This window comes from Eleutherodactylus coqui, chromosome 1 (assembly GCF_035609145.1).
Source record: "Eleutherodactylus coqui strain aEleCoq1 chromosome 1, aEleCoq1.hap1, whole genome shotgun sequence".
In the NCBI taxonomy this organism is placed as follows: domain Eukaryota; kingdom Metazoa; phylum Chordata; class Amphibia; order Anura; family Eleutherodactylidae; genus Eleutherodactylus; species Eleutherodactylus coqui.
Genome location: NC_089837.1, coordinates 97,657,820 through 97,729,908, shown reverse-complemented (window position 1 = coordinate 97,729,908; position 72,089 = coordinate 97,657,820). Strand labels below are relative to the sequence as shown.

At 45.7% G+C, this 72,089-nt stretch overlaps 2 protein-coding genes across 2 annotated transcripts in view; one reads left to right on the top strand and one right to left on the bottom strand.

Moving 5' to 3' along the window:
* Nucleotides 1-36,087: 36,087 nt before the first annotated feature.
* On the top strand, nucleotides 36,088-49,010 carry TM4SF20 (transmembrane 4 L six family member 20). Its single transcript, XM_066589368.1, has 4 exons — nucleotides 36,088-36,270; nucleotides 38,906-38,971; nucleotides 44,860-45,011; nucleotides 48,677-49,010. The coding sequence occupies exons 1-4, from the start codon at nucleotides 36,088-36,090 to the stop codon at nucleotides 48,993-48,995; spliced, it is 720 nt and encodes a 239-aa protein (XP_066445465.1). The 3' UTR covers nucleotides 48,996-49,010.
* Nucleotides 49,011-69,896: 20,886 nt separating this feature from the next.
* MRPL44 (mitochondrial ribosomal protein L44) overlaps nucleotides 69,897-72,089 on the bottom strand; it is a 6,922-nt gene continuing 4,729 nt past the window's right edge. Inside the window, exon 4 of the mRNA XM_066598186.1 lies at nucleotides 69,897-70,307. Coding sequence (XP_066454283.1) covers nucleotides 70,136-70,307 — 172 coding nt within the window. The 3' untranslated portion in view covers nucleotides 69,897-70,135. The remainder of the gene's footprint in view (nucleotides 70,308-72,089) is intronic.

Genomic DNA, 72,089 nt, shown 5'->3' with positions numbered 1-72,089 from the left:
GTAGTGTTTTGAAACTCTTACCAAGGGCTCCACATTACTATAAATTTCTCCGGGAGGTCTGAATCCTCAGATAGCATCTCCTTCATTGACATGATCTCATTCATTTCCTGTATCTACTCACGGGTAGTAGATGTTTGTGGAGTCTTCCAATGTCTGGGGATAATACGGTAGCACGTGCTGCGGTTAAGAAATGGCGTAAGATATCCTTCTTTATTGATGAGATGGATCCTAAGAGGATGAAGAGCAGGGCAATTCGAGGGGACGCTGTAATAGATCGTCTGATAACTTTTGTGTAGGTGGAGAACACTATGTTCCAGAATGGTCTCAGTGAAGGACAGTCCTACCACACATGCAGCATGGTACCAGTGCCCAAGCTGCATCTCCAGTAGCTTGGTGAGATGAATATATACGATGTAGCAGTGCCGGACATCGGTACCACCTTGTTAATAGCTTATAATTCTTTTCCTGGGCTTTACAGTCCATGGGCAGCTTGTGGGACAGTAACAATGTGCAGTCTAGGATGGAGACGAGAGCGGAGTCCGAGGCCTAATGTGTCTTTGGGCACTTGTTTGCTCAATAGAGCTTGCCCGTATCTATCCAAGTTTTGAACCTCCCCGAAGCATGGAAAGAGATCCACACCTGCCATACTCCGTAAAATTTTTCCAGGGCTCCACTCTCGTCTGCCCCCATCTTGTCGAAACGCATAAGTTCGTTGAGTTCTTCCACCCACATGGCCCTCGACGGTGGGGTGGTGGATCGCCACAATCTTGGTATGATTCTTCTGACTGCTAATATGAAAAAACGTAAAATGTTACTCTTGATCTTTTTGATAGAGCCTGGGAGGACCGAGAGAAGGGCCATTTCTATGGTTAATGTTACCTGAGGAGAGCAGATAGCGTTGTGGATCTCCATCACTTCCCTCCACAAAGTAGCTACCGCAGGGCAGCTCCACCAAATGTGGGACATATCACCTCTATCTGTGTTGCATCTCCAGCATGTGGATGGTGTAAGAGGGAAAATTCTGTGTAGGAGCTCCAGGGTCCTTTACCACCGGGACATAGTCTTGAAATTAAGATCCTGTAATTTGCATGCAGATGATCATTTATGGCACATGGTCCAAGCCTTCTCCCATTTCCTCCCGTTAAAGGCTCCGACCTAGCTCCCTCTCCCAGCCGGCCACATAAGCAGGCATCTGGGACTCCGACCCCCGAGTCAGCAACATTCCGTAAATTGCGGATATTATGTGTCTCTGGGAACCTGATGACATGCATCTCTGTTCAAAAGACGTGAGTGGGCTAGTGAGATTCACCTGAGGGACCAGGTACCCCACAAACCCCATGAGCTGGAAGTACTGCAGCCACGAACTCGGCTGTGATTCTCTCTCTCCCAAGATTTCCAACAGCGACTTCATCCTCGTGGAGTTCATCATGTCCTGGAGGCGCGGGATTGGGGAGATCGGTATCCCTAAGACGGGGGGTTCCCATAGGGATGCCTCAAATTGTGGATTAGATATCAATGGGGTAAGTGGACCAAGTACCGTTATTAGGCCGGCTTTCGGCGTAAACTCTGCCCATGTTCGAAGTAGTTGTTTCATGAAAGGGGATATATTGGGAATAGCGCTTATGCATCTGGGTGGGATCCAGATTGCTCCCCGTAAGGACCCCGGTACTAGCACATGTTCCGCCTCTACCCAAAGCTTCAAACTTTCTTTCTTAATTAGGTCTAGCATGCAGTTGGTAATACTTGCTTTATAATAAAGGGCCAGGTCGGGTAAACCCATCCCCCCCACTACCCCTGGGCCTCCTGAGTAGGGAGTAGCGCATCCAGGGTTTCCTTCCTCTCCAAACAAATGCTGTGAGTATTGATCGAAGTTTTTTCAGATAAGTGCTCGGGAGTTTTATTGGTATCATTTGACAGATATACAGGAATCTGGGTAGAGAATCCATCTTTAGAGCGTTCATCCTCCCTCCCCAGGAAAGAAGTAGGGATTTCAATTTATTTAATTCCATCTCTAAGTTAGTGGTGGTAGATAGTTTAATTCAAACGCTTGTGAGACGTCTGCAGGTAGCTCTATACCTAGGTATTTTATTGCAGTATATCTCCAATGATAGGGGAACTGACTTCTAATTGTGACGCCTCGGCTTGCAGCAACGAGACGTTAAGTATTTCTGATTTTTGCGAATTAACTTTATAATTACTCAGCCTACCGAACCATCTGAATTCTTGGTGTAATGCTGGAAGTCCAATGCGTGGGTTAGATAGGTAGAGTAGGAGGTCGTCTGCAAAAAGGGCCATCTTGTGCTCTGTGTCTCCAATATGATATCCCGCTATAGATCCGTTCCGGCGAATCGCATTCGCCAGAGCTTCCATAATGAGAACATACAGGAACAGGGACAGGGGGAAACCCTGTCTAATTCCATTCCAGATTTGGAAGGCGTCCGACAAGGCTCCATTGACTCTAACCTTAGCAGAGCGACCTTTGTATAGGGATATAATCTTTCCAACCATTCGATGGCCAATTCCAATCTTGGCCAAGGTAGAAGATAAGAAGTTCCAATTGACCCTGTCGAATGCCTTCTCAGCATCAACCGTCAGGAGGCACAGAGGGCGGACAGCTAGTTTAGCCCTGGCTATGAGGGCCAGGCATTTAATTATGTTGTCCCTAGCTTCTCTGCCTGGGACAAAACCGACCTGTTCTCCGTGTATCAAACGTGGGATGATGTTTTGTAAGCATAACGCGATTAGCTTTGCAAATAATATAATGCCTATATTGAGAAGTGAGATTGGTCTGTAGTTGCCGCAAACCGAGGCGTCTTTTCCTGGCTTGGGGATGACCGAAATATGTGCCATAAGTGCCTGGGTTGGGAATGGGCTTTCCTCTCCTACCACGTTGAACACCTTCAGCAGCATAGGGGAGATCTCCTCTCTGAACATTTTGTAGAATCTGCCTGTAAAACCATCGGGGCCCGGGCTTTTATTTACTTTTACGTTTTTAATGGTTTCCATGAGCTGGGGAGCGGAAAAATCTGACTCTAGGTCTTCTGATTCTTCTGAGGTCATTCTATTAGGACCGTTAAGGTCCAGGTATGACTCAATCTCGATCAACTCATCTCTGCTACTGTTAGGAGCGTCTCCCTTAATGTTGTGCAACGTCTCGTAGTAATTTTTAAACTCCCCTAGAATGCCTGAGGAGGCGTGGGCTAACCCACCCCTGCTCGACTGAATCTTGGGGAAATGTGTTAACGGGGTTTTGGGATGTAGGGTCTTCGCCAACCAGCTTCCACATTTGTCGCCGTATTTAAAGACGCCCCGCCGGAATTTATCTCTTGAGGCTAGGGACCGTTGGTCTAGGATGCTTAGTATTTCTTGTCTTATTGTGGAGATTTCTGCTTTAAGGACTTCCTGTTGCGATCTTTTATTAGCTGCTTCTTTGGATTGTAGGTTATATATTAACTTACTTAATTTTGCGGAGTTTTCTTTTTTAAGTCTTGAACCATGGGAGATCAGGACCCCCCTGAGTACGCACTTCAGGGCTTCCCATTGGGTAGGGGCTCCCGTTTTATCGCTATGGTGGACTTCTATGAACTCTGCTATTGCTTTTTTGATGTCTGGAACACGTAGGGAGTCTTTAAGTAAATTATCATTAAGTCTCCAGGAGAAACTTCTCTGGTGATTGCCCCAACCCGAGAATCTATTCGTCACCGGTGCATGGTCGGACCAAATGAAGTCGCCCTGGGAACACCCTGGGGAGCAGTCCAAGAAACTCTGGGACCAATAGTAGGTCTATCCTGCTATATGAGTTGTGTGCTAGGGAGTGGAATGTGTAGTCCCTGATCCCCGGGTGGAGGATCCCCCATAGATCCACCAGGTGCATTGCGTCCAGCGTGTGTTTGAGCGAACAGAATGTTGCTCGGGGGACAGAAGTCCTACCTGATGACATGTCCAACTCCGGATCAAGAGCCAGGTTGAGATCTCCGCCAAGTATAATCCTGGAGCCTCCCACGAATTCCGCTAGCATCTGTAGGAATCTTGTCGCACATGTGACTTGGTCCTGGTTCGGGAGATAAATATTAGCTACAGTTATAATACAGTATTACCAGCAGTTTCTATTTTCAGAAAAACATATCGCCCTTCCACGTCAATTTTAGAGTCCAGAACCGGGTGTCCAAACTCCTTGTGAAAAGCTACTGATTCACCTCCTGCTTTTTTAGAGGGATGTGGGCCATGAAACCAGGTAGGGTAATATTTGGTGCCGCAGGAAGGGATGCTGTCTGCTCTAAAATGTGTTTCCTGGAACATGGCCACCATCACTCTTTTCTTGTGGAGATGGAAAAGTATCTGATTTCTTTTCTGCGGTATATTTAAACCTTTTGCGTTAAAAGTGCAACATGTTAGATCACCCATTGCTGTAGATAGCGCAAAGAACTGTCAGGCAAGTGTCCAGGCGACCCCGTGGGGAGAACTGAGGGGAGTGGGGAGGGAAGGAGTGGGGAATAGGAAGGTGGAAGAGAAACAAATGGTAGGTAGACAAGACATGGGAAAACGACATGTAAGACATACGGGAAATATCGTTACTCAAACCTTCGCTTCCTGGTGGGTTTGTGGAAGCAAACAACCTCTCGAATGGACAAACAACTGCTCCCACCACCCACGCCATAAATTTAGCTTTGAAATATGAAAACTTTATCAACCTCAAACAGGTCCAGGACCCCTCTCAGACGAGCTTGTGTCATTCTGATGAGATAAACGGAAGTGAGCTACAGTGTTCTCTTCAGGTGAGATCGCTGGTCGGGGACAAACGTGTCTCCTGTGACTCTTGGCGCGGTGTTCGACGTCGTGATCTCTGGCCTACTTCTTGCCACTCGTTTCTTGGTGGAGGAATTGGTAAGGAGCATGGGTTTGGCTACTCGGGTAGAGACACAGAAGATAACTCAAACATGGATAGAAATCTCGGTAGGTCACCCAGACCTCTAAACGTAGCTGATTTGCCTTCTTTGTTAGCGTGTAACTGGAATGGGAATCCACATCTATAATTAATTCCCTTCTCTCGGAGGAGTGTCAATAACGGTTTCAGGCCCTTGCATAGCTGGAGAGTGCGGCGAGAGAGATCTGTTAGGATCTGTAGTGGTGAACCTTGGTATGATAGCTCTCCTGCCCTTCTAGCTCGCTGGATAATCTGGTCCTTAATTGAGTAAAAAATGAATTCTGCATATCACGTCTCTAGGCCTGCTGGGATTGGCAGGTTTTGGGCCTAGAGAGCGGTGGATTCTGTCTATTTCAATAGCGGAATCTGGTGATTTCTGGAGTAGGTCGGTAAAGAACTCACGTGCCCAGGTTTCTAGTTGGGAGGGAGCGATGTCTTCGGTGAGGCCCCTGATCCTCACATTATTTCTGCGGTGACGGTTTTCCAAGTCATTTATCATGGAGTACAGCTCTGATATCTGTTGTGATTGCTGATGCAACTCCTGAGAGTGTAAGTCCATGGTATTAAATATTTGGTCATGACACTCCTCTACTGCTTCCACTCTTTGCCCTATGTGGCCGATATCCTGTTGCAGAGCTACGATATCTTTTTTGTGCGACGTTTCCATTTTCTGAAAAAGCTCGCCTATTTCTCCCTTAGTGGGCAAAGCCCGAAGATGGACCTTCCAGTCCCAGTCGTCTTGAGGGGCAATGGGCTCTGGGCGTTGGGCAGAGCGCTTTGTGGGGTCACATTTTCCTCCCCTGTGCTCTGAAGCTGGGTGGTCAAACAGCCAGGATGGAGGTTCTCCCCGTTGGTCACTTCTAGGGGGGAGCTGACACTCCTTTGTGGCATTAAGTGTGTCTGCGGGGGCTCTCTTCTCCCTCGTTGCCTCATGGGTGCTTATTGGAGAGAGTTGGTGGGAGAGAGTGGAGTGTGCCCCTGATTTTGTGCCCGATCCTCCGTGGGGTTTATTGTGGTTTGGTAGGTGGGGAGAAGTCCCCTTTTAACTATCCTCCTGTGGGGCATTAATATGAGCAGTTTTCTTCCCCTCTATCCTGGCAAGGATTGGGGAGTGTGAGGTATCCCCCCTGCATTGTCCCTTCTGATCTGCGGCACCTCTGGGAACTGTTGAGCTCCATATCTCCTCATGGTGTGCTCCTTATGATGGGTTTCTATGGGGCTGTCTTCCTGATCCTGCTCGTTTGCTAGGGGATCGCTAGGCAGGGAACCCACTGGCTCCGCTCCCATTACCTTTGAGTCAGCTCCGCTCTCCCCCGACTTCTCTTTGCCGGCCTCGGGGTTCTCCGCGTCCTCCGCGTTCTGCCGCCGGCCAGTCACGTGGGCGCCCCTCTTCTCCTCTGCCGGCGCTATCTTGAGCTTCTCACCGCTCACTCCCGGATCCACCGGAGGACGCAGGTAAGCAGACAAGCCTCCTCCCGGAGTGCTTGTTGTTTTCCTTGGGGTCTCCAGCGCCTTCTTCTTGACCATGGTGGTGGGGTCCCGGTGCCCTCTGGGGTCTGCAAACGGCGCTGGTTTCAGGAGCGGTGCAGGGACACGACCTAGCTGCTCATCCGCAAGCCACGCCCCCTCTGGGTGCAGGTTTTTAAGTTCAGTGAAGGAGGGTATCCTATTTCTGTTTAAAATCTGGTGGATTCTAGTGTCGTCTGACTCAGTCGCAAGGCCTGGGAGAAAATCAGAATTATGGAAGAGGGGAGTTAGAGGGCCTTTTTTTCTGGATAAGATGGATTTTGCAGTGATCTTATGCAATGTGGTGAGCAAATAAGGGGTGAAGATGGAACATTTAACATTGTGGGCTCTGACTGAGTGCGAGATCCAAGGCAGCAGCTTTAGGACCCCTATCCACGGCCATTGCGGAATATTGCCAGCGATATTCCGCCGCAGAGGATGAGGGGGAACAGCTGACAGTTCTCTGCGGTGAGCCTATCTGACAGATAGGCTCACCGCGGAGAATCGTGGCAAATCGCGGCATGCCGCAATTTTGATCCCTCGAGTGGAGAATCGCTATGATTTGCCGCTCATGAATAATATCCTGTGGACAGGCAGCCTTAGAGAAGTTCCAACAATGTCAGTTTTTAGTTTAATCCATTGTTTAGTGGAAGTGCCTGTCGAACAATCTAAGAAGGATAGAGGCCATGTGGTAAAGCTTAAGGTCAGGAAGCCCTGCCCCTCCTGCGGATTTAAGTTTGAGAGGGTTCAGTAACTGATGCAACTGTGTCTTCCTCCTCATATAAATCGCGTGAAGGCAGATTGTAGGCATTTAAAGAAGTTCATGGGTGGCTTGATAGGCAGAGTCTGGAATAAGTACAGAAAGCGAGGCACGATGTCCATTTATTCGGCCAAACCAGGAGAGAGATTTTTTGTCATAAGTTATTCAAGTCTTTTAATGTGCGATCCAGCAAGGGGAGATAGTTCAAGGCATATAGAGCAGAGAGGTCCCAGAGGATTAGTATGCCTAAGTATTTGATATGGGAATTTCTCCATTTAAATGGGAACTGTTGGGATAGGTGCGGAATTTTAGAGGATGGCAAGGAGATATTTAGCACTTCTGATTTAGTGCTATTTATTTTAAAGTTACTGAGTTTGCCATATTTTTGGACCTCCGCTAAAATTGATGGGAAGAAAATTCGTGGTTAGGTAAGGCAGAACTTTTAAATTCCTATTTCATATCTATGAACAGAGATGGTGAGGAAACACTTAGATAACTTAAATTAATTTAAATCTGGTTCAAATGAATTGCGTACCAGGGTGCAGAAGAAATAGCAAAGGTAATTACTAAACCACTCGCTGTAATTAGTGAAAATTTCTGGAGATCAGGAGGAGTTCCAGTAGATGGAGAAGGGCAAATGCTGTCCCTATCTTCAAAACAGGGAATAAGGTGCACTCAGGAAACTATAGGCCTGTGAACCTGATTTCTACACGGGAAAGATCTTCAACCAAATTATTAAACAGCATGTATGCAAGTACTTGGATGAGAATAGGGTAATTAACCAGAGCCAGCATGGATTTGTAACAAACAAGCCATGCCAGACTAATCTATTTTCCTTCTATGACAGAATCACGAATTGGTTTAATCAGCAAAATGCGGTGGATATAGTATATCTTGAACTGCGAAAAGCATTTGACAAAGTATCTCATGCCATACTTATTGATAAAATAACCAAATATGGGATTGACAAGGCAACTGTTAGGTGGATTCACAACTGGCTGAGTGATCGTACTCAAAGACTGGTCATAAATGGCTGCACATCCAATTGGAAGAATGTCTCAAGTGGGGTACCGCAAGGCTCTGCCCTAGGCCCAGTATTGTTCAACATTTTTATAAATGATCTAGATTAGGGAATTACGGGGGAACTGATTGAATTTGACGATAACACAGAGCTAGGAGGGGCAGCTGACACTACAGAAGAGATGAAGATTGAGAAAGATCTAGATAAGCTTGGACAGTGGGCTGCAACTAATAGAATGATATTTAACATGGAAAAATGCAAAGTTCTGCATCTGAGCAAGAAAAATGAAAAAGGACACACAGAATGGGAGGAATTGGGCTAAGCAGCAATAATCTTTTGTAAAAAAGACTTGGGTATACAAAGAGATCACACAATGAACATGAGTCAACAATGTGATGCAGCAGCAAAAAAGGAAAATGCAATTCTGAGATGTATTAAGAAAAGCACAAGTCTAGGTCTCGCAAGGTAATTATCTCCCTCTACTCTTCCTTGTTCAGACCTCATCTGGAGTACTGTGTCCTGTTCTGTGCAGCCTAATTTAAAAAAGACCGACAAACTGAAGCAAGTTCAGTGAAGAGTTACCATGATGGTAGGTTGTCTGCAAACTGCGACCTATGAGGAACAGTTTAAAGATCTGGGAATGTTTAGTTTGCAAAAAAGAAGGCTGAGAGGAGACTTAATAGCTGTCTACGAATCTCTGAAGGCCTGTCACACTGCAAAAGGATCAGCCCTATTCTCATTTGCACAAGGAAAGACTAGAAGCAATGGGATGAAACTGAAAGGGAGGAGATACAGATTAGATTTTAGAAAAAAACTTTTTGAGGGTGATCCATGAATGGAACAGGTTGCCACGGGAAATGGTGAATTCTCCTTCAACAGAAGTCATCAAGTAGAAGCTGGACAGACATTTCTTTGGGATTATTTGCTGAATCCTGCATTGAGCAGAGGGTTGGACCTGATGACCCTGGAGGTCCTTCCCAACTCTATGATTCCCACAGTAATTGACACGGGTCAGGGAAACTGACCCTGTGCTGAAGAGAAGATGGGAAGATCCTAACTAACAAGCAGAGCGATCGCCTTAATAAATGCGGCCCCACGCTGGAACCTTGGCACTGGCTCTCTCTGAGTAGGTGTTACACGGAACCAGGACAAAAACAGACAAACCAAATGCACAAACACACTTACCACACAACCTCGTACACTAAAGCAGATAGTAAAGCTGAATATAAAAGGGAGGGATTAGTTTGTACATTGACCAATGAACTTAAGCTGCAAGGCAGCGACAAGGCTTTTCGTGTCTTGCAGTCCCTACTCTAGCAAGACACAAAACAGGCAGCACAGGACACCAAACACCCAGCAAGCTGCAAGCTGACCTGACACTACACACGAAGCAAGCTGCAAGCTAACCAGACACTACTTACACAGCAGACAGGACTGAAGAGATACAACTTCCTCTTGCAGAGGGGCTGGGGTATATATCTACCCCCAAACCCAGGGGATTGACTGACCAGAACCACCACACCCAGCCAGCTTAATAAGCCCTCACCTGTGTAGATGTGCTCCTGGAACCCAGAGTACTACAAGTCCCAGAAGCACAACCTAACAGATCCGCTGTATTTCTACTATGTGTGGGCGTACCCTAGAGAACCTGTCACCAGCTCACTGGCCAGTAAACCATCAGTGAAAACCAACTATATGGGGATTAAATAGAAAAAGTAGTTTGAACTTAAGAAAGATGAGTCCAGAGCTCATCTCTCACAGTGCATTGCACCTATGATGCCAAGAACAGTATACCTTGCATGTGCAGAGAAGCGAGGTGGACTGTACCAGCTTGAAGTCACAGGAGATGGGTCCCAGAGTCAACTCCAATAGGTTCAAACTACTTTTTCTGTTTAATCCCCAAATGACCAATTTTCACAGAGACATCTTTAGAAAGCTGAATTCTAAATGCATAACTTTCTTAAAAGGACACTAATTTTTCATACAACTCATGCTCATCGGTCTATGTGTGTAGCATCACTCTTGTTATATACTTACATTAAAACATTTTTAATTTTACCACTGAAAATCAAGTTTGAAGTGCCTTCTCCCTTTTAGCAACTTTGCAATACACTGCTTATTGCTAGGCATTTTGCTTCCCTAGTATTAAGGACATGACAATATTGCTGGTTACTACATGCAGCAGAGAGCTAGGCTGACAGATGCTACCTTGCAGTTGATTGGAGCAGGACTGCTCTTGAAAAGTTTTTGAAAGCTCACGTACGGTTTAAGTTTCAAAAGTTTCTTTATTTTTTACGCTAAAAAAGTTCAAAATTATGTGCTGAATCATTTCATAATGTACCATTTTGGTCAGTTTTTCTCATACGGGGCTAAAAATTCTCTACAACACTACACCTTAGCCACAGTAAAATGCTAAAAGTCTGCCAATACTACAGGCAGCTTATTACATAGAAAGGAATTATTGAGTTTTCTGGCGCAGGATATTAATGATCTATCCCATGACTTATTTGAAGAAGCAGCAGTGCTGCAACCTCTTTACTTTATATCAGGCACAGCACTGTAAATTTACTGCAGGTCGCCTACGACCTGAAGGTTGCAAGTTCGATCCCCGCATGATTCAGGTAGCCGGCTCAAGGTTGACTCATCCTTCCAAGGTCGGTAAAATGAGAACTCAGCTTGGTGGGGGGTAATAAGTAATAATTACCTGAAAGCGCTGCGTAATAAGTTGGCGCAATACAAATACCAAGATTTATTTTTATTTATATATATATATATATATATATATATATATATATAACTTTTCATCAAAATAACTCTATTCAGTTTCTATACTTGGCTGTAATTAAAACAACAAATAGAACATCCACTCTCTGTAGGGTGAAGTTTTATACTTTACCAATATAAACACAGCCCATAAGTCACATCAGCCTGGCATTGCCCCCATAAAACTTAAAGTGAATCTGTCCCCTACTTTTAGCCATGTACACTAAGCTTATGACCGGAAAGTAGGTAACCCACTGAGTCCAGGGATGAAAGTGTTGTACTTATCTCCCCCCTGGTTTCCCGGTGTGAGCGATGCAAGCCACTGCTCAATGCATTGAGTGGTGCACTAAGCACTCTGCCTGTTCTAATTTTGTAATGGGCGGACTACTTAGCGGCGCCTTTGAGTGCACATGACGGGGAAGGTAAGTTTAACACTTACATTTCCGGACTCAGTGGGTCACGTACTCTGAGTCCATAATCTTAGCTAATGTGACTAAAAGTAGCTGACAGAGTCTCTTTAACTTTTATTCTATACCTTAAGACCACCTCATATGTGTATATTAAAATTCACAGACTGCGTATCTGCTAAAGATCCCTAGAGGTATCTGCATAACCAAAGTGAACAGTATCCCTACCAGATGACCTATGTAATTTTTCTTTGATGCAAAGTTTTATTCATCGTCTTCCTCCAAGCAAAACTATTTGAATAAGAAATGACCTGGCAGAATTTCCTCTTTATATTTGCAGCACCAGTCTGGTCAGGAGGGAGCCACGGTAATCTCTCCTACCCTGGCCTATGCAAATTATTTTAATTATACATTACAGATGCTCCGACTGCAGTTTCACTCATTGGGAAAACACGCTTTTGCAAACAGAATTCTGATCTTCCGGAGAGATGAAAAAAATTTGAGTTTGGAATGTGTGAGTGCAGTGGAATAATACAGATGGACATAGCAGACATTGCAAAATAACACATGCCTGTACTTCCTGCAGGATATCACACGCCGTCAGATGACTTCCATTTCATTGCTGATTAACCAGAAGCTGCAGGGAAATGATACCAATATCAAGAATATTAACTGCAGCGATGTAAGGTCAGCGGAGAGATTTGTTTTAATTGAACCTAAAAATAGCGCGTACCCTATGCTGCGCCGCCAGAAAATGAAGATCATGAGCAATAATAAGATTATTATCAGAACAGTGATTTTATGAGAATGTCAGCTGGTGACTATGAAATCTGATAACGGTAATCTGCTTGCATCAGGTTTACACGGATATACTTGTATTACCAAAAATAAACGTGTTCTTGGCATGAGGTCATGGCAACGTGTACACAGTGCATAGGCAAATAATAGCTGTACTGCGAGTCATGGCTTGTGTACCCCTGCAGATTAGTATTGGATCTTCCTGTTTTTAAGGGAGCGATCCTGATAACATACAGTAAAATTATGATTATCTCACATCCGCAGAACAGCAAAATGCTGGACTAGCCAACATGCTGGAATACTGGAGTTAAAAGTAATGTGTCAGCAGAAAATGACCTATTATATAAATTACATTTTTGTATTAAACATTCTTTACAAATTTTTGGTTTTTTTCGGTCACCATCTATATTTTTTAAAAAGTCGGTTGTAAAATTATGCATTTTTCTAACAGACCAGGAGCCCAATAATAGTTTGATACTTCCTGAGCTGTAAATAAGGCTTTACAGAAGTCATCTCACTAACAGCACAGACAGGATAACACTGAAAGATAACAGCTATTTGTAGATAACGCAGGATCCACCATTCACAATAGGGATAAGCTGTGGCTATCTACTTCTTTCTGCAAAATGACCTCTGCACAGGTCACAGGACATACCTAGAACAGTCCATCAAACAAGCCAATGGGTCCCCTCCTGCCCATTGTGTGAATGGCCCATGAGGCTGCTGTAAAGCATATCTTCTAAATGCTGTTAAATGTAGTTTAGGCAAGATGGCAGCCTCCATAGTCATGTATAGACAACAGGATACAAAATTCAGAAAATAAAAACACTAAAAAATGCAAAATGTTTTTCAATCTAATTAATAGAAAAAATTTTTGATATAGTCCCTTCAAAAGAAAGAACAGCAGGTGTTCAACGTTCTGGCAGATCATAATGATAGGGAGTAGGCAGTACGGGATTAAGGGGACTACAGGCCCAGGACCATTCACACAACTTGTCCCCCCTTCCCTCCCATAGTATACTGTCTTCTAAAACAATAAAAGAAGCAACTACAACAATAACCATTTGGTGTAGATTTTGGTGTGGATTTGCAGCAGATTTCCCCCCTTCAATTGAGGTAAAATCTGCTGCAGAGCCATACAAAAATCAGCATCAAATTGTGTAAACTTCGATGTAGATTTGCTGCAGATTTTTCCGCTGCAGAACATCTGCAGCAAATCCGCCACGCATGAATTTGCCATTCTATAAAACAACCCTAACACTGTATTGCTATTTCACAGAGGCAGAAAAATCTACTATAATTTAGAACCCTTCACAGAGTAGATTTATTAATGCAATTTAAAATTATTATGTAGATAGGGCTCAAGACACACACACAACACACCGTAACATTACCGCAAAAATTATGTTAATGGGGGTGTGACGATAATTGGGAATGAAAAGGGAGTCACTAAGACTTAGAATAGCCCCTAAGATGTGGGAGATATTGTACCCCTGCAATTAATTTCCCAATGAATTTATAATTAAAAGACTTTAGAATCAATTTAGGAAGCACCCCAATGAGCGCAGAAGAAGAGAGAATGCGTCTTCCTAGGGTGTTTTTTTAGTCACAATTAAATGATACGTGGTTCGTGGTTCAACGCGTTTCACTGTAGGTGTAACAGCTCATCAGGAACCATAAAAGAATTTTTTTGAGTTCAATTGCCAATATAATGTGACACGGATAGTTTCAAAAACGGTATCTATCATCCCTCAATTATAATAGCAGCTGTCTAGGTTAGAGTGGTTTAGATAGTAAAGAATATTTATATCTAGAGATGAGCGAGCACCAAAATGCTCGGGTGCTCGTTGCTAAAGTCGAACTTTTCGTAATGCTCGAGAGCTTGTTTCGAGTAACGAACCCTATTTAAGTCAATGGGTGACTCGAGCATTTTTGTATGGGACCGATGCTCCGCATAGGTCATGACTAGAGATGAGTGAACGTACTCGGTAAGGGCGATTTCGCAATCGAGCACCGCGATTTTCGAGTACTTCACTACTCGGGTGAAAAGTACTCGGGTGCGCTGTGGGGCGGGGGGTTGCAGAGGGGAGTGGGGGGTAGCAGCGGGGAACAGGGGGGAGCCCCCTCTCTCTCCCACTCCCCACTCCCCGCTGCAACCCCCCGCTCACCCACAGCGCACCCGAGTACTTTTCACCCGAGTAGTGAAGTACTTGAAAATCGCGGTGCTCGATTGCGAAATCGCCCTTACCGAGTACGTTCGCTCATCTCTAGTCATGACTTGTCAAACACCAGAAAACATCAGAAAGTCATGGAAACACCACAGAAACGGATAGGGAAGGGTAGGGGCAGCATACATGGCTGCATCTGAGGCTCCCAGGTCCCACTAATAAGCCAAAATGGGAGCAAGAGTCTGGCGTCACCCTCCTAAGAATTTACTTCGGACAAACCCTCATTAGTAAGGCACGCGCGCTGGCACATCTTAGCTAAGCACTACACTACCTGAAACCAAGGACAATCACTGCCTGCGGGTGACACCGCTGCCTCTTCTTCTGGGTTACATGCTGGCATTGCTGTCCAACCCCCCTGCACGACCCTGCGTCCACAGCGCACACAAAAGGTTCCCTGTGCAGCGTTCAGCTGCCCTCATGCCACACGCTTGCTTCATAGCCACACCACCCTCATGTTTATTTATAAGTGCGTACTGGATGAGCAGGAACCAGAGCACACACTGCAGAGGGTTGGCAGGGCCAGGCAGCAACCCTCTTTGAAAGTGTGGGCGATAGCCCACAATGCTGTTAAAAATTGATGATAAATTGACGTATGATCATCATTCCAATCCTGTGCCACCTCCATCACAAAATTGTCAGGAGCCGCAAACGTGGGCATAAAGGGGACTCAGGTGCCAGCACTTCTACACATGCCAAACATGGCAGAGTTTCACCCCGCCAAGGACCTCGGCCCACATTTCTGCCCTAGTCAGTCAGTGTATTTGTGCCAGATAGGTAAAACACCGCGATTGGAAGTCTTTGTGCACCCACAGTATAGGCAGACCCCTATAATATTTCTGTAGCAAGAGTATAGGCCAGTGATGGCGAACCTTTTAGAGACCAAGTGCCCAAACTGCAACTCAGAACCCACTTATTTATTGAAAAGTGCCAACATGTCAGGGGGCGGGGCTTATCACGACGTATGATTTTTACATCCGTCGTTCTTAAAAGGACAGGGCTATTTCAAAATACGCCCCCAGAGCAGCCCCAGCGCTAATAGTGACCCTCCCCCCAGAGCGGCTTTAGTGGTTATAGTGACTCCGCACAGCGGCCCCAGCAGTGATATTGACACCACACCGTGGCCCCAGTCGTAATAGTGACATCCCGCAGTGGCCTCCAGTAGTAATAGTGACACCACACAGTGGTCTCAGTGGAAATAGTGACATCCCACAGTGGCCCCAGTAGTAATAGTGACATCCCACATCAGCCCCCAGTAGTAATAGTGACATCTCACAGCGGCCCCAGCGGTAATAGTGACACCCCACAGCGGCCCCAGCGGTAATAGTGACACCCCACAGTGGTCCCCAGTAGTAATAGTGACACTTCACGGCGTCCCCAGTAGTAATAGTGACATCCCACAGTAGCCAGTAGTAATAGTGACACCCCACAGTGGTCCCCAGTAGTAATAGTGACACTTCACTGCGTCCCCAGTAGTAATAGTGACATCCCACAGTAGCCAGTAGTAATAGTGACATCCCACAGTGGCCCCTGTAGTAATAGCAGCCCCCCCCCTCCACCCCCCACCCCCCACACACACACACACACACCTCCCCTGCTTGGCGCTGTTGCTGCCACTGATCCCTGGAGCACACTGTGACGTGCTGCCGGACACCTCCTCCCCTCCCCTGCTCTCGCGGAACCAAGTAGGAGACGTTAAAGGAGGGGGGAAGAGGATCCCGGCTGCACATTGACATCACAGTGTGCGCCGGGACCAGCGCCCCTAGCAGCGCTGCTGAGTGAATACCAGCAGGGGAGCTGCAGCACCCCTGCCGGTATTTACTAATGTGGTGAGCGGCCTACGCCGCGAGTGCCAGCTGGGAAGGCTCTGAGTGCCACCTCTGGCACGCGTGCCATAGGTTCGCGACCACTGGTATAGGCGGATCCCAGCAACATTTCTGTAGCAGAAGTATAGGCGGACCCCTGTAACATTTCTGTAGCAAACGTATAGGCAGACCCCAGTAACATTTCTGTAACAAAAGTATAGGCAGACCCCAGTAACATTTCTGTAGCAAAAGTATAGGCAGACCCCTGTAACATTTCTGTTGCAAAAGTATAGGCGGACCCCAGTAACATTTCTGTAGCAAAAGTATAGGCGGACCCCAGTAACATTTCTGTACCAAATGTATAAGCAGACCCCTGTAACATTTCTGTAGTAAAAGTATAGGCGGACCCCAGTAACATTCCTGTAGCAGAAGTATAGGCAGACCCCTGTAACATTTCTGTAGCAAGAGTGTAGGCGAACCCCTGAAACATTAGTGTACCAAGAGTATAGGCGAACCCCAGTAACATTGCTGTAGCAGAAGTATAGGCGGACCCTGTAACATTTCTGTAGTAAAAGTATAGGCGGACCCCAGTAACATTTCTGTAGCAAAAGTATAGGCCGACCCCAGTAACATTTCTGTAGCAAAAGTATAGGCAGACCACAGTAACATTCCTGTAGCAGAAGAATAGGCAGATCCCAGTAACATTTCTGTAGCAAAAGTATAGGCAGACCCTGTAACATTTCTGTTGCAAAAGTATAGGCAGACCCCAGTAACATTCCTGTAGCAGAAGTATAGGCAGACCCCTGTAACATTTCCGTAGCAAGAGTGTAGGTGAACCCCTGAAACATTGGTGTACCAAGAGTATAGGCGGACCCCAGTAACATTTCTGTAGCAGAAGTATAGGCAGACCCCTGAAACATTTCTGTAGCAAGAGTATAGGCGAAGCCCTGAAACATTGGTGTACCATGAGTGTAGGCAAAGGCCGGAAAAATTAGTTAGATAACAGTGTAGGCGAGGGCCAGAAAAATTGGTGTACCAAGAGTACAAGTGTACCCCTGAAAAATTGCTCAACCGCGAGGGCAGGTGAAACCCATAAACATTTTTTAAAGATACAGCTTGCTGTTGCTTAATTTGTAACAGAGCTTGGAGGCATCCCTGTGAAACAAATTGGCTTCTGTTAAAATATCAGTACTTTTGAAACGTTGAAAAATTGTAAAAAATTTTGAAAGAGAGCCTTTTGGGCCGCAGAAAAATTGACAGTTCAGCGTGATGACATGCTGTTTTAGGAGGAGGAGTAGTAGTAGTAGGAGGAGTAATAATATCCGAGAGTGATTGACAAAGCTAATTCCCCCTTCTTTTTGTGGTGATAGAGGATGCTTTTTTCTCTTGTTGCAGCAAAAAAAATCATTAGGTTACACTGTTTTCCGCCGGTGGAGAAGAGAACTCTGGGGAAATCCAGCCTTTGTTCATCTTTATGAGTGTAAGCATGTCGGCACTGGCAGTTGACAGGCGGGTACACTTATCCGTTATGATTCCCCCAGCTGCACTAAACACCCTCTCTGACAAGACACTAGTGGCAGGGCAGGCCAGCCCCTCCAGGGCATACAGCGCAAGCTCGTGCCACGTGTCCAGCTTTGACACCCAATAGTTGTATGGAGCAGAGGCATCACAGAGGATGGTGGTACAATCGGCTACATACTCCCTCACCATCTTTTTACAGTGCTCCCTCTGACTCAGCCTTGACTGGGGAGTGGTGATACAGTCTTGCTGGGGAGCCATAAAGCTGGCAAAGGCCTTGGAGAGTGTTTCCCTGCCTGCACTGGACATGCTGCCTGATCCCTATGCCTCCCCTACTACTTGGCCTTCGGAACTGCGTCTTCTGCCACTAGCACTGTCAGATGGGAACTTTAGCATCACTTTTTCCACCAGGGCCCTGTGGTATTGCATCACTCTCGTACCCCTTTCCTCTTCGGGAATGAGAGTGGAAAGGTTCTCCTTATACCGTGGGTCGAGATGGGTGTACACCCAGTAATCCGTGTTGGCCACAATGCGTCTAACGGTAGGGTCACGGGAAAGGCAGCCTAACATGGTCAGCCATGTGTGCTAGGGTACCAGTATGCAACACATCGCTGTCCTCACTAGGAAGATGACTTTCAGGATCCTCCTCCTCTACAGCCCATACACGCTGAACAGATGAGAGGCAAGCAGCATGGGTACCCTCTGCAGTGTGCCCAGTTGTCTCTTCCCCCTCCTCCTCCTCCAAAATGCGTTGAGATATAGACATGAGGGTGGTCTGGCTATCAAGCGACATACTGTCATCCCTCCTGTTCCAACCGCAAAGCGTCGGCCTTTATGCTTTGCAGTGAACTTCTCAGCAGGCAAAGCAGCGGAATGGTAACACTAATGATTACCGCATCGCCGCTCACCATCTGGGTAGACTCCTCAAAGTTTCCGAGGACCTGGCAGATATCTGCCATCCATGCCCACTTCTCAGTAAAGAATTGTGGAGGCTGACTACTACTCCGCTTCCCATGTCGCAGCTGGTATTCCAGCGTGTGGGCACGTCGTACAGCAGTCAGTGCTCTGGCAGCTGAAACCAACATCGAAGGGTCCTCAGGGTGGCAGCGTCCATGGTGGACTTGCGGAAATGTGCGCAGACGCGGCGCACCTTGCCCAGCAGGTCAGACAAGTGGAGGTAGTTTTTCACAAACCGCTGAACCACCAGATTAAGACATGGGCCAGGCATGGCACGTGTGTGAGGCTGCCGAGCTGCAGAGCTGCCACCAGGTTACGGCTGCTGTCACACACGACCATGCCCGGTTGGAGGCTCAGCGGCGAAAGCCAGAGCTCGGTCTGCTCTGTCAGACCCTGCAACATCTCGGGGGCCGTGTGCCTCTTGTCACCTAAGCTGATTAGTTTCAGCACGGCTTGCTGGCGCTTGCCCACCGCTGTGCTGCCACGCCGCGCGCTACCGACTGCTGGCAATGTGCTCACACTTCTTAATTGAGAGGTAGACGTGGCGCAGGAGGAGGAAGGGGAGGGTTTGGAGGAGGTGGCATAAAACGCCGCAGATACCAGCACTGAGGTAGGACCCGCTATTCTGGGTGTGGGTAGGACGTGAGCGATCCCAGGCTCTGACTCGGTCCCAGCCTCCACCAAGTTCACCCAATGTGCTGTCAGGGAGATATAGTGGCCCTGCCCACCAGTACTTGTCCACTGTCTGTGGTTAAGTGGACCTTCCCAGTAACCGCGTTGGTGAGGGCATGATTTATGTTGCGGGAGATGTGCTGTGTAGGGCTGGGACAGCACACCGGGAAAAATAGTGGCGACTGGGGACCGAGTAGCGCGGGACCACCGCCGCCATCATGTTTTTGAAAGCCTCTGTTTCCGCAAGCCTGTATGGCAGCATCTCCAGGCTGATTAATTTGGCAATGTGCACGTTTAAAGCTTGTGTGTGCGGGTGGCTGGCGGCGTATTTGCCCTTTCGCTCCCACGCTTCTGCTAGCGACAGCTGAACGCTGCGCTGAGAGACATTGCTGGATGGAGTGGAGGACGGTGGAGGTGAGGGTGTGGGTGCAGGCCAGGAGGCGCTCATGCCTGTGTCCTGGGAGGGGGATTGAATCTGTGTGGCAGGCTGGGGCACAGTGGAAGAGGCAGTGGTGTGACCTGGAGGCGGTGAATGTCCTTCGTCCCACCTTGTGGGGTGCTTGGCCATCATATGCCTGGGCATGCTGGTGGTGGTGAGGCTGGTAGTGGTGGCTCCCCAGCTGATCTTGGTGCGATACAGGTTGCACACCACTGTTCGTCGGTCATCCGCGCTCTCACTAAAAAACATCCACACCTTTGAACACCTAGCCCTCTGCACGGAGGCTTGCCGCGAGGGGGTGCTTTGGGAAACAGTTGGGGGATTCTTCGCTCTGGCCCTGCCTCTACCCCTGGCCACTCCACTGCCTCTTCCAACCTGTCCTGCTGCTGCACTTTCCTCCCCCTCTGAAGCCCTGTCCTCAGTAGGCTTAGCAAACTAGGTGGGGTCAGTCACCTCATCGTCCAGCTGCTCTTCCTCCAAATCCTCTGTGCGCTCCTCCCTCAGACTTACTGCCCTTACTAATACCTCACTGACAGACAACTGTGTCTTATCATCGTCATCCACAAAAAGCTCTTGAGACAGTTGCCGGAAGTCCCCAGCCTCATCACTCGGACTCCGGGAACTTTCCAAAGGTTGGGCATCGGTCACAACAAACTCCTCAGGTGAGAGAGGAACCATTTTTTCCCACTCATGGCAGGGACCCGAGAACAGTTCCTGGGAGTCTGCCTGCTCAGAATATGTCATTTTCATGGAGTGAGGAGGCTGGGAGGAAGGAGGAGCAGCAGCCAGAGGATTCAGAGTTGCAGTCCTTAGGCCGGGAGTAGTGGACTGCGTAGAAGACTGGGTGGTCGATACATTGCTTGACGCATTTTATGCCATCCACGACAGGACCTGCTCACATTGCTCTGTTTGTAATAAAGGTCTACCACGCGGACCCGTAAATTGTGATATGAAGCTGGGGAGCCCAGAAACTTGCCTCTCTCCTAATCCCGCAGCAGCCAGCTGTGATTCACCCCGCCCAGGAACTCGGCCTGTGCCCACACCCTCACTTGGACGCCCGCGTCCACGTCCTCGACCCTTACCCCAACTCCTCATCATGGCGGATTAAGAATAGAGCAGGGCCCAAATAAATTACCCCACTGTACAGCACTGACAACTGGGCCTTAATTCACTGCACACAAAGACTTGTAGATTGCGGAGGCTCTATGCTGTGACTTGAAAAAATTAACCCGCTGTCTTGCACTGATACCTAGGGGTAATTTACCGCTCGCAGAGACTTGTAGATAATAGAGGCTGTGTGGAGTGGGAGAAGACTCTAAAGCCAGTGGATAGTGCTGGTAACTGTGGCTATCTTAACCCCACCAAGGAAAGGGTATTGTGAGACGCTCTGCACAGCGGCAGAGCTGAAATACTTTGCAGTGGCCCAGGAAATATTACAGTACTGTTTAGCGGTCAGAGCTCTGTCTAATGCACTGCAGACACAGAACAGTATAACTGAAGTAATTTGCAGTAGGCTAGGAAATATTAGAGAGCAATTTCACGGTGAGAGCTGGTTGTACAGCACTGCAGGCTGAGAACGCTATTACTGAAAGGCTGGAAACAGGCCTAGATGCGTAATACAAAAATTGATGCACTACTACTCCCAGCCAGCCACAACTATAATGCACACAGTCAGATGTAGCCCTAAGAAGGAGCGTTGGGGTTCTTGCACGGAGGATCAGGAGGACTGTATAGTGCATATAACTTTCCCTGTATAAAAGTGGCTGTGCCCCAACACTGTGTCTAATGCACTGCAGACACAGAAAGGTATAACTGAAGTCGTTCGCAGTAGGCTAGGAAATATTAGAGTGCAGTATCACGGTGAGAGCTGGTTGTACGGCACTGCAGGCTGAGAACGCAATTACTGAAAGACTAGGAACAGGCCTAGATGCGTAATACAAAAATTGATGCACTACTACTCGCAGCCAGCCACAACTATAATGCACACGGTCAGATGAAGCCCTAAGAAGGACCGTTGGGGTTCTTGAAGACAGGATCCTATGCTAACACTTTCCCTATATAAGCAGCTCTTTCCTTAAACTCTGCATAATACACCGCTGACTGAGAATGCTATAGTTGAAATGGCCCACACAGCCCGAGATGCTTAAAAGAAAAAATTGGTGCACTACTGCTCCCAGCCAGCCACAACAGTAATGCACACTATGAAGAGTGAGTAGCCCTAAGAAGGTATGTTGGGGTTCTTGAAGACATGATCCTACTCTAACACTTTCCCTATATCAGCAGCAGCACTTTCCCTAACTTCTGCCAGCATGCGTCTGAGGCGAGCCACAGGCAGGACCAGTTTAAGTACTCAGCGGTCACCTGATCGGCCCAGCCACTTACTACTGTGGGGTGGGATAGGGCTGGCACGTCACAGCAGGAAGTGGTAGTGCCTTCCCCGCATGTCTATTGGCTAGAAAATGGCGCTAAACATGCGGGGAAGGAAATGCAATTGACTTGAGTACCGCGTGGTGTTCGTGTCAAGTAATGAGCATCTCGAGTACCGTAATGCTCGAACGAGCATCAAGCTCAGATGAGTGTGCTCTCTCATCTCTATTTATATCCTATACTGGGGTAATGATATTGATAGTAATACCCCTAACACTGCATTGGGCTTAAATACAGTGGATCAGTTTTAGTGTACTTCTCAATAATAGTTACCATAAAATGTACTGTCATCTCTGTTGGGAGTCATCCATATTCAGTTTTCTTCTCTCTGGGCTAAGATCTGCCATCACCCCGTCCATCAACTGCTCGCCCGGTCCGCTGTTCAGTGCAGCATGTCAGACTTTGTCATCATTGGACAAGGGAGAGAGAGGAGTGAACTAGAGGAAAGTATGGCTAGTGTAGTGCCCTGTGAAGCTAAGATAATTGTTAGTAGCAACCAAATGTCTGCAGGGCATACAGTCATTAATAAAAGGCTACCGGTAGAAGAAGAAACAGGAAGGGTCCTGAATGATACCGGAGCTACCCTCAATGAAGTTGCACGTTTGAAGACAGAAGCTGAAGTCATATTAAAGGAGAATGAGCACCTCAGAAGATAAGCCAAAGATGAAGTTGATTGCAGACTATGTCTCAAAGCATAAGCTGCACATTGTGAACAGGATTTCAAGAGAATACAAAGAGCCCAAGATTTAGGCCCCATTTACACGGGACGATTATCACTCAAAATTCTCTCTCAAATGATGTCTTTTGAGCGATAATCGTTGCGTGTAAATGCTACCATCGTTAGCTTTTCGGCTGAACAATGATTTTATGTTATATACAGTGTCACTGAAAAGGACCCCTTGAAAATATATTTGCATTAGCCTTATCTGATATGTATTAGTTTGTTTGTTTGTCCATTGTTTCTGGTCCAAAAAAAATTATAATTTTTAAACGTCATTTAATAAAAGTTATATTTTAAAGGGGTCCTTTACTGTGACCCATGATTTTATGTTGAGTTTAAAATCCATTGTTTGGCACTGCGGCAGAACAAGGGGCTGTATGCAGATAACAGACCACCCGTTGTTATCTGCATACATCAAAGGCAGCCTCATTAACATGCAAATGAAGCTAATAAGCTACTAATGGGTATTAGTGCCTATTAGCAGCTTATGCAAAATGAACACTCAAACTGTCATTCTCCCTATCTTTTGAACACATTTTGAGCGATCATCTTTGCGTGTAAATTGGGCTTATAGATTACACATTGTAAATTAGAAAGAGATTCTACAGATGCGCGTAATCAAACTACAGATTTGCATAATCAAATTGCAGAGTTGAAAATACAGTTAGCAAAGAGAAATGGTTACTGGAACTGAAGTCTCAGATAAGTGAGCTCAAAGAAAACCTGAAAACTGCTTGCAGCCAGGCAGAGAGGCAAACAAAGGTCTTGAAAGATATACTGGACTTCAAGGAAGCCCAGAAAGCACTCCATGAGCAAGTGGTGACCTAATTGAAGAAAAGCTTGGATGAAGAAGCTGAAATACAAGAAGCTCAAATCCAGGAGCTTAAACAGAATCATGCTCTAGTTATGGAGGAACAGTTAGAGCAAGCTGAAAAGGTGAAAGAAACCTTGGAAAAGGCCCAACAAGCTTTGGAAAGTGAGTGTAGTGGGCTGACTCATGAGGTGAAGATGCTATTGAAAGACAAGCGTGAGTCTGAATGCAAGAGAAACACAGGAGAGATGCAGCTTCAAGAGCTACAAGTAAAAATCAGTGAAGGTGACAGAGTACAGCCAGAGTTGTAAAACAAGTCTTCAGCAGGAATTAAAAGATATTACTGTGGAGCTTGGTCCCCAATGTCAGATTGTATCCAAACTGGAAAAGAAGAAACAGAAGACATGGGCTTACTGAGAAGAAAATCAGATTTACAAGATATGCCATTGAACTTGCTGAAAGAAGGGCTTATCAGGAAACCGGATACCGGAATACTGGAACTCCCTGCACTGCCCGCAACCCCTGTCCCTGCCTACATGCCCCCATGGGCTAGGCCCCAGGACAACAACTAGGTGACGTTCCCTGTACTCACTAGGGGAATGGGACATGGGAAAAGACTACACAGACACTAGAAAAAAATGAACAAACACTAAGCTACTATCCGAGTCGGCAACAGGAAGGTACGCAGTACAAAAAGGGTCAGGCGAAAGCAAAGTCAGATCCAGAAGGCTGAGGGTCAAAGCCAGGGTTCAATACAGGAGTCGATGCAGAAAACGCATGTGCAGCTGAAAGACTAAACTAACACTGGCAAGGAGGGAAGCATCAGAGAAATTTAAATGCTGTCAGAACTCCCGTCCCAGCAGCTGTTTGGGGCAGGGAGTCTGACAGCAGCAGAGACTCCCAGCAGTGCTGGGGAACCCGCCCCCAACACTGCAGAACAGGCGGAGATCAAAGCGTGCCTGGTTGCTATGGTGCCGAGGACGCGGCGCGAGGTGGCACCCGCCGCGTCCCTAGCAACACCGCAGTGGGGAGGATTACGGCGGCCGGGGAAGGTGATAAGGGCTGGGGCTCCCCTGCGCCACACAGCTCCAACCTGAAGGACAGGACCAGCGATGTGGGCACCACGGAGCCGCAAACCGCTGGTCCTAACACCACTGGACCTGACAGGGCTCATGAGAAAGAGACTGAAGTGCTAACCTTGACACGCACCCTGAAATTGGTGACAGAGGAAAAGGCTGTGTTTCTAAGGTTTACCAAGAACTTAAGCGTGAAGATGAAACACTGGGTATTGAATAGTCGTTTTGCTGGAAGGAAGGTTCAGAGACTAGAGAGGTCTAGGACTGAGTTCAGACAGCAAGTAAAAGAAAAGAAGATCTTGCTGAAGAATCTTAAAAATGAGATACAAGCAGTGAGGCATGCCAAATTATGCTTAGAAGGTGACCTGGGCACTAAAGATGAACAGTTTGTGAAAAATGGGAAAGTTTTGAGGAAAGAGATTGCCTCTGTAAACAATAGTAAAGACAAAGAAGGCAGAAGGTGAGGCCGCTGAAGCTGAGAAGGCCACTAAAGAAGCACAGACTGGAAAAGAGGCCTCAGAAGTTGCAGAGAGTAGCAAAACCAAGTCAGTAGAGGCAGACTCACACAAGGACCTGTAAGGAAGCAACTGAAGAACCGACAGCAGTTCAGGAAGGAGAAAAATAAATTGCAGAGAGAGATGCAAGGTCCAGAGGTGGCAGCTAGGAAAGTGCTAAGTATCGAACAGGAAGAATACTTAAGTGATAGCCTGACACACAGAGATCCCTGAATCTGGAGTTTTGACCATGGAGGGGCAGAAGCTGGGATTAGGCCTGTGGTCATTATAATAGAGGTAGGATATATGGCAAGGGGCAAGGCTGTGCACATAATGCCCTGCAGGGGACTGTAACCAGGCCTTATGTGTACTGGTTGTGTGCTAATCAGCAGGCACAGCTGTACGTGTGTTTGGAGGAGCTTAACTCCAGACACATCCAATTCCTTGCTGCAAAATGTATGCCAGAGCTGCTGCTGACAGAGCAGAGTAGCGCAGCATGCTTGAGAATGCTCTGCGGCCCTTGCAACATTTTTGGGTGCAACCCATCTTTGAGGAACGACCTTTAAAGGGCATTTTCGGGTCTTGTATGCAGACCTTCGTAGATACCAGGAAAAATTTGCCTCCTTTACACGGCTCAGTGTAGCCACGTTTGACCGCCTGCTGGAAATTGTGTGGCCTGAAATCACCTTCTCAAACACCAACATGCGGAGGTGCGTCTCCGCCGAGGACCGGCTCCTTGTTACAGTACAGTAGGTGTCTGCTATTCAGCCTGCTCTAACTTTTTAGTTCTTTTTCTGGTTAGAGTGTTTTTACCATCTGTCTGACTTTGTAGCCCTTCTGTATTTGTTCTACAGCACATCTGGGCAGTTTGTGTTTTTTGGTAGGGCATCATGTTTGAGACAGAGAAAATTTGTTCCTTTTGGGTGGGCTCCCTTAACAGTGACTGGCTTTCATGAGGGTCTGGCTGACAGCTATATTGAAGATTTATTGATGATTTAACTTTGGGGGTCCCTTGGCATGACTGTGTCATGCATGTGTCGTGTGGCTACGGGTGTGTTTTTTTGGAAGCGTTTGGTCTTTTTTTAAAACCAACCTTGTTAGAAAATTGCACTGCCCTTTTATGCCTTTTTAGCCATGTGTGGTGTTTTGTCTTTATTTATTTATTTAGCTATTTTATGAGGTGCTCAGAATTCCTTAAAGGGGTTGTCCCGCGGCAGCAAGTGGGTCTATACACTTCTGTATGGCCATATTAATGCACTTTGTAATGTACATTGTGCATTAATTATGAGCCATACAGAAGTTATAATAAGTTTTTCACTTACCTGCTCCGTTGCTAGCGTCCTCGTTTCCATGGAGCCGACTAATTTTCGGCGTCTAATGGCCAAATTAGCCGCGCTTGCGCAGTCCGGGTCTTCTTCTTTTCTCAATGGGGCTCCGTGTAGCTCCGTGTAGCTCCGCCCCGTCACATGCCGATTCCAGCCAATCAGGAGGCTGGAATCGGCAATGGACCGCACAGAAGCCCTGCGGTCCACCGAGGGAGAAGAATCCGGCGGCCATCTTCAACCGGTAAGTAAGAAGTCACCGGAGCACGGGGATTCAGGTAAGCGCTGTGCGGATTTTTCTTTAGGTCCCTGCATCGGGGTTGTCTCGCGCTGAAAGGGGGGGGGGGGGGGTTGAAAAAAAAAAACCCGTTTCGGCGCGGGACAACCCCTTTAATGCTGTGTACTTCATGTTGAGCCTTCCGCCCTCCCAGAGGTGGTGCTGGGGTGGGGGTTGAAAACCCGTTAGGTGTATTGTTTGCCTGTAAGCCACGCTCTTTCTCCTTTTTTGGGAGGTGTCCTTAAGAGCTCTTAGCGAAAATAATTGAATGCACCAGAGTGTGGGTCTGTAGAGGCTGTTGCCTTAACTTGCATTTCTGATTTGATTTAGAGTTTGGGAAATGGTCTGGCAGGGGGCCTTATGGTCCACATTTGCATCTGCCTGATGGGCATGCGTTCAGTTGGCCCGTGGGGCCTTATGTATGGGTATTGACACAGTGCTTTTAATTAAAATATGTTGCCACAGGATCAGTAGAGAGTGTTTAATTATTGGTGCTTTAATAATTTTTGCTTTTTCACAGATTTCTAACAGGAGACTCCTATACGAGCCTGCAATTTCAATTCTATCTTGGAATTTCAACAGTGTCTGCAATAGTCCAACACACATGCAAGGCGATTTGGAGTAAGCTTCAGCCAGATCTTCTTCCCCAACCATCCATGGATCAGTGGCTGGAGATAATGAAGGGGTTCTGGAGCACCACCCAGTTTCCTAATTGTATTGGTGCACTAGACAGGAAGTCACGATATTATAATTATAAACATCTTTTTGGTGGTCCTGCTGGCAGTGTCTGATGGCCAGGGCCATTTTGTTGTGGGTGATATCGGAGTCTACGGGAGTATTGCAGATGCATGCGTTCATGGCTTCCCATATGGGGCAGCGCTTGCGTGTGGAAGAGTTACAGCTCCCACCATGGCACTGCCTACCCAGGACTGCAGGACCCCCCTTGCCCCTGTGTTTGGTGGCTGATGAGGGCTTTGGCCTAAGCACACATGTGTTTAGACCATATCCCTGACGCCACCTCACTAACTCCTGTCACATATTTAATTATCGGCTAGCGAGGGCCTGCAGAACAGTGGAATGCTGTTTTAGGGGCCTAGTTGCCTGATGACGGGTGTTGGTGGGTGACATGCCGCTCACCCCAGACAGTGCTGTGCCATTACCAAAGCCTGTGTTGTTCTCCACAATTTCTGTCAGCAACAGGTAGGGTTGCCACCCGGCCGGTAAACCACCAGCCTGGCCTGTATTTTTACTGTCAGGCCGGTGCCGGTATTTTTTTCTTACCGGCCCTATTACAGGCCGGTATTTTTAGATCCTGCACTGCCCCCTAACGCCGGTTAACCCTCCTCCAGCAGCCCTGAAATCAGGGGAAACACAGACCTAAGAGCTGGCAGCTTCTAGGTCTTCCGATAATGTCACGTCATGTGATACCCTGTGTGGGAGGAGTCAGGGATCAAATGACTACTGGAGCTCAGTAAATGTAAGAGTGTGTGTGTCTGTCTGTCTTGGAGCTGTGGGGGTCTGGATGGAGGAAGGTAGTGAGTGAGTGGAGCTTTGTGTGGGGGTCAGGATGATGTAGCAGAGCTGTGTGTTTGTCTGTGTGTGTCTTGGATCTGTGGGGGTCTGGATGGAGGGAGTGAGTGAGTGGAGCTGTGTGGAGCTTTGTGTGGGGGTCAGGATGATGTAGCAGAGCTGTGTGTGTGATGTCTGGGGATCAGGATGGATGTAGCGGAGCTGTGTATGTGATGTCTGGGGATCTGGATGGATGTAGCGGAGTTGTGCGTGTGTGTGATGTGTGGGGGTCAGGGTGGATGTCCGGCCGGCCTTGCAGTGACAGTGTCGGGACCCGAGGATGAGAGCAGAGGAGCAGTACATGCGGTACAACAAGGTATGTACTTCATGTAATCTTGTATGTTTAGGTGGTATACGTTATACCAGCTGTACATATAATTACATACAGGACATATCTACCTTACATCAGCATCACTATATACAGGGAAGGTATATCTCCTGTATATAGTCATATGGATCATGCTGGGGTAACCTGGGTATCTCATATAATTATATGTAGATTGCGAGCGTCTGCAGCGTGTTCTTGCGAGTAGATGATGTGTGATTCACACTAAACATCATCTACTCGCGAGAACACGCTCACTGGCCTGGATCCTCTGCATGCACACAGCCGCTGGACCGGATCCAGGAGATAAAGGAGGAAAAAAATGCTGTGATAAGCCACGCCCCCAAGTCACGCCTCTGCCACACACCTTTTTTTTACCATGGCCGGTATTTTTTCGTGACAAAGGTGGCAACCCTAGCAACAGGATGGGCCACTGGATGAGGAGCTGGATCTTGATGCACATGCCTTGGCTTAGCCAGACATCTGACAACCCATTCACAGCAATGCAAGTAGAATTCTCTTTTAGTGGCAGAAGGCTAGAGCTCAGAGGTAGGGAGGATACACAGGATGAAAACCAGTCCTACAGTCCACATTATCTGTACGGCACTGCTCCTGGACTGGGAGCACTCCAAAGGAGGAAGGGGGTAAGGGTCACTCCACAGACACTCTGGCAGACAGGAAAAGGAGCGATATCCCATAGCGAGTGAAGTCTGGATGTGAATGGAGTGAGTCCCACCATCATCGAGAGAAAGAGCACCTTACAATAGTTCTGTATAGAGGAACCCATCATACAGGTACCAGTTCACACAGCAGGTTTTTCCTGTGCGGCTGTCCAGAGTCAGGATCACCGCACATAGGTACTCTACTGAGACACACCCACGTGCCTGCTGTTTGGGCCGTTATTGTGTAAGCCTTCATTTAAATAAATGTCTGCTGGTGTGTCTGTGGAGTGATCCTGACCCCCTTCCTCCTTTGGAGTGCTCCCAGTCCAGGAGCGGTGCCGTACAGATAATGTAGACTGTAGGACTGGTTTTCATCCTGTGTATCCTCCCTGACCTCTGAGCTCTAGCCTTCTGTCACTTAAAAAAAATTCTACCTGCATTGCTGTGAATACCTGTGTTGTAAAAGTTATACTGGGCCCTAACCGTTCCTGGGGACCCGAGGTACGATACACAAGTCTCTGTGTTTATTCTCTGCCGTGTAGCATACCGATGTGTGGGAACAGTGGCGTAACAAGTGATAACTACTACCCCCATTGTCTCGTTTATTTATTGACATTCCCTATTCTTTGGGTGTTGAAGGTGGCCTGCAATCCTGCTCTGGCCATGGCTACGTGATGTCCCTCAGGGACCAGAGCCTGGTAAGTGCCGCCGTGACAAGCCAACACTTATCCCTCCCACCTCTGCACAATAGTCAAGTGTCCAGAGTCATCCCACTGGGGTGTTGCAAGGTCTCCTTTTTCTGGCGTCACTTGGCACAGGATCTGAACTGTTACACCATACAAGTCTAATAGACTGCCACTTAAGTTCTAATGGGGCCACACAAGATGGCGCCCATTTCATAATTCTCTTCTCTATGGCTCACTCATGCCAAGAAGCTTCCGCAAAGCTGCTTGGCACCAAAAAGACTACTCCCTGGCTTGGCGCAAAGTAAAGGGGGAACTACCCCTGCTGAATGAACTTGTTGGAGCCCAAGGTGGGAGGAGTTAACTGCAGCTGCAGACTCCTGGGCTCAGAACATTTTTGGCTGGGCAGAATCTGAGATGTCTCCTACAGCCAGTGCGAGCAGCCAAGTAGTCCGTAGGGTGCCGGCGGGCTACCCACCACCTGAGCTCCGGTTTTATTGGGGCGATGAGCCAGAAACACTGAAGGAGATGGAGCGCATCACCCCCGGGCAGCTGCCGCTAAACAGGAGGCTGATTCCTTCTGGGATTCTGCAACCGGCTAGGCCGCGGAGACTACCCAAACCAGAAGAGGAGCCGCCCCTTCCCTAGATAGTGGACAATCAGTTAGCCTGAGCACTCATACCCCCGGTATTGCATCGCTTCCTGCTGGATTTTGAAAACCCGGGGGTAAAAGTACATTTCAGCGCTTGGGAACATTTGTGACTCTGGAGAGAGCTGAGGCCTGCGCTTATCGGCCCTCCAACTTTTAGGAAGCCAAAGGACCAGTTCACCTTTTAAAAGGCTTTTTACATAAGAGACGCTTCTTTATTCTTGTTTTTCAGTTATGCACAACAACTGCAAAGTAATGCTTTCTTGCAAATGCTTTTTAATGTTAAAAAGTTATAAAAGTTAAGCAACATTTATAATGTTTAAGAATGTGCTTGAGGAAGAAAAGTAAAGGTGTGTTCAAGTTTATAGTTCAATTGCTCATGCTCTCTATAGTAATTTTTCATGCTTAAAGTAATTTAGTATTTTCATGCATAATTTATGTCTAGTCCAATGTAATCAATTCATGCTAATTTATGCTAATTTAGTAAGTCACCGTATGCTTGAGACTGTGTGTATGGTGTGATAGTTATCTGTGTATGACTGGAGGTCTTTTGTGTACCCCTAAGTCCAGTCTTACTGTTTAGCAGCCCGTTCCAACCTGTCTCAGGGGGCGGGGCCTTTCATTCCCCTCTTCAAATCACAGACAGGGCTATTGATTTAAGCTACTAACTGCTCCAATGATAATTTTTGCTCTCTTTTTCCTGCCAGTCACCCTTTCATATTTTTGTGTATGGTACAGTGTGTTTCCTTCTATGGAAGAAATAGTGACGTTCGTTCCACTGATCTTACAATACTAGCCTTCAGTGTAAAGTAATAAAAGAAGCTCCATAGAAATACTAGTGCCTTTGGATTCTGTCCAGCCTAGTTGATTTTTCTCTAATGAACTTGCAAGTCACAGTCCTTTACACGCTGTTATAAATAGAAGCCACACATAGAAATAACACTTCCTTTAGTCACAGTACACTGGGAGTGGGTACATGCTTATATATAGGTGACCAGAGGTAGGAGTTTTGCTTACAGGTTTCGCCTTGCACACTCCTTGACTGGGCAGTGTTGTTCTTAAAGGGGATGAAAGTCAGACACTCAAGACGGCCTGACTCCGGATGTATACACCATTTTAGAGGCACCAGGGGCGCCTTATTTTTAAGTAGGGGGGAAACTGTAGTGGTCCAGAACACCATCCTGGTCTCCTCCATAATTGTCATACATGTTTATCCTATGTAGATGCACAGTGCAAAGCTTGTCTTGTCATATCCAGTGTGTGTATTGCACAGCTGCGGCGCTTGAGAGGTTAACAGTAATAAAATCATTGCCTGCATGTAAATATATTAGTTTGTCATTTCATGTGGTATAAGTGAAGGTATAAATAGGAGTGATTGAGAGCGGGAAAGGAGTCCATCTTCAGAGAGTTCCAATGGCTGACTACCTTACACAGAGCCACATTGAAGCACCTTCAGCTTTCATGTAGGTGAAGATGGAGGAGTAGGAGAGATATCCCATAGTGATTGGTATCTGGATGTGAGTTGAGTGAGTCCTAAGACCGTAAGAGAGAGCATCCCCGAGTAATTCTGTATATAGAGACCAATCGTACAGGAATCAATTCAAACCACAAGCCTTTCCTATGCGGCCGTCCAACTCAGGATCACCGCATAGAGGTACGTTACTGAGTCACACCCATGCTCCTGCCGTGCAGGGTGTTAATCCATTGAGTAAGTAATTTTTCCCAGAGTTACTGTTGGAGTGACCGGTACCCCTCTTCCTCCTCTGGAGTGCTCTAAGTGCAGGAGTGGTACCATACAGATAACGTGGACTGTAGGGGCAGTTTCATCCTGTGTATGCTCCCTGATCTCTGAGCTCTTGTTTGCTTACACTTTGAAGAATTGTACCTGCATTACTGTGAATAATTGTTTTTGCCAAAGTTTACCAAGTAAAGTTATACTGGGCCCTAACCATTCCTGGGGACCCAATGTACGATACACAAGTCTTTGTGTTTATTCTCTGCCATGTAGCATACCGGTGTATGGGAACGGTTGCATCACAAGTGATAACTACTAGTCCCATCGTCCCGTTTATTGGCATTCCCTATCCTAGGGGTGTCGAAGTTGTCCTGCAATTCTGCTCTGGCCTTGGCTAGGTGTCATCTCTCTGGGAGCCAACACTTTACCATTCCAGGTCTTCACGTTAGGCGGGTGTCCAGGGTACCCCTCTGGGGTGTTGCACCTCCGCCACATGCTCCCAGGCGTCATTCCTCCATGCCCGAATATGATAATCCTCTAGCCTGGTGTCCTAGAGAATAAGATGTGCTTCCACAAGGGCGATCATCTGCCCCTTATCAATCGGCAAGCCAGTTTCAAACCTGGCAGCTCCTCTCTGCACGTGTACAAAACTGCTTGCCTCCACACTCACCATCTATTGACCACTATAACTTTTTTATTTTTCCATTGATAAATAATAACTTTTTCAGATTTTTTGTTTTAGTCCCCATAGGGACGATCAGAATTACAGTATATGGTATTTCTGGTATTGTATTAAGACTTGCCACAGCCCCATCTTAATAGGCAGAAATACATAGCACACTTGGGGGCCTTTAGAAGGCCCCTGGATGGCACCTTGTGATCTCATCAAAGGGGGCTGTTCAAGACCTCTGAACGCCAATCAGGGCATTTAAATTTAAAGGGTAATCATGAGTGCTGATCGCAGCTGTTATTGCCAGGTGTCAGCAGTTAAAGACAGCTTGCACTGCACGCGTATAGAGTGGGCTTGTCTCCCCATCCTGCTCAATACCAACCCTGCACACCTGCTAAGGGGTTAAATTGCTGTAAAACCTGTTTAAACAGCTGACAATGTGGTGAGTTCTGGGGCTCAATAAGTAATTACATTTAGGGTTCATGCAAATAGCACAGCACCTGTGTCGCAGTGCACAGAGGCAATATGGGTCTTTAGAACTGTGTTTGTGGGCTGCTATACAAGGGACAAAAGGTTTCGATAAAGACTTATAGAACACGCTGCGAACCCTCCTTTTGAGATTTCCAGAGGACACCTTCTGTCCCACCCTGTACGGCTCAGATACAGACAGACTCTTCCCACTACGCAACTGCATACGAGACCCCACCACTTCTAGATTCTTTTGCACTTCCTTCCATCCCCCCTGCAGCACATCGGCGGCGACATCAGCAGCACGACAGGCAGACGGGGTAGGAAGGGAAGTCGGACCACGGGGACTGAGCGCGGTATCAACTGAGCAGAGAGGAAGGGGAGCAAGATGGCTATGGCAGGATGGTCCCCACTGGGTCAGCTCCATAGTGGCCCAATTGAATTGGGGGTTGTGCAACGCCAGCCATGGCATCCCTAGTACCATGTCTACCGACATTTTCTCCATCACCAGGAATGAGAGATCTTCCGAGTGGCGACCCCCCACCGTAAACTGTAACACTGGGGTCCTCCATCGTACCAAGCCCGAAGCAAGAGGGGTAACATCAATGCTAGTAAAACGAATTGGCGTCTTCAGCACCACAAATTCAGCCATCAGGGGTCTAACGAAACTTATACTTATCAGGTTAGCGGCTGCTCCGGAATCAATAAACGCCTGCCCTGGGCGGGAGAAGTTCCGGAATCTAACCTGGCAAGGTACCAGAAGTTTAGGGACAGAGTGCCGACAGAGAGGCAGATGGAAAAGACCAACAGGACTTACAAGGCAAAGCAAGGCTGGAGATGGAATGCTGACAGGCAAACTAGAAGGAGACTGACTAGCAACTAGTACTGACTGAGACAGGCTGACTAGATGCAAGCAGAACCAATAACTGGCCGTGAGCTCAGGTCACTGCCAGCCTTATAAATGAAAGACTACACCCCAGGGGCGGAGAGTGGGAGGAGCCAGCTCCCCCCTACTGCACAAGAGAGGTGAAGGAGTGCGGGCGGCGCCCTACGGGCAGACACGCCCACGCCGCCGCACACCAGCCGCTCCACGTCACCGGGAGAGCCCCGATGTCAGAGCTCCAGGACACCGGAGCCGACGCAGGAGCGGCGTGCACTGACCGCGGGACCTTGCGCCGCCCTGCATGGTAACAGCTTCACTAAAGGTCGCTTTACACAGAACAATTATTGTTCAGATTCACACTGGATACTGGGAATCTGAACAATAATCGTTCGGTGTAAATGCTACCAGCACCCGAACGAAGAATAATAATTTGTTCACTTATTGTTTTTTGTTTAGTTTCAGCAGGCATACAAATAGAACAACAATCAGTCTGTATAAACAGGCAATCGTTCATGTATGAATGATGACCTACTTTCTGTGGAGGCGGGCAGGCAATCTCCCACCTGCTCCGCCTCCATTCACTGAACGATCATTGCTCCTATGTGAAAGCATAGGAGCAATTACACTAGGACGACTTTCGAGTGCTTTACTGCCTGACAATCATGGAGCCATAGTGCCCTTTTACACTGATAATCATTCAGTGTAAATACCGGCAGTGGCTAACAACCTTTGCGTTGACGTCGGCGCTCATGTATTTGTTTAGATGACTATCGTCCCATCTAAATTGGACATTACATGACGAAGTTAAATACAGGACAGGAATACAGTAGAAATCCAATATCTGTGGATTAGGTTAAAAGGCCCTAGTGGGTGTCTGAGACTGCAGATACTAGTAAGCAATATATACTGAACATGCTGTGATAAAGACTGATTTATAAAATGTTTGCACTGTAGCCATCCGTCTTCTTCATTCTTCTTGTGGTGATGTTACGATGACACAATACCTGATGAGATGAAGTGAGGTGAATGACATGAGTTGTGATGTAGTGTTAGGATTCTTTAGACCTTCTCAAGGAAGGTCAGACGGATCATCTGGTTAGGGTAATCTTAGTTCATTGAGTTATGGCGATGTTAATGGTTAGGGATCCTCAATAGTTGAAGATGGATACACAAGATTTCATTATGTAACTCGGAACGACACACAGTTTAAATTCTGAAAATATACAGTACGACCGGCCACCGTCAAGTGAGATAGCGGTAACTAAAACACTGAACACCATGATTTTACTGTGTAATGATACAAGCATGATAACAAGACTTTATAACCTAATTGCAATAGGGCTCTTAAGAGTGGTAGAGTTCTTTGCGATTTACTTCCTCTTCTACGTGGACTCTGGCCCCGCAAATATCCTTTAATGCGCGTGATACATATTTTTCTCTGGTAAACTTTAACTTTGCTCCTTAAGAAGCCCTGATAATATTTATTCCTCAGTAGTCAGTACTCATAGTACTCTAACAACATGACATGCACAGAGAACTGGTCGTCCTGCAATGGTTTCCTTCTGTTGGTGCTAGCTCTGTTGGCGATCGCATTTAACTTAACTCCCCTTGTTGCCGATTATGTAGAAGATGGAAGACCCTTCTACAGTCCGATTTCATGTTACGAGTGGTGGCTTCCAGGACTGGTTGGCGGAGGCTTACTTGTGAGTATCAATTAGGAGGAAGAATCGATTTATGTACATCAGATACTCATAGCTGTTAGATGACCATTAATTTAGCTAATAGCTTTACCATGGTGTCACCAGAAATATGGACACTTGACCAAGTGTTCATACTTATTTTGGTAGGGAGAAAGAGACAAGCTAATCTCCTTCTCCCTATTAGAATAAGTGAGATGCTCCTGGCACAGGCTTATCTTAAGCAGAATAAAAATTCCAGCATGTAGAAGGTCAGCAGTTCCAATTCTCATCTCCACCATCATCTGCTAATTTGGTACATCGGGAGACCTCCATACACATTAGATTTTCAGCAGATCCATTAACGTTAATCTAACATGTATAGTACACTTAAATTGTTGGACTCTTTGGGGGTTTAATGTAAATACAAGTTTAAAGGGTTTTATGGAAATCACTATCTCCTTTTTGTGATGAAAGCTGGTAAATTATACAAGCATTGTCAACATCATTTTCCTGTACGTCATCGTTCCATATGATGATGACGTCATCTATGTATCGAGCATACCACACTATGTGGCCACAAAAGGGATTATTGCAAGGAAAAATAAATAGCTCCTCCCACCAACTCATGGCAAGATTGGCGATCGTCGGAGAAAATGTGGAGCCCATCGGGGCTCCTGAAACCTGTGAAAAATATATACCATCAAACATAAAAAACATGATATTTGAGGAGAAATTCAACACATAAACTCTTTTAAGTGTATTGTGTATTTACTATATTTTTCCAGGTAAAATTTGACAGCCTCAATGGGCACATGGTGCGGTATGCGCGAGTACAGATCTTTAACATCACATGACAGCCAACGATATTCCATGCAATATTTTGTGTTTGCTGAATAACACTTTTACGATCCATTAAATATCCTGGAGTTCTCTGTACCAGGGGTTGCAGCGATAAGTCCACCCACAAGCAGAGTCTCTCACAGGGGAAATCGATCCCTGCAGCAATAGGACATAGGAGGAAAGGAAAAACCTCTTTATGTATCTTCAGAAGTCCGTGGAAAATAGCCACTGATGGATTTTCTGGGCAAAGAAAAGCTGCCTCCTTCTCTTCTAATATTCATGCCTTTATTCCTTCTTTGCGCAATTTAGATAACTGTATGATACAATCCGGTGTAGGATTTCTTCCAATCTTCCGGTAAATCTTAGTTTAATTTAATATATCATAGACCAGTTTCGAATATAGATCCGTGTCTAGAATGACTACATTCCCCCCTTTGTCCGATTTTCTGATGGTCACATTTTATTGTTGGACAGTTTATTTAATTCCTTCTTTTCTTTTATGGAAAGGCTATCATTGCTGGTTTTTCTAATCTCATTGCTTCTCTGTCATTTCAATAATTCCCTTTCCATAACAAATTGGAAATTATCCATGCATTTCTCTCATGACGTTTTAGGGTTAAATGTGGGATTAGGTATTGAAAACTTGATATCATTGATGAGGTCTAATTCCATATGTGTTCTATGTGGTTATGACCTGTGTGACAAGTGTCTCATTTCGGCTTTTTATATAAGAAAATATAAAACGGTTTTGAGCAAAATTAGACCAGGGTTCACAGCTAAGTTATGGATATACCGAAAGGGGGCTCAAACTCTGTTCTTGCACAGTGGTCTTCAGTTGTCTGTGTCCGCTCCTGATCCCATAAGTATCAACTGAACAGGTTTCTTTTACCTTCTACCTTTTATCTGTTTTATGCTTTGTTCGCAGTTTCTTTAATTCTGTAACACCAGTTTCACTCCTGCCGGAGGTCCCATCACAGATCTGGCTTAAAATACCAAAAGGAAAAGGGCTGCATACAGCACTTTTTCCTTCGTCCAAAAACGGGCAGCTAGGCAGAAAGTGGATGGAACCCCGAATGGAGGAGGAAAGCAAAATCGCTGACGCAGGTGTAAACCGGCCTTATTTTATTAAAATAAGACAAGGACGCACAACAGTGCAGTGGATGTTTTGTGTTTTATGATTATGACGTTTTGGTACAAAGTCCACAATTTTGCATGGGTTCAATTAGTACTACCTTCTGTACTGAAACTTGTTATCTATATATGTAAATCACCTTAATCCTGCCTGGTTGACATAAAATGTTATGAATTTCCTTCTAAAATGATTGATCATCAAAAGCAATCCAGCCACAATCTCTCGCTCCTTGTATTGTTGGTTCTTTTGCTACTTGTTAATTATTACTAACACTAGTTTGATGCTGATTTGGTAGAATCAGTGCCTTCCATACACTGCCAGATCCTGTTGCTTCATTAGAGGGTTGAGTAGGAGGAAAAACAAATAAGGATGAACATTCCAACTGAGAATTCCAATGGTCCCTGCTTGAATGAAGCGGTAGCCACCCGATGCGTACCACCACTCCATTCATTTCAATGGCAATGTCAGCAATTGTCAAGAACGAGCGCTTGGCAATCTCCTGTGCTCTCATTGAAATGAATGGAGACGTGGCAGATATGTGCGATTGTCACTTCATTCATGCAGTGGTGTCAGGCTTTTATTCAAATATCAAATCATCACACAGCCATACTTATGTGTAATTGTTCACTTTGAGTACACCGCTAAAGAATATAGCTCATCATCTGTTTTTGTCAATCTCTCCTGTAGGTTTTACCAGCCGTATCAATGACCTTGGCAGCAAGAAAGAAAGGAAGCTGTAATAGCAGGGGAGGGGTAAGTATACTTTAATATCCAATTTTAGTGAATGAAATTAAAGGGGTTGTCTGATTTAGAAAAACCCTCGTCCACAATCATATTAGAACATTCTAGGTTAAAGGGCCACTCAGGATAAAACACAGTACCTAATTGCCTGCACACTCTGGAGGTCTCCTGTGTATATTGCTTTCATTTTCGTGCAGTGCAGCCTCCTGTCTGATGTCTATCAGCTACTATCCTGATGTTGAATCACTTTCACATCAATCCCATAACGCATCAGCATGGCATTACATGATCAGCTACAGCCTGTACCATCTCCACTACACTGCATTTATAATCTGTATTCTACACTCAATTAACCCCTTAGTAACCACGCCTGTTTGCGCCCTAATGACCAGGCCAAATTTGGAAATCTGACGTGTCACTTTGACATAGAATAACTTCGTAAAGGCTTTGCATATCCAAGTGATTTTGACATTGTTTTTTTTTTGCCACATATTGTACTTCATTTAGGCAGTAAAAATGGACCGATAGAATTTGTGCATATTTATTAACCCCTTAATGACATGGCCTATTTTGGGCTTAAAGGGGTTGTCCGGCCATAAACATTAGGTCTCATTACTTCTGTTTGCCCAATACAATGCACTTTGTAATATACATTGTGCATTGTAAATTAGGCAAACAGAAGTTATTCACTTACCTCTTGGGCTGCCCCCCCTGTGTTGCTCCTCGGTTGCCATGGGTTCCGACAAGTCTCTTGTCCTCTTCTTGTCGGGACGACGGGGACAAGCTTCTCCAGCACAGCTCTGCGCATGTGCAGAAGACCTTCAGCCGCTGGGAAGCTCAGTTCTGCCTGCAGGGGAGGTGTGGCTGCTGGCTCTTCATCTCCAAGGTAAGAATGAGTGGAGGGGCGGGCTCTCACGGGGGGGGGGGTGGAGAGGGAGAGATGGATGGATGGATGGATGTGTGCAGGGGGGGGGGTGCAGTGATGTGTGTGTGTGTTCGTGGTGTCTGGAGACCCGGCTGTCAGAAGTCCCGGGGGAAGGGGGGGGGTGGAGATGGAGAGATGGATGGATGGATGTGTGCAAGGGGGGGGGGGGGGTGCAGTGATGTGTGTGTGTGCAGGGACCCGGCTGACAGAAGTTGGGGGGGGGGTCATTGTGAGAGGGGTCGCTGTGGGAGGGGCACTATGAGGGCATGTGTGTGTGGGGAAATGTTGTGTTTTACTTTACTTTAGCAGGGTGGGGGGGGGGGGCAGTAGGTAGCTTTGCAGTGGGGGGCTGCAGGAGAGTTCTCTCTCGGCTCTCCCCTGCCCCTCTCCATTCACTATACACTGTGCTGCTGTTTACACTCATGGTAGGATTTTATCGTGAACCATGAGTGTATGACAGTCTCCCCTGGCCACACCCCCTCTGATTATAGTATGCAGCAGGGGGGGGGCCTGGGCGGGGAGGACTGTAGATCAGTTCAATAGAGGTGGGCGTGTCATGGGCGGGGCTAGGACTTGAGCTGAGGGAAATCCTGCCTTTTCATGTCTCTTACTACCATCAAGAGCGAGCACACAGAAGAGGGAGAGCGCAGAGCATTGTGGGAAGGCAGCACAGAGGCGCCATCTTTGAAAGCTGCAGTGAAGATCAGATTCTAAGGTAAGAAACTGACATTGCAGCTGATCTGCCGGCCGGTTTGAGCCCCTGTATGCTGTCTGTTACTATCCTTACTGAAAGGAAAGCAGCAGCATTATAAAAATTTTTACCCTGTGTGGCCGGACAACCCCTTTAAGGACGCAATGATTTTTGGCGGATTTTCATCTCCATTTTTCAAAAGGCATAACATTTTTGCTTTTCTGTCGACGCGGCTTGTTTTTTGCATGGCGAACTTTACTTTTAGATGGTGCCATTTTTGGGTATATAGACTATATTGTAAAACTTTTATTATTTTTTTTATGATAACAGGGAGAGAAAACGCATCAATTCTGCCATAGATTTTGTGTTGTTTTTTTACAGTGTTAATCATGCAGCAAAAATGATACAATACATTTTTTTCTGCGGGCCGGTACGGTTACAACCATACCAAAATTCTTATATCTTTTTTAGATTTTCCCACTTTTCTGCAATAAAACCCTTTTTTTTTTAATCTTTTTTTTTTCTAAATTTCTGCATTCAAAGTCCTGTAACTTTCTTATTTTTCTATGTACTGAGCTCTGTGGGGGCTTATTTTTTGTGAGACGAGCTGTAGTTTTTATTGGTACCACTTTGGGGAATATACTGTTTTTTGATCCTTTTTTTCCATTTTTTGGGAGGCAAAATGCTAAAAATTAGCATTTTGCCTCAGTTTTTTAGTGTTTTTTTTTTTTTACCAGAATAAAAAGTGTGTTCAACTTATTGTACACGTCATTATGGACGTGTCGATACCAAATATTTGCGATTTAATTTTTTTTTTACCTTTTTTTATGCTAGTATGAGAAAAAGCACAAAAAAAAGGGTTTTTGTACATTTTTTTTTTACATTATCTTTTTTTTACACCATCTGTGTCCCTCTGGAGGACTTAAACCACAGCACTGATGATCGCTGTGATAAGGCATGGCAGGACTTCTGTCCTGCCATGCCTTATCGCTTATACAGGGATCCCAGGCACTGGCAATACAGGACGCCGGTATCTGGTGTCCTGTTGCCATGGCAACCAGCCGGGCTCTCTGCGATTATATCACGAGAGCCCGGCAACTTCACAGAGGGAGCGTGCACCCTCTGTGAACCCTTCCCATGCCACGATCTACATAAATCGTGGCAGGGAAGGGGTTAACAGCGCGGGGGGGGGCATCTCTGATGCACCCCCGCTGCTGCAGCCAGAGGCTGGCTATGACTCACAGCCAGCTCCCGCTGCGGGATAGCACGAGATCTGTCACGATCTCGCGCTATCCCTATGAGGTAAGGGTACGTCATTTTGCAGGAAGGAAAGGGAGGGAAATGGTTAAAAGTGTCATTATTTTCAACTGCAATATCTCAAATATGTGAAAACCTATTAAGGTGAACTTAAAATCCATTGTTCAGCCACAGAGAGAAAAGTGTCTCTCAACAGACCACATGCCATGTTCTCCATGGGAGTCGGAAGATTACATTGTAACCTGACAGCAGCCTTGATCAGTGGCCATTAACACTTTATGCAAAAAGATCGCTAAAATGTTCAATCTTTCAATCGTTTGAAAGATTATCTTTGTGTTTAAATGAGCCTAAACTCTGTAGAGGATTAATGATGTGTTTATTCTTTTTGTTTAAAAGTTGTAGGTATTTGATTTTTGTTCTTAAAAACTTTCTAAAGACTGGCCTTATTGGAGACACACATTTCAATCCTGTATAGACAGTACAGCAGGGTGTTTTGTGGTAGTGCAAATGAGAGCCAATTAATAAAGAACTATCATAGATCATAACAGTCTCCAGGAAGTTATAAACAGCTTCTACCGTAGACACCAGCAAGAGATAAGGGAGATGTGCACAGAGGCATAGCTATGTGTATGGTGTTGCAGTATTGCCTTATCTCACCCTCCAGCAGTATAATAGAGCTGTCATTAAATGTGCCTATACACATTATGGCCCTTGTACACGAGATAACCTGTTGGGCGCAGACGCCCTATAGGTCATCCCAGCAATAATCATTCCTGTGCTTTTACACAGGAATGAGTATCTCTCAGTGAATGGAGGCAGAGGAAGCCGGGGATCATTCTGGCCTGCCCACCTCCATTCACAGGTAGTTGTTCATAGATGAACGATTGCCTGCTTACATGGGCCGATCCGTCGTTGAGTTTTCTGCATGCAATAACTGAATGACGAACAGGAAGCAAATGAATTCTCATTCATCGTTCAGTCGGGGCATGCATTTACACTGAATGATAACTGTTCAGATTCCCGCTTGATGCCGGAATCTAAACAATGTATTGGCCTGTGTAAATGGGTCCTTAGTCAAAAGTAAATCCAAACAGATGATGTCACCCAAAACAATCATTTGTCTTGAGAAAGGTAGCAATGAATGGTCTTTGTAGCAGACAGATGATACGCTGTCATTGTGTAGAAAGAAGTCATCTGATAGGCGCTAGCTCTTTAACCCTTTCCAATCCACTGTCTGACGTCTAAAGACATTCTGATTGAAGGCTGCGCAGCTTCCGATGTTGGAAGACGTCCGGTAGGGTATTTTTACTGTTCATTAATGGCCGCTCTGTTGTCAGGGGCCTCTCCGCCATGTCCAATACTGCAGTACTGGCTCTAGCTAGTAGGTGGCGCCATTGTATGATGGCAGAAAGTGAAAATCCCCTAGCGAACCCTGAATCCAAAATTGGATTGCAAAGGGTTAATGTACTTGGTGCAGTCAGACATTACAGAAAGGATCATAATGTTAAAGAACATTCCCCAGTGAAAGACTGTTTGTCCTTCGCGTGGTGTCATTGAACATGTTTGACCAATTCGAATGACTATAATAACTAACATGGTCTAACATGTTTACAGCTGCGTCAGTGTAATAATTGTCCACCAGACGATTGTTCATAGAGCAAATATTCTGCCATCAACCTACTTCTATCTAATGCATACGGCCACCTTAAACCTTCAGCCCTCTGTTGGAAATGTGATGAATCTGCTGCGGAAAGAAGAAATATCAACTACTGTGACTGAGCTAGTGGTCAATGTGAAAACTTGAATTTCAAGAATTTTTTGTAGATAGATAGTCTCATAAAAAAAACATACACACATCTTATATAAAAAAAACATATTTAGGCCTTATTCACATGGGCAAGTGTGACTGGCCCTTTTTTTTATTTTTATGCATTTTTTAACAGTCAAATAATGCCTGCTTTTTCCATGTGTTAAAAAAAATGGAAGGTGGCCCTTCTTGGTTCTGTGTTGTTTTTTTATGGTTCCCATAGTTACACGCGAGTGTGAACCATTTTTATTTAAAGCACCCATTGACTTTAATGGAGAAACAGACCAAGAGAAGACATGCTATGTTTTTTTTTATTTACTCGGACTAAGTAAAAAAAAAGCTCATGTGGATAGAACTATTGAAATCAATGAGTTCTATTTCTGTGCGAGTTCAGTCTGATTAAAAGATCAACTGTATTCCCTCAGAAAAAACGCCTCTATTTTAGGGCTTATGTAAATAAGTCCTTAAAATAAGACCTGATTTAAATAATATGTAATTTCCTGATTATACATTCCTTCTGATGGACATTGTGCAATGATTAATTTCCCCCCTGGTAACGCAGCAGATGACAGGAACACTTGCTGCCAAATTCCCCCTGAGATTACATCTGTCACTGCAAGTCCTAGTGACAAGACAATGTTGTACCAGGTTGGACCCTTCTAGCGAAAGCCGACAACTCCTTTAAAATGATGTTATTGTCAAAGACCGTACATTGTATGTACATATTGTATATGTGCAGGCCCAAATACATGCATGTAAAGGTACAAGCCGCAACCTAAAAAGTCATTGCTTATATCGTATAGGTGAAGAAATGTTAATCAAGTGAAAGCAATGTCACAGTTTAAGCAGAGAAACTACCGTATTAGATTACTTAAATTAGGTCAGAGTGGTTTCACACCTGCACTGAGGATTCCGCTTGGGTAGCAGAAAAGGGGAATTGCCGCGGTCAAACAGTTCGTCTCCATAGGTGACAGTGAGGGAACGGGGAGCTGGATAAGTATGCAAAGTACATTACCAGATTCCTTTGTCCTAAGAGCACCATAGCTGGGTTTATGGTGCTTATAGGCAATGACAGGTCCCCTTAAATTCCAATAATCATTCACTTGTCTAGCTTATTTTTTATTGTATTTATAAGATCTGTTATATCCATATGCCATTAATATTAGTGATACCAGTAATATCTGAGATGAAGTACTAAAGTTGATCTGTCTGCTCCACAGATGTTGTCCTCCTCGCTGTTGTGCGTTATCAGCATTATTGGATCTGCTTATTGCACCTTGATATCCATCTATGCAATCAGTAAAGGGCCCCTGATCTGCGAGAAAGGAAGCAATACTTTGGAACATTGTGATTATACATTGGGTAATCTCAGGTACGTTTATTAGCATACATTTCAAATACATTTTTTGCTCTTGGATATACGAGGAATACATCCCAAGAATGTTTTGCAGTTCACCCATACAGTTAGGTTAGGTTTCCACCACATTTGAGCTCTATATTTTGTAGGCCTCCAACACACTTAGCCTTTTTTTTCATCCGTGTGTAGTGTGTTAATAAAAATGGACTACACACGGACAGCATACAGACCCATATATAGTGCAACACACTACTGAGTTTTTTCATGCAGGCATGCGTCAAAGAACTCCTGGCTTGTACTATTCTAACCCATCTTACATGTGAGACTTGCCTATTGAAGTCTATGGGGAGAGAAAAAACATGCGTGTGCTGTCCGTTGTTTTTTAAAATAAATGTGTAGGCTTTTTTGCAGACATGAAAAAGGCATGGCATACAGAGGAGAAAAAAACAAACACAAACCAAATACAGAGGCCACATAGAACTGCACAAATATGAAAAAACACCCGTTTTTTTGTTTTTTTTAACACATGCAACAGAAAATTCTTTTTTTTTTCTTCTTTTTTTTAATGCAAGTTTGTACCTAGCCTAAAGCAGAGGTAGCAGTCACACCAAGCCACTGGTGTCCTAGGGGGCTCAAAGGCCCCACTGCCATATAAGAAGGCACCAGTGTTAAAAATGATACATAGTAGGGGGGCCCCTATTTCAGGTTTTGAACTGGGCCCCAAGTCAGGCCTCTGAACACATGCATGTCGCTGTGTATACTTATCCCCTTGCATGCTACTGCAAATGATTCCTATTGAAAAAAGCATACGGTGTTATATATTCTCTTTCTGTGCATACAGTTGCAGTTGATGTAAAGGTATCCATGGTTTACCGGATGATCAATGCCGCTTTTTTCACATATAGGCTAGTGATCTATAAATACATAAGACCGCAAGTCTTAGTGCTGCCTGAGGGGGAGTGTAAAATTCTTAACCCCCCCCCCCCAACAAAAAATTAAATAAATCAGTCATTTTACAGCCATTGAAAGCACAAATACGCTAGATTTCCAACACATATTACAACCATTGAGACTTGTCTGCAGTGGCGGAGTAATAGTACCACTTCAGTAATAACAGTAGCCTTCTTAAAGGTCCTGGTCGTTATAGTGACCCCATTAGGGGCCCTAGTAGGAATAGTATCCCGCCTATTGGCCTCTAGCCCAGCAGTAGCCAGACAAACATTCCCCTCACCCAGCCTGCAGATGCAGTCTGACAGTGGCAGCCGCTGCCGGATGTCCCCGCAGACCTTTTCCCCTGCTGTGTACAGGGCAGTGCACGGGAAGTCCGGGAAGAGAGGTCAGTGGTCACAGACTCAGCAGTAGCTGCAGCCACCGTACCAGGCTATTTTTTACTGTCCCTTAATGGTCGGTAAGAAATAATTACCAGCCGGGAGGTAACCTCTGAGGTCCTGTAGAATGCCGCCTGAGGCAGCCGTCTCAGGTCGCCTCATTGTATAGGGGTGCCCCCCACTAAACGGACCCCATTTGACCAAAATGGTGTTCATTCTGTTTCCGTCCATCCAGCATTTTATAGGAGGAAATATCCCTACATGCAGTCATATGTGTCCTGCTTTTTTTTTCAATGAAATTCAGCTACAGTAGTTCAAAACAGAATCTCCGATGTGATGTGAAAAGGCCATAAGTTATAGTTTGCTTACATACATAAGCGCCCAACTCTGGGAGAGAGGCCACTATCCTGCAACAATAGGCCCACATAGAACACTGATATTAGACTTTTAACCAATTTAATAGTAAACAGCAGCAAACATGGTGTAATCAATGGGAAAAAGTTTGTTTTGCAAGCAGGTTTGCCCAGTGCCGCTGTCTGCTAGACCATACCTAGGTGTGCTATAACAGGCTTGTTGTGCATTTTACTGTATATAAGGGGGAGATTAATGTTATGTAGCAGTATGACATTTTTATATGCTTATCTTATACTGTAAAGTCCCCTAATGAGGCTATGACAATATGAATTGTCTGTTAAAGCATTAAAAAAACCACAGACTTAAAAATATAAAAAGTTTAACTTTTGAATTTAATAGGAGATATGCCTGCAATACCAACCCAAGCCACTGCGCTATGGTCAGTACAATCGGCTTCCCGCGCTCTCCATAGTGACAGCGGCATTGGGAATCATCTGATCAGTTGGGATCCTGATGGCGGATCCCACAGATCATCTATTGATCGTCACATAAAAAAAAGGCAGACAACTCCTTTAACCCCTTAAGGACCAGGCTGTTTTTACCTTAAGGACCAGATACTTTTTAGGGATTTTACTAGAGATGAGCGAACGTACTCGTTACGAGTACTTACGCACCCGAGCACCACCATTTTCGAGTACAGCAGTACTCGCGCGTAAAGATTCGGGGGGCGCCGTGGCGGCACGGGGGGTAGCAGTGGGGAGTGGGGGGGAGAGGGAGAGAGAGAGGGCTCCCCCCTGTTCCCCGCTGCTCCCCCCCGCACCGCCGCGCCTCTCCCCGCCCCCCGGCGCCCCCTGAATCTTTACGCCCGAGTACTGAAGTACTCGAAAATGGCGGTACTCGGGTGCGTAAGTACTCATTACGAGTACGTTCGCTCATCTCTAGATTTTACCCATGTGGTAGTTAAACTGCCCCATTTTTCTTCCTTCAGCTACCAAAATAATTTTGGCTGCTTTTTTTTTCCGTGGCATATAGGGCTATTTTTTAAATATATTTTCCACTGACTTTTTTTTCCCCGTTTTTTCGTTTTATTGGGGGTAAAAAGCTAAAAAAATGATTTTTAAAAAACATTTATAGTTATTTTTTTTGGTTAGTATATTTACTCTAAAATAAAGTAAAGCAACGGGTTCCTCATTTTGTTTCGGATGTTTTGATATATAATATGTATGGTTTCGGATTACAGGGTGCATGCAGCAATGATTTTGGTTGGCGTTGGCTTTGGGTTATTTTCTTTTTTATGTATATATTTTTATTTTATTCTGTAATTTTGTTTTACTGATGTATGTAATTATTTTTTTATCATCTATGTCCCACATGACGTCATGTAACACCTCTGGGGGACATTCACATGTTTTTGTTTTTTGAAATTTGACAGTTTCCCACTGTAGCCGGGGCATCCATAGGAGCCCTAGTTACAGGGAAAAACATCCCTTGTAGGGACAATAGTCACTGTCAGAGCTGTCTGCTACAACCCTGCAGCTCTGCTGTAGCAGGGGATTCCGGCGGTCACATGACTGCCGACTCGTGTAGTGGAAGTTATACTTTCCCTTTTTAGTACATAGCTCTCATTGAGCACTGTGTACTCGGGAAAGGAGAGGGCAGAAGGGGTTAAAACCCCCTCTTGCCTTCTCCTTTGGGTTATCAGCTGTGACTAACAGCTGACAACCCAACATGCTTCTGATTGATTGTAGAAGCAGAGGCTGTATTTTTACTATTGACTGGGTTTAAAGCTCAGAACCAAGCACCGTAAATTTACAGTGCTTGGCCCTTAATGGGTTAAAGCAGGAAGTTCGCTTAAGGCCAATTTAACTTTCAGTGTAAATGGGCCTTTAGACACTAACCAATAAAATGCCAAATTAGATGAGTGCATGTGTATATTTCTATGCTTTGTACACGTCAAGCCTTTATTTGTATACCTGAATTATCACCTTTTTTTAACAGCAACATTGAGAGCCTGACCTTTGACCTAGGCTGGTTTCTGAATGAGACCTGCTTACCTACTCCACCGGCTGATGCCAATTCGACGGTCTTTGCAAGGGAAAAGTTGCCGGATTTTGTACTGGATTTTGAAATTAACGAGCGCTCTCAGAAAATTATCCACCTCACAGCCTTTGTGGGTTTGGCCATTGTGGGGCTGCTTGAGGCCATAGTGGCCATTAGTCAGATCGTTGCAGGTCTGTTCGGTTTCCTTTGTGGAACCTCCAAAAAGAACAGACGCAACACCGATGGCAACCAGAACTATGGCTATGAATCACAATGATGATTATAGTTGAAATCATGCCTATCACTTTTTGAAAATCCTATGTTTTTCCATTAATGCGATTACATGTATAAATGTTCTTGGGGAGGGGAGAGAGGAGGAATTAAGAAAAATAAAAACAATGTTCTAAATCAGTCATACACTTTGTATATTGCATAATTTTACATCTTGACCTCTGTTCAAACTTTTGGTTATCTATATATATAAAATTGAATGTATGCGTGTCTGTCTGTCTGCGTGTCTGTCTGTCCTTTATGCATTACTACACCATTCATCCGATCGCCATGAAACTTTGGGAAGTTGTTAAGTGCACTCCTGGGAAGATTATAGGCATAGTAAAACTATCCTATGATAAATGGCGCACGTGCGAGCGTCGTCGACAGTTACGCCCCCCTCACGTAGATCGTTCGATTTCCATCATTGCCAATAATTCTCTCACTTCCCGATGTTGTAGAAACATGAAATTTGGCACGAGCATTGAATATGTCATAAATAGGAAAAGCTAATGGGTCCCAACTCGATTATTCAATTCTAAGCACCAAAGAATTAGCGTCCAAATTTTACGTACGGAATCTAATTCTCTCACTTTCCAATGTCATAGAAACTTGAAATTTGGCACGAGCATTGATTATGTCATAAATAGGAAAAGTTCAAGGGTCCCAACTCCAATATGCAATTCTAAGCGCCAAAGAATTAGCGTCCAAATTTTACGTACGGAATCTAATTTTCTCGCTTCCCATCATTGCCAATAATTCTCTCACTTCCCGATGTTGTAGAAACATGAAATTTGGCACGAGCATTGAATATGTCATAAATAGGAAAAGCTAATGGGTCCCAACTCGATTATTCAATTCTAAGCACCAAAGAATTAGCGTCCAAATTTTACGTACGGAATCTAATTCTCTCACTTTCCAATGTCATAGAAACTTGAAATTTGGCACGAGCATTGATTATGTCATAAATAGGAAAAGTTCAAGGGTCCCAACTCCAATATGCAATTCTAAGCGCCAAAGAATTAGCGTCCAAATTTTACGTACGGAATCTAATTTTCTCGCTTCCCAGTGTCATAGAAACTTGAAATTTGGCACGAGCATTGATTATGTCATAAATAAGAAAAGTTAATGGGTCCCAACTCGATTATTCAATTCTAAGCACCAAAGAATTAGCGTCCAAATTTTACGTACGGAATCTAATTCTCTCACTTTCCAATGTCATAGAAACTTGAAATTTGGCACGAGCATTGATTATGTCATAAATAGGAAAAGTTCAAGGGTCCCAACTCCAATATGCAATTCTAAGCGCCAAAGAATTAGCGTCCAAATTTTACGTACGGAATCTAATTTTCTCGCTTCCCAGTGTCATAGAAACTTGAAATTTGGCACGAGCATTGATTATGTCATAAATAAGAAAAGCTAATGGGTCCCAACTCGATTATTCAATTCTAAGCACCAAAGAATTAGCGTCCAAATTTTACGTACGGAATCTAATTCTCTCACTTTCCAATGTCATAGAAACTTGAAATTTGGCACGAGCATTGATTATGTCATAAATAGGAAAAGTTCAAGGGTCCCAACTCCAATATGCAATTCTAAGCGCCAAAGAATTAGCGTCCAAATTTTACGTACGGAATCTAATTTTCTCGCTTCCCAATATCATAGAAACTTGAAATTTGGCACAGGCATTGATTATGTCATAAATAGGAAAAGGTAATGGGTCCCAACTCAATTATTCAATTCTAAGCGCCAAAGAATTAGCGGCCAAATTTTACGTACGGAATCTAATTTTCTCGCTTCCCAATATCATAGAAACTTGAAATTTGGCAGGAGCATTGATTATGACATAAATAGGAAAAGTTAATGGGTCCCAACTCGAATTTTCAATTCTAAGCGCCAAAGAATTAGCGTCCAAATTTTACGTACGGAATCTTATTCTCTCACTTCCCAATGTCATAGAAACTTGAAATTTGGCACGAGCAATGATTATGTCATAAATAGGAAAAGGTAATGGGTCCCAACTCACTTATTTAACTATAAGCGCTAAAGAATTAGCATCCAAATTTTACGTAGTACGGAATCTAATTCTCTCACTTCACGATGTAATTTGGCATGAGCATTGATTATGTCATAAATAGGAAAAGTTAATGGGTCCCAACTCGAATATTCAATTCTAAGCGCAAAAGAATTAGCGTCCAAATTTTACGTACAGAATCTAATTCTCTCAGTTCCCAATATCATAGAAACTTGAAATTTGGCACGAGCATTAATTATGTCAAAAATAGGAAAAGCTAATAGGTCCCAACTTGGTAATTCATTTCTAGCGCAAAAGAATTAGCGTCCAAATTTTACGCACGGAATCTAATTCTCTCAGTTCCCAATATCATAGAAACGTGAAATTTGGCACGAGCATTGATTATGTCATAAATAGGAAAAGTTAATGGGTCCCAACTCGATTGTTCAATTCTAAGCGCCAAAGAATTAGCATCCAAATTTTACGTACAGAATCTAATTCTCTCACTATCTGATGTCATCTATGTATATATAAATGAATGTATGTCTGTCTGTCTGTCCTTTATGCATTACTACACCATTCATCCAATCACCATGAAACTTTGGGAAGTTGTTGAGTACACTTCTGGGAAGATTAGTGGCATAGCACAACTATCCTATGATAGGTGGCGGGCGTGCGAGCATCGTCGACAGTTATGCCCCCCAGACAAAGATCGTTTGATTTCCATCTCAAGCACGAAAGCAAAAGGCATTACAAGCAAGCGTGTTCAACTACAAAATGATACATCCGCCGAACGTTTCGCTTGACAATTGCTGCATATTGAGAATGCTGAGGTAAATTAAAGCTTTGCTGTGATTGGTTGCTATTTCTTATACTGCTGAGGAAACATGAAAGCTGTGCTGTGACTGGTTGCTATATATTATACTGCTGAGGCAACATGAAAGCTGTGCTGTGATTGGTTGCTACTTCTTATACTACGGAGGTTACATGAAAGCTGCGCTGTGATTGGTTGTTATATATTATACCGCTGAGGTAACTTGAAAGCTGCACTGTGATTGGTTGTTATCTAGATATTTAAAAACGAATGTATGTATGTATGTATGTATGTCTGTCTTCGCAGCAACGCGCGACGGTTAAGCTAGTCTATATATATAAAATTGAATGTATGCGTGTCTGTCTGTCTGTCTGCGTGTCTGTCTGTTTGTCCTTTATGCGCTACTACACTATTCATCCGATCACCATGAAAATTTGGGAAGTTGTTGAGTACACTCCTGGGAAGATTATAGGCATAGTATAACTATTGTATGATAAATGGCGCGCGTGCGAGTGTCGACAGTTACGCCCCCCCCCACGTAGATCGTTTGATTTCCATCATTACCACCAATTCTCTCACTTCCCAATGTCGTAGAAACATGAAATTCGTCAAGAGCATTGATTATGTCATAAATAGGAAAAGTTAATGGGTCCCAACTCGATTATTTAACTATAAGCGCAAAAGAATTAGCGTCCAAATTTTACATACGGAATCTAATTCCATCACTTTCCAATGTCATAGAAACTTGAAATTTGGCACGAGCATTGATTATGTCATAAATAAGAAAAGTTAATGGGTCCCAACTCGATTATTTAATTCTATGCGCAAAAGAATTAGCGTCCAAATTTTACGTACGGAATCTAATTCCATCACTTCCCAATGTCACAGATACTTGAAATATGGCACGAGCATTGATTATGTCATAAATAGGAAAAGTTAATGGGTCCCAACTCGATTATTCAATTCTAAGCGCCAAAAAATTAGCGTCCAAATTTTACGTACGGAATCTAATTCCATCACTTCCCAATGTCACGGATACTTGAAATATGGCACGAGCATTGATTATGTCATAAATAGGAAAAGTTAATGGGTCCCAACTCGATTATTTAATTCTAAGCGCAAAAGAATTAGCGTCCAAATTTTACGTACGGAATCTAATTCTCTCACTTCCTGATGTCATCTATATATATCCATCCGTCCGTCCGGCCGTCTTTTATGCATTACTGCACCATTCATCCAATCGCCATGAAACTTTGGGAAGTTGTTGAGTACACTCCTGGGTAGATTACTGGCATAGCACAACTATCCTATGATAGGTGGCCCGCGTGCGAGCATCGTCGACAGTTATGCCCCCCAGACAAAGATCGTTTGATTTCCATCTCAAGCACGAAAGCAAAAGGCATTACGAGCAAGCGTGTTCAACTACAAAATGATGCATCCACCGAATATTTCGCTTGACAATTGCTGGATATTGATAATGCTGAGGTAAAATGAAAGCTGTGCTGTGATTGGTTGCTATTTCTTATACTGCTGAGGTAACATGAAAGCTGTGCTGTGATCGGTTGCTATTTCTTATACTGCTGAGGCAACATGAAAGCTGTGCTGTGATTGGTTGCTACTTCTTATACTACTGAGATTACATGAAAGCTGTGCTGTGATTGGTTGTTATATATTATACCACTGAGGTAACATGAAAGCTGCGCTGTGATTGGTTGTTATATATTATACCGCTGAGGTAACTTGAAAGCTGCGCTGTGATTGGTTGTTATCTAGATATATAAAAACGAATGTATGTATGTATGTGTGTCTTCGCAGCAACGCGCGACGGGTAAGCTAGTACATTATATAATGGGAACCATCTTGTACTGATAGGAGATGCACATTGTGATATCATCAAACTCCAACCAGCTGTTAAAGTAAATGATATTATAGTGCCAAAGCTACGCAATACATCCAATCCGTCTATTAAAGGCATGGTCAGCCTGCTGCTGTTCAGAAGCCTCAGGCCGATGACACACCAGCATATTCTGGACACAATTCTGCATCGATAATATACATGAGTGTCCAGGCCTGGCCATGGGTATCCTGACCCAAACTCTGGTCATGATAAGAATCTACAAAGCTCAGCGTTCAGGACAAGAGACCCACACTTAGGCCTCATGTCCATTGGCGGGTCGGATTCCGCGTGCGGGAGCCCGCAGCAGAATCCCACCCTGCCCGCAGCCAAAGACCCTGCATACCTGTGCAGGCAAGCAACGTCGTCCGCACGGACCTCTGTACTACTGGGTTTTCTGTATTGCAGATGGTCCGCACAGCTCGCCGTCGGACATGCGCAGCACAGATTATAAAAAAAAATCTGCAGCTTTCCTGTGGGATCCACGGCCCATTCGCAGTCTCAGCTGTGGGTGGGCCACAGATCGGGCGGCTTTCATTGACTTCAATGGAAGCTGTCTGTGCGGGAACCGCACAGAAATGGAGCATGCTGTGATTTATTTTCCGGACCAAAAGGTCAGAAGAACAAATCCGCATGCTTCAATTAATTTGCCTATGGGCGGCTTGATTTGCGGATCTCCCGCGTAGATTCCGCAAATGAAATCCACCTGTGGACATTGGGCATTAGGTCAAGACACATAACCAGAACACACTGATGTGCCACGGGCATTAAACGTGTTATCCAAATTGTAATATCTCAGTACAACCCATTCCCCATGCAGGAACATAAAAAAATAGTCATATACTCACTTCTTCCTACTGTGTTCTGTGCTGATACTCGGTCTCCCCCACTCTGGTCTGTGTTTACAGTTGCAGTCCCACACAGTTTACAGGACATCGCAAGGGCTGCAGTCAACAACAGAGCTCAGCTATCGATCTCTGGGCTCTGTTTTTGGCTGTGGCCCCTGTGATGTCCTGTAAACTGGGCGGGACTGCAGCTGTAAACACAGACCGGAGCGGGGACCCAGCACCAGTGCACGATACAATAGGAGCAGGAAAAGGCGAGTACATGACTATTTCTTGACCCGGGTATAATGGAGTCGTTCATGCTGCAGCCTCCTCCTCTACCCCACACTCTTCACAACCCCCAAACTTAACTAAAATAACCACGGACACTTCTTCTTTGGATTAATTGGCCACAGCAGCCATTTTATTACAAAATATAAACATTCATATAACCATAACATCTTTTAATTCCAGAAGAAGGGAGATCCTTGGAGCCCCAACTATGTCGCCTCACCAACCATGGGAAATATTTGTAATGCCTCCTGCTGCACATCCACTGACTTGGAAGACCCTATTTCCCAAACCATGCCTCCTGCCGCAAGCCAACTGACTCGAGAGACCCCAAATTCTTCACTTGCCTCTCGTCGCCTACCTCCCGACTCTGAGGTTTACTAGCCATACTCAGGCTAGCCACACCAACCATCTTTGCAGGGGCTCCACCCTGTCAAATCAGAGAGGCGACAGACGCACCTACTAATCAATCAGGGGGGAAGGTAGCTATTCAGCCCCTGCCTTCCCTCCATCCTGCTTTTCTGCTGACTCCAAGGACCCCCCTAACCATCACAGCCAGCACGGCTTGACCCCCTCAGCTTGCGCCGCACCCCACAAAATTAATGCTCGCTCAATTCCCTCCTGCACTGCCAACAACCGCAAATGTATGTCAATAGTATTTAAGTGGACCCGATTACTTCTCCAAAAATTACCCTCACCAGACTCCAACTCCACATCTTGAACTGTCACTCCACCATTCCGCCCCACAAAGTGTGACACCTCTCTATTCAATTTTATCCTTAACCGATCAGGCGCCATGCCAAATTTTCCGCAGAACTATCTCCGACCATACTATAAGCCCCGATATAACGTTAACAATCTAAGCACGTCATATCTAATATTGAGAGACAAGTCCCTAAATGGCCTCCTCCCTAAATTATTCCCTCCTTCATGCAACACTAGAATATCTGGCACCCTGTCCAAGCTCACTAACCTCTGCACATCCTTCAACACCTTGCACCAGGACATCCCCCTCACTCCTAACCATTGTATAACTGCCACACTCCTCTCAAACCTCAGCTGTCTCCACTCTGGCCGAACTCCTGCCCTCTCTGTCCCCCAATAAATATAAGAGTGACCCAAAATCCAGACTATTGCCGGTCGCTGACCTGCAACAAAACTAAACCAGAAAATAAATCACCCCCAGCCCAACAACCATACTTTTTATAATAACTGTGGTCTTACATAAGACTTATACCGCCCAGACTCCCACCTTCCTATCCTCTTTACCGCTTCTGCCTCCATACCCCAACTAGACGCCTCAGTGGCTGCCCCCACCCTAAGGGAGTGTGTCCCAAAACATGAGCTATCCACTCCAATACTCTCCAACACTTTCCTGAAAACCACTGTGAACTAAAACCTTGACAGAAACTGCCCATCTGCGTGCCTCAAAAATGACCCTGTGCTTACTCCCAACACCCCTTTGTAATTCTCCCAAGACCGGGTACTTAGCGGGCACATTACTGCCCCCTTTATGCCTCCCAGGTGTATTTTCTTTCCTTTACCCCGTGATCCGTTTTTGAGTGGCAAATATAAATTTCCAACCGTCCCCCCTACCAATCTAAAATCCTCCGCCTGGAGACCACCCCCCATCTTCTTACTGGGCGATACTAACTCCCCTATCCTTAATGCCACAATAAAGGCCAATGAAAACGCAACCTTCAATAAAAGCCTTTGAAACTCATCCCCACAAACCATCTCTACGGCCACTCAAGTCTTTCTAGTAAACTAAACAAAACCAGCCTACTTGTATCCACTTTTCCTTTTCCCCTCCTAAAACCCTTCAGCACTTACCGCATTAAAAAAATGCTTCGTTATTTCCCTAACTAGATTGACCCGATGTTCGCTACTCGAACATGAAATGTTTGGAAAAGTGGTTATTATGAATCTCCCCTCTCTCTCTTTCCATGCCGCTTCTGTTCTCCTTCCTCTCTCACTCTAACTCTCCCTCCCCCCTCTCCATGCGGCTTCTCTCTCCCCGTCTTTCCATGCCAGTTCTCTCTTCTCCCCGTCTATCCATGCCGCTTCTCCTTTCTCCCTGCCTCTCCATGCCGCTTTTCTTTTCTCCCCATTTCTCCATGCTCCTTCTCTTTGGCCCCCTCTCTATGCCGCTTCTCTCTCGCCCCCTCTCCATGCCGCTTCTCTACCCCCCCCCCCTCCCCTCCAGTGTGTCTGTGTATCTGTATCTCTCACTGTCACTTCTGACTCTCTCCGGCGCTTCAGCCAGCAGCGACATAGTCATGAGACGGTGAGGGAGAGAGACGTCGTGCGACTATGAACGTCACTTAGCAATGATATACAGCCCTGTCAGCTCCCGGCTGTCTTCCGGACCAAAGGTAAGACAGGGGTGTGTTGTCTCTGTGTGTGTATCTGTATCTGTGTGTGTCTGTGCGTCTGTCGCTTCTTTCATAGCAGCGCTGCAACCAGCAGGGACGTTCATAGTTTCCCTAGAGAGAAACATCACCAGACTATGAATGTTGCTTAGCAACACTTGAATCTGCATAACAGCGCTGCTACACTTAACATAGGGAACTTTGATGGGGCCCGACAGGTCACTGAATGTACCCGCCTCAAATTTTGGGATTTTATGGCTCTGGTCTGCATCTAAGGAATTGAATGACACCAAAATCCTCCTCCTAAGGTGAGGTAAACTGGTCAAAGTGTAGTGCATGAAAAAGCATGTAGGCTTATTTATATTAGATACCCCTTAACTTACACCCAAAAGCCACACCTGCTATTAAACGATTCATTCGCATCAACTGAACCCTTCTCCTAACCAACCTAATAACGCATCCTCACTCTATCCTCCTTTGACCTATTGGTCCCGAATCGCGATGACCACGTCTCCAATTCTTGCCACGCGTTTCATATGCCAACATCGTCCCCCGAGCCAGTGATCCCTTAATGAGGTGCCCCACTGCTTGCCTACCAAGCTCTCGAGTCGAGACAGACGAGTCCTCCCTTCCTCTTCTGCTCCTGGGGCCAACATCCTGAACCACTCCCACTGAAATCGAGAGAGAGCATCCTCAATTGAATTATTGAACACTGGAACATGCACCACCACCACCCACATATTTAATGACAACGCCCCCAATACCAGATGGCGCAAGAAATTCACCACCGGGGAAGAAGATGCCATCATGCTATTGATGGATTGCACCACACCAAGGGTGTCGCAGTGAAACCTAACTTTCTTATTCTTAAAATGAGCGCCCCAAAGTGCAACAGCGACATCTATTGGAAAAAGTTCCAACAATACCAATTCAGGAACTAAACCAGTCTCCTTCCACTCCCCCGGCTACTCCCCCACACACCACTGCCCCTGACAATAAGCCCCAAAAGCTGCACTCCCTGTCACGCCTGTAAATAATTCCCAGTCAACGTTCTCACTGACTTCCTCGATCATTACTGGTCTCCCATTGTACTTTTCCAGAAAGGCCGATCACACTGCCAAATCACTTTTGTGGCCTTTTCCTACCCGAATGAAATGGTGGGGAGAACATACCCCAGCAGTGGGTGATGCCAGCCTCCTACAAAAAATATGACCAATCGGCATTATTCGGCAAGCAAAATTGAGCTTCCCTAACAATGACTGCAGATCCCGGACCATGATCTAATTCACCCTCCAGGCCCTAGCCGCCTATTTCTTCAAGTTCTGCAACTTTCCTTCCAGCAATCTACATTCCATTGCATCATTATCAATAGTAATGCCTAGAAAACTCAAACATGTTGTGGGCCTCTCCATTTTATCAGGGGCCGGAGGGACCTCAAAACGCCAGCGACCCACTGACTTGACCCCAAAAGTGTTGCACACACTGGCGACCCCCGGGCCCTACACATAAAAAAATCATCCAGATAATCAATGACCGACTGAATTTGTTCATATTCATTCTGCCATATCTTCTCCTTTACCTTCTTTTTCAAATGTACCCCTAACGGTCGCACAAAGCAAACATACATGCCCTATCATCCAAATGGACCCCATCCTTCTCTGTCTGAACTGCAACCGCTACACCTGCCCCCTGTTCCACTCCAGTCACCCCAGCCAAGCTTCCCGCTGGAACGCTCCCTCTGCTAGATGATGCCTTAGACGGCGTGGTCCATGTCGAAACAGGTGACGGAGCTCGCCCTACCTCATGTCTCTGCAAAAACTCCCACATACAACCAACTAGAGTCCTAAAATCACTGCCCACACCGCTTGTGCCCACAAATGCTCCTTCACCCAACACATTACCCCCTAAACTAGCCCCTGCAGGTGCTACCCGGCTAGCAAACAATCCGTGGATGTTATCTTACCGGGCTGCGTAGGGGCTGTGGACCCACCAGCCGCTGATCCTTCCTCCAGCTGATCCATCTCCCCCTCTTCCCCAACCCAATTGATCCCTTCCAGACTGTGACCGCTCCTCTGTGTCCACAGTCGCCTCCAACCTCCTTGGAGCCAAGTCCGTTCTGCTCACCGCCGTACCTACAGACCGCCGTCCTCGGCCTTCTTCCACCTGACCTCCAGATCTTCCACCCGCTGGCTCCCTTGATCCTCCAATACTCCCTGAGCCATGCCCGCTCTCAGCACAGGGCCTAGTACCAGAAGCCGCACTGCCTGGCAGTATTCCTACCGGGCCTGCCTTCTCCACTCGCCTGTGTTCCTGGAGAGAGCCTGCCCTGAGGTACCTGTAACAGACTCCCTATGTGGCACCAGTGCATTGGCACGTGCTCAGGGCTAACCCTCACCGGCGCACACGCCCTCCTCTCTCTCACTGCTCCAACTGCCGTCTCTGGTGTTCCCAGGGCTTCGCCTGACAACTGCTCCAGCCACTGCAATTCTTGCTCTTCCGCTGCTGCCTGGCTTCTCACCAACAAAGCTTCCATCGCCAGGTGAGTAAGGAATCCTCTTCGGGCTTTTCTATCTTCCCACTTCCACTCTTCACTGTCCTGCTCGACTTCTTTCTTCCTTTCTCTGCTGCACTGCTCCTCAGTCTGGTTCCCCCTTCTTCTTTACCCCCCACCCTCCTTCCCGCACTTTCTAACTCCCCCTTTTTCTCCCTACAACTCTAGGTTATCCCCTTCCTCCCAGTTAATCCAGTCATGCCTGCCTCCTCTTACCGCCTCGCGGGCTTTTCAGCTCCGGCATGTCTTGTTATTGCATGGGGAAGAGATTGTACCAAGATATTACAACTAGGACAATACCTTTAATGAAGGCAGCACAGAAATAAATGCCATAGCAAAAAGATTTAATCGTTTCCACCTAAACCTAATTACTCTGATTAAGACAACATTGGGCTTCATTTATCAAAAATAGGAGCACTATTGCCCATACCCTTAGGATAGGCCATAAATATCGGATTCCTGTGGGACTGGCTTTTGACACCCCCAATGATCCGCTAATTTAAGGTTCAAAAAGTTTTTTTTATTTTCTTTACAAAGAAATTTACATATCACGCCAATGGCTTCCATATTATCATGTAATATATTTATCTGAACAATAAAACTGTTTAACCTAGAGGAGCCTCCATTTCTTTATCTATCAAACGTAGACTTGTGGTAAAATTGGCTCCTTAGTCCCCCACCTGATCCGCTAATTTAAAAAGAACTTGTTTAAAAGTTTCGCGTGCCGCATACAAATCATGTAGAGCGGTCTGGTGCGTGGGCCGGACCATCTCTGCTAGCTGGCTGTTTTGCTAAAAAGTTTACCCCTCTCATCTCTAGTCCTGTGGATAACATACTAAGCATCATCCATGCAGCGCTGCAAAGTCTCGCGCATGTGCAGCAAGTTTGTCTATTGGATAAGTGAGCTCATGTCCGGATAGATAATCTGCCCATGCATCGGTAAACAAGCCTGCAGTATTTGCATGAAATTGGCAATTCAGCTTGAATTACACCTAGCACGTCATCCACATGAGAGGAAAAGAAAGGGGCAAACTTTTTGGCAAAATCAGCAGCTAGCAGACATGTTGAAGCCCACCTACCGGATCGCTCTACATGATTTGCATGCGGCATGGAAAAAAACATTTAAACTGTAATTCCTCAGGTATACTTTTATAAAACACATGGCAAAATAACTTTGAGAAAGAGTGGACCTTCACATTTTTTTATTTAAATGTTTTTTTTTAATTAACATACAAACAAACCCCTCCTCTTCAAATTTTTATTTTCTCCCTCCACTTTCCCACAATATACAAAAGTTGAAACGCTGGTATTCAGACATACAATAAACAGATTTGTCTTTGCTGTATCTGTATAGTGTCCATTGTGTCATTCTTTTCACTCAGCTGCACTGTGCTTCACCCACCCAAATAAAGGGAAAGAAAAAATCTCTTATCCAGTATAAGTACGTACTACAATAAAGTGTTTCAGATTGAGAACCCAAGACGCAATATTAAATGGAAAGTGCAAACAGAAGCACCAAGACATGATACCCAGACATATTTTCTCTCAAATTAAATGTGGAGGGGGCAGATATATATGTTTCAGATCACTACAATAGCAGATCTTCTTGTTTTTTCTTCTACCTTTAGGCAGCATCCCCACGAACGTATATCGGCTCGGTTTTCACGCCGAGCCGATATACGTTGTCTCTCTCTGCAGGGGGGGGGGGGAAGGATGGAAGAGCCAGAAGCAGGACCTGAGCTCCCGCCCCCTCTCCGCCCCTCTGCACTATTTGCAATGGGGAGAGGCGGTACGGGGTTGGGGCTAATTCTCGGAACTTAGCCCCTCCCTTGCCCTGCCTCCTTTCATTGCAAATAGTGCAGAGGGGTGGAGAGGAGGCAGAGAGGGGGTGGGAGCTCAGTTCCTGCTCCTGGCTCTTCCATCATCCCCCCCCCCCCCTGCACATGAGGATGACGTATATTGGCTCGGCGTGAAAACCGAGCCGATATACGTTTGTGTGAATGCACCCTAAGGTAGATAAAGTTGTCAGCATGAGAGGATAAGAATTTGTTGAACCTGTTACTTTTGCCTGAGAGAGATTCCCATTAAATGTATGGATAGTTAAAATCTCCAATGATCACAATGGCATACTTTTGATAATTTGGGTAAATTTAAATCTAATGTAGAAAGAGTTCATCAATATGTTCTGCTTGTGCAGGCGGCCTATAGTAAATGTCGGTACTGGTGCATCTTGTCTCCACCAGAAGCTAGGGGTTGACAAGCCTTGGCTGGAGGTAACACCCAGGTCACGCCTTTAGCTGCCGATTGGCTCCTGCGAATCCATCCAAGTATCCAGGCCACTAGCGAGCAGAGTGACAGCGGAGTCGGAAGAAGCGGCTTCATTCCCCTGCACCTGCACACTACACCAGGGAGGACAGAGATGACAGCTACAGCACTGCCGCTTTGCCTGCGCCACCATGGATGGTGATGACAGCGGGGCTGGCAGATGGGGGGGGGGGGGAGTTGGAAGGAGGTTGGGCCAGAGTGCACAATCACAGCATTGGACAGCAGCGGAGCACACCCAGGAGACTGTCAGCAGGGTAGCCGGCTGATCGGGGCTTATGCGGGCGGACATGGCAGTCAGGCCGGAAAATATGTACGCTTCTCAGGGGAGCGGGAGTTGACATGCAGTATGGCAGTCCTGCCCGGAGTTGTCAGCTGGTAGGGGGTGACGGGATAGCGGACAGGCAGTATGGCACTCCGGCCAGCAGATGTGAGATAATTGGGGGACGGGAACACACATGCCAGTCGCCCGTCAGCGCTGTTCAGGTAAGCCAAGTGAGTGCTGAGGCACCATCGGCTGCAGGACAACCAGCTGCTGTGAACATCTCCTGAAAGGCCAAAGAAGCACCATTGGGAAGCTCCGGTCCCTCTGCTCCCTCCAGCAGGACCTCAGCCAATCTAAAGCTTTGGGGGGGGGGGGGTTATCTACAATCCGGAGCTTGGTGGGGTGCTACTTGTCACTGTGCAGGTCTCCACCTATATTTCTGGTGGAGACAAGATGCAACAGTACCGTAAATGCCTACAATGGTGTCCTTTCTGTTGTTGGTATTTTTACCCAACCAGTTTCTACAGAACTACCATGCTCTGAAGCTTGAATCTCTGTGGAGATGAAGGTTTTCCTAACATACAACGCAATATCTCCTCCCCTTTTATTAGGCCTGCTTCTTATAAATAAGTTGTATCCTTCAAGCCTTGTATTCCAATCATGTGTATCATACCAAGTTTCCGTGATACCTATGACATCATATTTCTCTTCCTGTGTTAGGAGCTCCAATTCTCCTTGTTTAATTCCCATGCTCTGGGCATTTGTGTAGAAACATTTGAGCTATATTCCCAGATACTAAAATGCTCTGGAAGAATAGGGTTGGATTCACACAGGGACCACACGGAAATTCAGCGAGATTGCTGCAGCTGAAGCCCCGCGTGTTTTGGCGCAGGTTTTGAAAGCGGCCAATAGAGAGGAGAGAGCCTGCAGTGGAAATGGCAATACAATTAAAATCTTGCGGCTGTGAATTCCGCTCCACATGTCAGCTTAAGTGCGGCTTGGCTGCAGCGTACTGTCCGCAGCGTGTGGATGAGATTTTTGCAAATCTTGTCCACTTTGCTGCTTGGTCTTGGACTTAAAGGAGATGTCCCGCGCCGAAACGGGTTTTTTTTTTTTTCAACCCCCCTCCCGTTCGGCGCGAGACAACCCCGATGCAGGGAGGTAAAGAAAGCTCACCGGAGCGCTTACCTGAATCCCCGCGCTCCGGTGACTTCTCTACTCACCGCTGAAGATGGCCTCTTCCTCCGTGGACCGCAGCTCTTCTGTGCGGTCCACTGCCGATTCCAGCCTCCTGATTGGCTGGAATCGGCACGTGACGGGGCGGAGCTACACGGAGCTACACGGAGCCCCATAGAAGACTGCAGAAGACCCGGACTGCGCAAGCGCGGCTAATTTGGCCATCGGAGGGCGAAAATTAGTCGGCACCATGGAGACGAGGACGCCAGCAACGGAACAGGTAAGTATAAAACTTTTTATAACTTCTGCATGGCTCATAATTAATGCACAATGTACATTACAAAGTGCATTATTATGGCCATGCAGAAGTGTACAGACCCACTTGCTGCCTCGGGACAACCCCTTTAAGATTGCAGGCGGAAATTCTGTGGCAATTCCGCCCCGTGTGAACCCAGCCTAGGAGATAAACAGCACAGCCACAGCATAGTAAAATAATAGGAGTAAAACCATCACATCCAGCTTTCTTGAATCTTAAGCACTAAAAAGAGAAAACTCTGATGTTAGAAAAATGATGTATAAAGGATAACAAAAGTCCGTAACAAGAAACTCTCCAGACCGGCCTCGCAAGAAACAGCCTGGGGCACCAGTCCTCCATAGCACATAGGAAGTAGAACAGCACCCATGTCCTTCTCTCATTCCTCCGAATCGCAACAAAACTATGAAGGGATACTGTGATCGCAGACCTGGAAATAAGAGAACAAAGCAAACACAGACCTCTCCGGAGACGGATACAGAAAAGTGTTAAAGAGAGTATGATGGTCAGTCACTTCGATGCTGTATTTGACAGTCATGGTGGTCTAACCAATTTATGGCGTTCTTCGGAGTTTCAAAATTAGCCACCACTCTTAATCTGGAGGGACAGATAGCATAAACAAGGTGCGCATTACGCAGGAGCAGTTTAAGATCCTGAAACGCCTCTCTTTTTGAATTTCTGCTAAGAAGTCAAAGAAAAGAGAAATACAGTGACCATCCACTTGAATGTCTCTCGTTTGTCTGGCTTTACATAAAATGATATGTCGGTCCTTAAAGTGTAGCTGCTTCACTAATACTGAGCGAAGTGGAGCACGTATAGGTACCCTGTGTGCTCTTTCCACAGCATACAATGGGCTTAGTCTATCTTTTCCCCAAAAATTTTTTGCGCCAGGTCTCAATCTACCCCGATGGGGTGCTGCCTCCCACCTTTTCAGGCAGGCCAATAATAGGAACATTATCCCTGCATGACCCGTTTTTTAGAACATCTTTGGATGTGTCTCTGCATAGTTGTGCATTAGTTCTTTAAATTACTCACTCTTCCCTCCACCGCAGTGGTCATGTCGGCTAATTTTTGCATATTATGGCATATATGTCCCATGTTCTCTTATATATGTCCCACTTGCATAATGTGGAGAGTGCAAGTGTTACATTTTGGAATAGCCAGAAAAATGCCCAACCTGATCTGGGAGAGAAAGTCTTCTTCTCCAGCAACACTGCAGGCTACTTCCATCTCCATCCAAACTGCCCCTTCAGGGACTAGCCCCCATGAAAGCTGCCCCTGGTCCCTCATCTTGTAACTCCCCTTCACTATTATCTCCAGTTTCAAAGTCTGCTCAGGGTGCCTGTCTGGCAAAGCAGGCCCCATTAGATGCTGAAGCTGCGCCCTAGCCCATGCTCCTGGGCTGTGCAGGTGCTGCACACGGTGTGCCGGCGCCATCTTGCAAGCCGCGCTCCTCCTCACCTCCTGGCTGTTTCTGTTCTGTCTCACTCATCCACAAGTCTCCAGGCACCTCAACTGATCACTCCGCTGTCACCAGCCCCTGTCCTGTGTCCCTTTGGTCTGCAAGGATGTATGTAGCAAGGTTAGTGTAGGAGCTCTCTCCTCTTGCTGCCGCTCACATCCCCCGTCAGGCCAAGTCTCTGACAGCCATTATTAAAGCACAGTCCTTGCTTTAGTTTGGTTGGTAAAACGACAAGTTCCCGTTATGGGCTGTGGCGCTCCCGTGAGAATTGCATCCTTTTCATTGTTTACAGTGCACAGCTCCATATTTTTAGTAGTGGCTATGTCTGGTATTACAGCTCATATCAGTTCAGCCCCACTAAAGCGAACAGGACTGAGCCATAATACTACACAAGGATTATCAGAATACAGAGCTGTGTCTGGTAAACAATGAAGGTTATGCGGATAAGGATAGGCCATAAATATTGTAGCTCCAGATAACTCCTTTAAATGGGCTGTCTAGGATCAGAAAAATATGACGGCTTTGTTCTTAGAACAGCGCCACAACTTTTCATTGGTTGTGCCTGGTATTGCAGCACAGTTACAGTCAAGCAAATGGAATTTACCTACACTACTACACACAACCTGTGGACAATGTTTCCGTATGAGGAAAAAAAAAGTTGTAAGTTATCTTGCACCCATTGCACTAAATAAATACTTTCAATTTTTTTCCCTATTCGTAAACATTAAGGTTGCAACTATCCTGAGATTTCATTACGGTTAAGAGATTATGCCATGTCCCCCTAGCCTAACAAAGGCACCAATAACTTCTTTACATGGGTGATATGGGTGTTAGATAGGGTTTATTATGGGAAGATCAACTCCTCCAACCTATTGTAATATCCTGCATATGGATGTCATAGGCAGGGGGGACACTCAGGACCCCCTTCTAGGAGCCAGAACAGGGAGTCGGTCTATGACAGTTGCTCCCGTTCTAGTGGACCCAATTCTTGCCTTACATGAACAGTCATTCATCTTAATGACCACCATCTAACATCAAATAGGTTTATAGAGTTAACTTTGGATGTGTCAGAGCGACATGTTAAAAGTTTTGATTAGTGGCAATCTTGCTGCCGAGATCCCTGCTGATTGCCAAAACAAGCACCCGAGTGCTGTGCCCCTTTGGCTGTCTTTGTTGCCCATCAGCTTCTCTTGACAGCTGAAGACAAATAGAGGCTTATAGAAGATGTCTACAGATCTTTAGGAGTCTGTCTTAAGCTGCCGAGAGAATCTGCCAAGCAACGAAGACAACCAAAAGAGCAGCGAGCGTCTTAGGACTAGGATCCCCAGTGATCAAAACTTCTGATATGATACTCTGATACATCAAATTTTGGAAAAAGTACAGTTACTCTTTAAAGGGGTGGTCTCGCGAAACCAAGTGGGGTTATACACTTCCGTATGGCCATATTAATGCACTTTGTAATGTACATCGTGCATTAAATATGAGCCATACAGAAGTTATTCCACTTACCTGCTCCGTTGCTGGCGTCCTCGTCTCCATGGTTCCGTCTAAATTCGCTGGTAGCTTGCTTTTTTACACGCGCTTGCGCAGTCCGGTCTTCTCCTTCCAGCACGAGCCGCTTCAGTGTGCTCCCCGCTACAGCTCTTCTGCGCATGCGCAGACGAGCTGTCACTGCTCGGGAGCGCGCTGGAGCGGCCATTCTGTACCTTCCTCTGTTAGAGGAAAGTGCAGAAACTGGAGCTGCCGTCCTGAGAAGCCGCCCAGGTGTCCAGCTGTCCCGAGAAGCCGCCCAGGTAAGTGATGGGTCGGGGGTGATGTTCACTGACAGGTGAAGGCCCCGGAGCCCAGCGCTGGGCTCCGGGGCCTTCACCTGGGCTCCGGAACCTAGCGCTGGGCTCCGGAACCTAGCGCTGGGCTCCGGGGCCTTCACCTGGGCTCCGGAACCTAGCGCTGGGCTCCGGAACCTAGCGCTGGGCTCCGGGGCCTTCACCTGGGCTCCGGAACCTAGGGCTGGGCTCCGGGGCCTTCACCTGGGCTCCGGAACCTAGCGCTGGGCTCCGGGGCCTTCACCTGGGCTGAGGGTCTAGCGCTGGCGAGCCGGGAGCGTAGCGCTGGCGAGCTGGGAGCGTAGCGCTGGCGAGCCGGGGGCTAGCGCCAGTTACCTGCTGCCTGGCGGTGGGTGACTGGTCGGCGGCTGCGGTGGGTCTGGTCGGCGGCTGCGGGGCGTCGTGTTGTCATGGAGACACAGCTGGCAGCGTCTCGGGAGCGCGCACGTCGGGCTGCAGCGAGCGACGGGAAAAGAGCCGGCGGCCATCTTGGGGAAACTTTTATAAGTTGCTGAAACGCTGGAACGGTAAGTACAAACCAGCTAGAAATGTCATTTACAGGGGGGCTTAGTAATGTATGCTTAATGGGGGGGACTGGGCAAAAAAAAAAAAATCACTGCTTCCTCGAGACATCTCCTTTAAGCCCTTAAGAACGCGGCCTTTTTTAACTTTCGTTTTTTCTTTGCCACTTTAAAAAAAAAGTCTGACATGCTATACAAACTGACACTCTAACGAAATACAGTGAATTATGGAGACCTTGGATTAAAAAGATGGACATCCCAGGCCTCAGACATAACTTGCTCTCAACCTAAATCCCCCCCGATAACCACACAAATCCTAAAAGAGCTAAGCAAAAGAATTACCCAAAGTCGGTAGCGAATGGAAAACAAGATGTGAAGACCTACTTTTCCATGTTCTTTCATGTTTTTATGTTTCCTTTATAATTTTGTAATTGCTGAAGCCTGAATACCTAGAATTCACCGAAAAGGTCAGAAACAGGCGATACAATAGAATTCAGCTCGTTAAAAGAAAGGTTATGTAAGAAATGTACAAAAATGGCTGAAAATAAACCTTTGTCATTCCTTCTATTAATCTCACCGCCCCCTGCATGGGGAAATAAGAAAGCATGAATGACTACTGTATTAACTCTCTGAACTTTAATAAAATCTGTTGAAACTAGAGATGAGCGAACGTGATCGGCTCCGCCCCTTTTCGCCCGAACACCGAACTTTGCGAGCAATTCCGTGCTCGGGCGAAAAAAGTTCGGGGGTCGCCGTGGCAGCGCAGGGGGGTGCGGCGGGGAGTGGGGGGGAGAGGGAGAGAGGGCTCCCCCCTGTTCCCCGCTGCTGCCGCCCGCGCCGCCGCGCCTCTCTCCGCCCCCCGGCGCCCCCCGAAGCTTTACGCGCGGACACTGAAGTCCTCGGCAAAGCCGGTGTCCGGGAGCGTAAGTGTTCGTTAAGAACACGTTCGCTCATCTCTAGTTGAAACTAAAAAAAAAAGTCTGAACTTTTATTTATCCATCACGGAGCTGTAGGAGGGCTTGTTTTTTGCAGGATGAGTTGTATTTTTAAATTATACTATTTAATGTACAAGATAATGTATTCAAAACTGTATCTGGAGTGCAATGAAAAAAAAATTCTGACATCTTTTGGGGGTCTGGGGGAGTGAACACACTGCAGCAAAAATGACATGGTAACTTTATTCTGTGGGTCATTACGATTACTACGATACCAAATTTATATAAAAACTTTTAAAATATCTTTGGAAAAAAATAAAATTATCTTCTGCTGTCGTTTTTTTTTTTCCCCGTCGACAGTATTTTGAGGGCTCATTTTTGGTGGGACGTCCTGTAGTTTCTATTGGTACCATTTTGGAGTACATAGGGGACAAGCATGTGTGATCACTTCTGCAGTATGACGCAATACCATAGTATTACATTATACTGCAATCTGACAGGTAATCTATCTAGCCACGCTACAGGCATGGCTTGATAGGCAATCTGCAATGGCCGCCCTGAGGGGTTTCAGAAGACCCCCAGCTGCCATGGCAACCAAACACCACCACGCAAATCTAATCATGAGGGGCTGTTTGGGACCCCCGAACTCTGATCGGGGTATTTAAAGGGTTAGCAGTTGCATCAGCGGCGGTGCTGATTGTAACTGTTGTGGGCGAGTGTCGGCTGCAAGAAACAGCTAGCAACCGTATGGTATGGAGTGGGATCGTCCCCTGTACCTCCAGGGTATAAATGTTGTTGGTTTGTAAATGACCATTTATTTATTTTTTCTCCTATTTGCTCATTTTTGAAAAATGTAATAACTACATCAGTTTTTCTGGCATCGTTGCCTACTTTCTGAGCACCATGATTCACTTGATTTCCATTAGATCATCTGTCACAACAAACCCCAGGACCGCAGTGGGCTGCAGAGCTGGATCCTGGCGTCTGCAGTGGTGTAACTCTATGTTTATCATTTTTTCCCAGAGAGTCCTATTGAAAGGCAGTTGTCCAGTAACTGGTCAATCCCTTTAATTATAGAAGAACGCTGAAGTACACAGAAAGGCCACTGTGAATAGTGCGACATTCTGAGGATGAAGAGGATTGTACTTACATGTAAATATTAGAGAGGTAGCGGTGCTCATATAAGCAACACGGCCCCTTTAATAGGCTGATCGGTGGTGATTGATCAAATATTGATTGCAAATCCTGAGGATAGACCATCAATTTTAAAGAGCAGGATAACCTCTTTTAATAGTCCATTTCTCTTTGATAATAAGTAATCAGAGCCATACATTATCAACATTTTAATTTTTTTCCCCCGACAGTATGAAGATAAAATCCCACTGAAAATCCTGCAGGATGTGTAGTCAGGTTGGTGCATTGTTGTCCGCTGCCGCCAAACCTGGGGGAGGACAACACAGGTAGGGAGATAACAGCTCCACTTAGGTCTCTATTTGGTCATGTTACATATCTAAGCTCAGACACAGTCCATAATGTCCGCTCACATGGTGCACACACGCAGTGACTGTTATGATGCATGTATGGCCTTCCTATCACTGCTGTCCTGTCTGTATGGAGAATAATCCCAAGGACGCCTGTTTTCTGCAAATCCAAACATCTTTCTCAGGGCCACACGGGCGGCCTCCTCCTCTGCAGCAAAGACTGTATCACCAGGGCCTTCAGCAATCAGCTTCTTATCACTGTTGGAAACAATAAGGCAAAAAAGCTTTAGCATCATATACAGCAGACATGTTTTAACCCATTCCCGCTGCAGGGCGTAAACTTACGTCCTGGGGATAGCGCGGGAATCACATATGATCCCGCAGCGGGAGCCGGCTGTCAGTCACAGCTGGCGTCCCGCTGCAACAGCGGGGGGGCATCGGAGATGCACCCCCCCCGCTGTTAACCCCTTCCCTGCCGCGATCTAAGTAGATCGTGACAGGGAAAGAGTTCACAGAGGGAGCGCACTCCCTCTTTGTCTCCGGCCGGCTCTCGCGATGTTATCGCGAGAGCCCGTCCTGTCGCCATGGTAACAGGACGCCAGACACTGGCGTCCTGTGTTACCAGTGCCTGAGATCGCTGTATAAGGGATAAGGCATGGCAGAGCAGTAGCTCTCCCATGCCTTATGACAGCGATCATCAGGGCAGTGGTCAAAGTCCCCCAGGGGGACGCAAATGTTGTAAAAAAAAAAAAAAAACAGATTAAAAAAATGAATAAAAAAAAAATGTAAAAAAAAGAGTAAAAAAAAAACATTTTTTTATGCTTTTTCTCAGATTAGCATAAAAAAAAAGGTAAAAAAAATAAATAAATAAAAACCCACATATTTGGTATTGTCGTGTCCGTAACGACGCGTTCAATAAGATGCACATGCTTTTGACTGTGCACAGGAAAAACCATTAAAAAAATGCTAAAAAACTGAGGCAAAATGCTAATTTTTAGCATTTTGCCTCACTAAAAACGTAATAAAAGTGATCAAAAAAGCCGTATGTACCCCGAAATGGTACCAGTAAAAACTACAGCTCGTCGCGCAAAAAATAAGCCCTCACAGAGCTCCGTACATCAAAAAATAAAAAAGTTACAGGACTTTGAATGCAGCGATTTAGAAAAAAAAAAAAGATTTCCAAAAAAAGGGTTTTTATTGCAGAAAAGTGGAAAAACCTAAAAAAAAAAGGTCAGAATTTTGGTATCGTTGTAACCGTACCGGTCCGCAGAAAAAATGGAATGTCTCATTTATGCTGCATGATTAACGCTGTAAAAAAAAAATAAAAAAATCTATGGCAGAATTGATGCGTTTTCTCTCCCTGCTATCATAAAAAAAAAAAGTTTTACAATATAGCCAATGTACCCAAAAATGACGCCGATAAAAACTACAGTTCGCCACGCAAAAAACAAGCCCTTACACGGCCGCGTCAACGGAAAAATAAAAAAGTTATGGCTTTTGATAAATGGAGAAGAAAATCCGCCAAAAATTATTGCGTCCTTAAGCCCAAAATAGGCCATGTCATGAAGGGGTTAATGTTGATTAAAAAAATCATATAATCAAAAAGTGGTAATGAAATCTGCAAAAGTTTTATTCACATTTTAAATCTGAAAATGGTCTGGTAAGATTTGATCAAAAGTCAGCCTCTGTACACATTCCTACGGGAGTCACATCTAGGCTGCCACAGGAATACACTATTCTATCAAGTTATGGGACACTCAAATGGAGTATATATTTACATATGTTAATACTTAGTGGGGTCTCCTTCGGGCCTAGTGACATCAGGTATTCTCCGTTGCATACTTTCTACTAACGTCTAACACACTTTAGCTGGCATTTCCCTCTATTCATCCTGCAAACATCTGTTGAGTTCTTTCAAAGAAGATGCATTGACCCATCTAAAATGGTGCAGGGGATATCGTCATTGGACCATTGAGCAATGGAAGAATTTTCTGTGAAGTGACAAAGCACACTATTCCATCTTCACATCAGATTGACGTA

Bases quoted from the DNA above. Each gene is read 5' to 3' on its own strand.
- TM4SF20 (XM_066589368.1), top strand. From the start codon at position 36,088: ATGACATGCACAGAGAACTGGTCGTCCTGCAATGGTTTCCTTCTGTTG. The intron at 36,271-38,905 runs GTGAGTATCAAT...TCTCTCCTGTAG, and splicing joins TGGTTGGCGGAGGCTTACTT to GTTTTACCAGCCGTATCAAT. The intron at 38,972-44,859 runs GTAAGTATACTT...TCTGCTCCACAG, and splicing joins GCTGTAATAGCAGGGGAGGG to ATGTTGTCCTCCTCGCTGTT.